General features: G+C 45.5%; 1 pseudogene; it reads right to left on the bottom strand.

Moving 5' to 3' along the window:
- Positions 1–706: 706 nt before the first annotated feature.
- LOC144752408 (isocitrate dehydrogenase [NADP], mitochondrial pseudogene) lies at positions 707–32387 on the bottom strand (annotated as a pseudogene).
- Positions 32388–60948: the final 28561 nt, after the last annotated feature.

Raw genomic sequence — 60948 nt, 5'->3', positions numbered from 1 at the left:
TCAGGGAAAGTTCTCGTTTTCGGTTCTGTTATTTGTGGCTCGGGTATCAGGATGGGCGGGGTGGAGCGGAGGACGTGTAGTGAGTTACACTGCACATGTGCTATCCTTTTTTGTATCATGTGATGCTTGTTTGCATGTTATTTTCAGGACATGAAAACGTTGGCTCTTGTGCAAGAAACAACCTGACACTGTCTGCAGATAAGAGGAATAAAATACAGATGAATAAAAAGTAGTTGTTATAACCATCTCAATGCTCAGAGTTGGTAGCTCTGCACTGCAGCTGCTGCACTAGTTCCTGGGAGCCTCGTCTGAGTGCCCAAGGACATGCCGAAAGTGCTTCTTGTTGCCCTCTGCACTGCAGGCTCACAGTGTCCTCCCGAAGTTTTGCTCGGTGATCTTTTTTTTTTTCACCGTAGTAGATTTATTTGCTACATTTGTACAATGGAAACCTGGTTGACATGACACTTACAGTAGGTGAGGTTGTTTCCTGCTAAGAGTCCTGTCTGGGAAGTTCCTACACTACGTCCAATGGAATAGAGGCACGTTCCAGCTCCACCAGACAAGTCTAAAAACAAAATCTCATCAGGTTAAAAAAAAAAGTAGTTTCTTTTCAATCAGAACCACGTACGCCACACCAAAATTGGATTTTCTACCCTGTTTTTATGTTAAAATATTCTCTGCTGCTTCCCCACAAAGGGCTCCTCTTCTACTTCCCCAGTGCCTTGTCAATGTTGATCTTGATGGCATGCAAGAAGTCTGTGATATTCACATAATGCTCGTTTAACCGCACATTGCTGAAACCTCCACGAATGCAGCCAGCAAGATACGTGGTTATGGCACCACTTTCCACGGTCTCCACAAAACCTTCTCCAGTGTTGAGGCAAACATGATGAGGTCCTGGTTGCCATCCAACTTGCTTCTGTGCTCCAATCCACGAGTCCAAGCAAATATACTTGCAATAGGATTGGTGCTTGTGGGACTCCACTTTTGGTGTTCATGGAAATGGTGGGTGACTGTGCCATGAGCTGCTTCTGCTTCAATAGTCTTTCCCTCTGGGCAAACCAAGACAGAAGTCATCAATGCCCGGGAACTAATCCTTGAGCCAGGATTTCGGACTGCACGTCCCCATCATAGCTCTTGCCGGCCCACACAAAGCCGCCAGAGGATTTAAGTACCTGAGCAACCCTGTCATCTATCAGGCAGTGCTCGTACCAAATCTTTAGCTTTTCAAATTGTGGCTGGTAGTTCTTCTCATTCTCTCTCTCTCTCTCTCTCTCTCTCTCTCTCTCTCTCTTTCTCTCTCTCTCAGTCTGGCTTCCGAGCCAACCACAGCACCGAGACCGCCCTCATCGCTGCCACCGACGACATCCGAGCCCTGCTGGACAACGGAGAAACAGCGGCCCTCATCCTCCTAGACCTCTCCGCAGCATTCGACACTGCCTGTCACCGCACCCTAGTGCAGCGCCTCAGCAACGTCGGAATCCAGGAGAAGGCACTGGAATGGATCATCTCCTTCCTCGACGGAAGGACACAGAGAGTCCGCCTACCACCGTACAAGTCAGAGGCCACCAAAGTCATCTGCGGCGTCCCCCAAGGGTCCTCGCTCAGCCCCACCCTCTTCAACGTCTACATGAGCCCCCTGGCGGCCATCGCACGCCAACACAACCTCAACATCATCTCCTACGCCGACGACACCCAGCTGATCCTCTCCCTGACCAACGACCCCGACGCCACCAGAACCAACCTACACGAAGGGATGAAAGACGTAGCCGAGTGGATGACGACCAGCCGCCTGAAACTGAACTCAGACAAGACGGAAGTCCTCATCCTGGGCTCCTCGCCCTCCGCCTGGGACGACTCCTGGTGGCCCCCCGCCTTGGGCACCGCACCCAAACCTACAGACCACGCACGCAACCTGGGCTTCATCCTGGACTCCTCCCTCTCCATGACCAGACAAGTCAACGCCGTCTCCTCGTCGTGCTTCAACATCCTACGCATGCTACGGAAGATCTTCCGGTGGATCCCCATCGAGACCAGGAAGACGGTCACCCAGGCCCTCGTCACCAGCCGACTGGACTACGGCAACGCCCTCTACGCCGGAACCACCGCCAAGCTCCAGAAGAGACTCCAGCGGATCCAGAACGCCTCAGCCAGACTCGTCCTCGATATCCCCCGACGCAGCCACATCTCCGGACACCTGAGAGACCTTCACTGGCTCCCCGTCAACAAGAGAATCACCTTCCGTCTCCTCACCCACGCGCACAAAGCCCTACACGACCAAGGCCCGAGTTACCTCAACAACCGCCTCAACTTCTACGCTCCCAAACGCCATCTCCGATCTACCAGTCACGCCCTCGCCGCCGTCCCCCGCATCCAAAGAGCGACAACAGGAGGAAGGTCCTTCTCCTACCTGGCCGCCAAGACCTGGAACTCCCTCCCGACCGTCCTGCGCCTGACCCAAGACCACCTCTCCTTCAGGAAGAAGCTCAAGACCTGGCTGTTCGAGCAGTAGCGGACCCCCCCTCCCCAAGCGCCTTGAGACCCTCCGGGTGAGTAGTGCGCTCTATAAATGCCTTTGATTGATTGATTGATCTCATACATTTCTTGGAAGATGGCCTTAAAACGTTACTGCCGGGTGTTATGGAGGAACATCCGATAACATTAGCAGATGTGGCGAGTATGATATGGAATTTACAGAAAGAAACCCAAGCTCTGTCTCATAGAGTTGATTCCCTAAAGCAAGCCTCTCGGACACTTCATCCTCCTGATGTGCCTTCAGGCTCCTATACTACCTTGTTTAGGTCTCCTCCTTCCTCGTTTAGCACCGCTCCTCTTCTATACCTTTAGCACCCCCAGAAAGATTCATGGGTGACCCAGCTAAGTTCGCAACATTTATTAATCAGTGCCAATTGCACTTTATGTGCAAAGCTTCCTGCTTTCCCACTGAGCATTCCAAGGTGGCGTTCGTCTTATTGTATTTAGGTGGTGCAGCCGCCACATGGTCCCTCCCCTTAGTGGATAGAAATGATCCTATGTTATATGATTATAGAGCCTTTAAAGCGGAGCTAAGGCGTTTATTCAACAGGCATTCATTCATGCAGTCTGTGGATACTGAGTTATTTAACCTTAAAAAAGGATCTAAGGATCTTAGGACTTATATCTCCAGCTTACTAAAAGATATGTTAGCACAAGTGGTCGGCCCTCCAGAAACCTGTGATGCATTAATTGATCTAGTAGTGAAAATGGATCACCGTTTGCATGAGGGAAAAAGGGAGAAAGGACGTATTGAAACCAAGTACCCTACTGTTAGAGAAAGGAAACTAGAGACAGACAAACCATTTGAGGAGCCAGAAACCATGCAACTAGGCAGCAAGGGCCCCTGAGCCAGGAAAAAAAGGCAGAGACGACGGGCTAATAATCTGTCGCCAATCAGGTCACTTTCTGAGGGAATGCCGTGTTATACCTAAACGATGCACGGAGTCAGGAAACTAACTCGCCTGAGCATGGTGGAGACAAATCACTCAGGTGAAATAGGCTAATTGTCTCCCACTTGGTAGGGTTAAATTCCACTTCCTATCCTCTAAAACATTTTTTTTTTACCTCAGCCCAGCTTAGTTGTGGTGATCAAAGCATGGACATACGAATCATGCTTGACTCAGGTGCCACTGGGAATTTTATTGATTCAGCCTGGGTAAGGAACATGGATATTCCTATGGAACCAAAAAGTACTGTGTACATAGTTAGGACCATTGACGGAAGTCGTATGAAGTCTGGGCCTGTTCCTCATACCACTACACAGTTAGACGTGCTCATTCTGGATAAACACCATGAAACTATTCATTTTAATGCTATCTCCTGGCTGCAGTTCCAAGCCATCATTGGTCTACCTTGGTTGATGAAACACAACCCTGACATTACTTGGGAAGACCATACCATAGCTTTCACTTCTGAGTCTTGCAAGAACCACTGTCTGGATCTTCTACAACACTGCAACATGTGGCTGGTAGTACTGATTGTAAATTACCCGTATTACCTGACTCTTATGAAGAGTTCAGAGAGGTGTTTGATGAGGAGAAAGTCTCTGCCTTACCACCCCATCGGCCCTATGACTGTCGTTTAGACATGGTACCCCGGGCCAAAATACAGCGTAGTCGCATATATGCATTGACTGAAAAAGAAAACATGTATTTGAGGGAGTACTTATATGACATGTTGTATAAGGATTCAATCGCCCATCCAGATCTGCAGCGTCCTCCCCTCTTTTACTTATACTAAAGCGGGAAGGGGTCTTAGGTGCGGCATAGACTACAGAGCCCTCAATTGTGTGACATTTAAGAATCAATACACGTTGCCCCTGATAAAAACTTTGCTAGATCAAGTAAAATAAGCCTCTAAGTTGAATTTAAGGGGTGCATATTACCTGGTCCGATTAAGGGTAGGGGATGAGTGGAAGACCACCTTCTGAACACAGTTTGGGTTGTATGAGAACTTAGTGAAGCCCTTTGGGCTATGTAATACCCCACGGCTTTCCAATTTTTTTATTGATGACGTTCTAAGAGAGACCCTGGATATAAACACCATTGCTTATATCGATGATATCCTGATTTACTCTCCATCTGTAGAAGAACATCTCCGTTCTAACAGAGATAACCACCTTTATGTGAAATTAGACAAATGTGAATTTCATGTTCCTGAAGTCACTTTCTTAGGTTGTGTATTGTCAGCCAAAGGGGTGACTATGGATCCCCAAAAGGTTGCTGCCATCACTAAGTGGCCCTCTCACCATTCAGTAAAGAAAGTGCAGAGCTTTCTGGGCTTCGCCAATTTTTATATGCGATTCATACAAGGATTTGCATCTCTTACAACTCCCATCACCAAACTCCTGAAAAAGGGGATGTCATTCAAATGGACACCAGAAACTGAAAGAGCTTTTTTCCTGTTTAAAAGAGGCTTTTGCCACAGCTCCTGTTTTGATACATCCTGACACTTACCAGCCATTCCTGTTGGAGAAGGATGCATCCCAAGATTCTATTGGAGGAGTGTTGTCTCAGAGAGATAGACAGACAGGACATCTACGTCCTGTAGCTCACTATTCTCATAAGCTAACACCTGCTGAAGTGAATTACTCTGTAGGGGATAGGGAGTTATTGGCAATAAAAAGGGCCATCGAAGAATGGTGTCAGTACCTGCTTGGAGCTTTGCACACTGTTACCGTTATCACCGATCACAGAAATCTGTAGTTCTTGAAGGCAGCTAGGGCCTTGTCCATGAGACAGCTGAGATGTTGTTTTAGTGATTTCGACCACGTCATTCAGTTTCAGTCTGGCACTAAACATAGCAAGGCTGATGCCCTATCTCGCTTTGGCTATTAGTTTCCTGACGACAGAGCACACAAGACCCACCTTACATTCTAAGTCCTGATCGTGTTTTAGGAGGTTCTTTCTCAGAAGAATCATTTCTGAATGAAGTGGCTCATGCACATGAATCAGATGAACTCAAGAACTTAGAAACCAAACTCAATGGGGTCAGATTAAAAGGTGGCTTAGTTCTCCCTACACAAACCCTTCAGTTACAAGCACATGCCTGGTGCCATACACACGCTTTTGCGGGCCATCCTGGATACAAGAAAACCCTTGCCTTGCTTAAAAGGTATTTTTGGTGGCCATCCATGAATTAAGATGCCCGGTTGTATGTAGAAAATTGTTATGTCTGCGCACAAAGCAAAAGTACCCACCAAGTACCAGCTACTCCTCTGCCTATACCTCCTACACTATGACATTCCATTTCTATGGACTTTATTGTAGAACTGCCACCTACTAAGCAAGGGAAAACTGTCATAGTTGTAGTTGTTGACATGCTATCCAAAATGTCCCATTTTATACCCTGAAGAATTTGCCTACTTCTAACGAACTAGCTTGTGTGTTTCTCCAACAGGTAGTGCGCCTTCATGGACTACCCTCCGTCATTGTATCAGACAGTGGCCTTCAATCTGTGTCCCGTTTCTGGAAAGGTTTGAACAACTTGTTGGAGATAGATATACGGCTCTCCACTGTTCATCACCCTCAAACAGACGGTCAGACAGAGAGGGTCAACCAGTGTATCGACCAATACCTACGGTATCACCTCTTACAGGGAGATAAGGATTGGAACTCAGTTCTATATACTGCCGAGTTTGCATATAACAACAGTGAACATTTATCTATTGGGGTATCGCCTTTTTTCTGTAACCATGGGTTTTACCCTCGCTGTGGTTTGGTATCGCTATTAGTTCCTACTGACTCTCTGGCTGCTCTGGATTTGGTGTCCCGTCTCCAGAACATTCATGTTTCCGCCAAGAAACCTTTGGACGAGGCCAAGAGCAGGTATATGGAAGGAGCTGATCGTCATCGTCGACCACCACCTGATTATGCTATAGGAGACAAGGTATGGTTACCCACTCAGAACATCCAGATAAAGGGTACAAACAAATGTAAGCCCTGCTTTATTGGTCCTTTGTGTTTTCCAAAGTGATGAATCATGTTGCTCTGAAGCTCGACTTGCCTGACTCATTGCATATCCATTCTGTCTTGTCTGGTACTGTTGTTCCTTCACAACTTCACCCTATTTTGGTGGATGATACTCCTGAATATGAGGTGGCGTATATTGTGGACTCCCGCAGGGTGCATCGTCAGTTGCAGTACCTGAACCACTGGAAGGGTTATGGACCTCATGAAAGGACATGGGAACCAGCCTCTTATGTGCATGCTCCCCGTTTGGTTAGCTTATTCCATCAATGCTGTCCGATTAAAAACCCTTGGGGGGGTGTACTGTCGGGCTTCTCAGGGAGTGCTTTTTGCAGCTGCGCCTGTTCCCGCATTCGAGGGCCGAGAAGCGAGCCCCGCCTGCTGTTCTCTGTCAGCGGGCGAGGACGGTGCTTGATTATTATTTATAGGAGGTGTCCGCGCTGGTAATGCACTTCGTGTTCCAGCACGGTTCTTGCTAGGCCTCCCACCATTTTCCCTGACTTACCTGAATCCTGTTGACCGCAGTTTTCTCTGTAGTCTCTCACTCGTGTTGCTGGGCTTCTCATGTGTCTTTCTTCTTCCTGGTTCATCTGGTGTTCTTCCAGGGCTTGTCGACACGCTGCTCCTTCCCGGCCGGTAACATTGTATTCAGGGAACTTCTGTACCTTAACCCTTCGCTTCCTGGTAACTTGTCTCTGAAAGACAAGAAATAAGGCAAGGTCTATATAAAATCGCATTGCATTCGTTTTTTGTATTTAGAGCTGCTTTTTTAATGGAGAGAAAACACTTATCTGATGGTTATGTGCTCTTGACGGGTGATTCCCGAGGTCTTCTTTATTTTTGGTAAAACTCCTTTTAGCTGCAAAGGAGAAAGCAAAACAAACTCTATTACAAAAATCAGAAACCCCACTTGTGTGTTTTTGCTTAATGTGACCCCTGCTCTTTTTGCCCTTTTTTCTCTGCTCCCTTCTGACTAGGGAAAATCGTTTTTTGTTTTTTCCCTAATTGTAGGAGTAACAGATACATTATTATTTTTGAATAAGAGGCCTGTATACTCTTATGGTGTTTATAACCTATGTTTGTATATTATTGTTCATCCATTGTTTAAATATCAAACTTCCGCAATCTTTCTACATATTGAACATTAACCTTCCTTTTAGACATTGGTCTAAAAGGAAGGATAGGAAGGATAGTGTTCTATCGCCCATGGGAATCGTTTCCTCATATGTACTTGGCATTTTATTTTAAGGTATCTCCTTAGACATGGGGGGTAACATACAGCCAGCTCTTTTTACCCATGATTAGTACTTACCTGGTGCTTTCTCCTTCAGAGGTCTAGAAGACCACTGCCACAGAAGATCCAGTGGATGTGTACCCCTTCTTCCTTCCCTTGTTTTGTTTCCCTCCTTCCCCACCTTCCCTCTTTTGCTTTGACTAAGTTGGGTGAAGGAGGTAGTTGAGGGAAGTTGGGATCCAGCATCACTTCCATCCATTTTGTCCCTGCAGGAAATCCAGGTGAGCCTTTACAGGTATGGAAACCATTTCAAAATGGCCACCCACTGGTACAGTCATAAACGGATAGCACCTGGAACGAGGTGGTGGAGAGGCAATCGGATTCTTAGGGGTGAATGTAACTTTATAATTCAATAAAGCTGGGGGAGAGTGGGTCATAAGGGGGAGAACTGAGACAGCAGAGCGTGGCGGAGACTAAATTGGTGCATGCCATCCAATCAGTATCATCTGTGAGATCGCTGGGTGGGACAAATGCAAGAATACGGAGGTAACCGATTGACTAAGGACCTGGGAAGCAATATAGGCAGGAAAATAATACAAGCTCGAGTCAGGAAGAGACTCAATGCCCTCTCTACCCACTGTATTTTTCACAACAATATACACGAGAACTAGAAAATGAGGGGCCATGAACTGCGAAAGTGAATTTTCATTGCCTTGTGATTCATGTTAGTATTGTAATAGAGAACGTAATACTCATAAACATTCTCTCACACCCACAGTTAACCATTCCTAACCTTAAATCACTTATACCAGTTAAGAGGCTGACATGCCTTCGCCAGAACAGTATGCCTCTTTTTAGTGTCCCACTTATAACTGCTGTTCACTTCCTTTATTTGCTTTATTTGATTCCCTAACTTTTCTTATGTGAATATTATGTAAAACTCGAATATGTTATAAATGGCATTTGTTCCCCTTTGATCCGTAACATTATATTATGCCTGCTCACTCTCATACACTTACAAAGGCAATTAAAGATTGCCAGTAGGTAGGTATAGTTAGAACCTAGTTTCCATAGGAAAAGCATTTTTTGATTCGCTAATAACTTTGGCGTCGTTTGATGAATCTCTGCGAAATTCTTCCAAAATAAAGTCTAACCAGGTGAGCTCCTATTCTGAAAGTTGGGGGGTGATTTGTCAAGCGGGGGCTGAGAAAAAAGAGGGTCCCAAAACACGTTTTCCTCATGTTATATTCCATGGGAAATTTTGAGACAGGCTACAGCCCGAACTGCTGAATGGAATTACCCCAAATTTGGCAAAAAGGTAGTGCTTGATTAAGAAAGCGACCTTTTTTTTTAAATGGTGTAAATCCGTTCAGTAGTTGCTGAGAAATTTAAAAAATAAGAGTAAAAAAATCAATTTCCCAAAGGAAACTTTAGGCAAGGCTACAGCCCCAACTGCTGAACAGAATTACCCCAAATTTGTTGAAAAGGTAGTGATTGGTTCAGAAAGCGACCTTTTTTTTAAATGGTGTAAATCCATTCAGTAGTTGCTGAGAAAATCAAAAAATAAATGTTTCGATATCAAGGGCAGCGGTGGGTTCGCAAACCCTCCGGAGCACGAGCTTCACTGTGATTGGCTGCCAACACTCCAAATCAGGAAGTGTTGGCAGCCATCTTGTGACTCGGTAGAACCGAGTCACAAGAAAACAGAAAAACAAAGGTGAAAAAAAAGAAAAGGGGGCAGGTAAGAAACACCCTGACCCACTAGGCCTGCTCAGGGCCAAAAAAAGCACATATTTGTTTTACATTTCAGCGAAATTAATTGAGGCCCCCGGGTTGGCCAGGTCCCGGGGACATTTCCAACAAATATATGCGGAGGCCCGCCCGGGCCCCGGCAGCCCTGGGGACCACCACCCCCAGGGCTTGCTTAAAATTATGCATTCGGCCCTCCCCTAACCCCAGGGACTGCCCCCCCAGGGCTGCTTTCTTAATGCCCAAGCCCCAGGAGCTGCAACCCCACCAGGGCTTTTATGAATTATTTGCGGGGCACATGGCCCCCACTGCCCTGGGGACCGCCACCACAGGGGCTTTTAATTTTTTTTTAAATAAACCTGTGTGGGGGGTTCGAGCCCCCCTACATGCCCAGGGGACAGCCACCTCCCTGGGGCACTAAAATCCAAATGCGGGGAGCTGCATGTCAGCAACTCCCCATGTGGAACAGCAATGCTGGTTCTGGCAGGAGGCGGGGAGCAGGTGGGACCATGGGGGCATTGGGACTCCCCCAACAGTCCCCAACAGAAAGGGCCGGCCCCGGGGGATGGGGTCCCGGGGCCAGAAGTGGCCCGGGAGGGGGGCCACGCGGCCCCCTCAGCAAATAAAATAAATAAAGGACGCCCCGGGGGATGGGGTCCCTGGGGCCAATAGAGGCCTCAGGAGGGAGGTCATGCAGCCCCCTCCTTTAACTCCTTCGAGTCTCATGACAAGCTCAGCTCGTCATGAGCCACGGTGCTCGTGTGCTTATGATGAGCTGAGCTCGCCATGACCGTTAGAACGCTCGCACGCTGGGCTAATTCCCCTGCTGTGCGAGCGTTCTAAAGGAACAGGTGTGGTCATGACGACTGAGCTCGTAATGAGCACGGGGGCCCTGTGCGTGCCCCCCTCCCTAGCACAGCGGGGGAATGTGCCCCGCAGGGAAGGGGTAAAAAAAAATATATATATATGTGGCAATGCCCCGGGAATGGGGTCCCCGAGGCTGGAATTAGCCATGGGAGGGGGACTCACGTGGCCCCCTCCCTGAATAAAAAAAATAAAAGAGGCACTGTCCCCGGGGATGGGGTCCCCGGGGCCAATAGAGGCCTCTGTAGGGGGGCCAAGCAGCCCCCCTCCTTAAAACATATATTAAAAAATATATATATATGTGGCCATGCCCCGGGGCAGAAATTGGCCTCGGGAGGGGGACTGCATGATCCCTTTCCCGTTTTTTTTTATATAAAAAAAGAGAAGGCCCTTGGGGAAGGGGTCCTCAGGGCCCCAATTAATGTAAAAGAAGGGGGGCCACACAGCCCCCGTGTAAAAAAAAAGAAAATTACAGCATTGCAGCTAGGCCCCGCCCCCTCCTTGCAGCACTCAGTAAATGTGCCCCCTGGCGCGTTGTAAGTTGGGGAATTAATTCCCCTTGAATACTGAGGGTCCCTGGTGGTCTACTAGCCCACCAGGTACCTCCAGTATGCGCCAGGGAGCTGCGTTGCAGAGAGGTGTTCAGAGGCCACGCCCCTTTTTACACCTCTCCGCAATGCAGCTCTGTGGTGCTTACTGGAGGTACCTGGTGGGCTAGTTGGCCCCCAAGGACCCTCAGGACTCAAGGGAAATTAATCCTCCAATTTACAACGCGCCAGGGGGTGAGTTTGGATAGTGGTGCAGGGAGGGAGCGGGGCCTGACATAGCAAGTGTGCAAATGCACCCCCTGGCACATTGTAAATTTGGGGATTATGTCCCCTTCAATCCTGAGGGTCCCTGGAGGCGAACTAGCCCACCAGGAACCTCCAGTATGTGCCAGGGCGCTGCGTTGCAGAGAGGTGTTGAGAGGCAATGCCCCTTTTTACACCTCTCTGCAACGCAGCTCTGTGGTGCTTACTGGAGGTAGCTGGTGGGGTAGTTGGCCCCCGGGACCCTCAGGACTCAAGGGGATTTAATCCCCCAATTTATAACGCTCCAGGGGGCGCGGTTGCACAGTGGTGCAGGAAGGGGGCGACGCCTGATGTGACAAGTGTACAAACGCATTCTGAGGTGTGTTTTAAGTTGGGGGATTAAGTCCCCTTGAATTCTGAGGGTCCCTAGGGGCCAATTAGCCAACCAGGTATCTCCAGTAAGCACCAGGGAGTTGCGTTGCAGAGAGGTGGTCCAAGGCCACGCCCCCTTTTTACACCACCCTACAACACAGCTCTGTGGCGCTTACTGGAGTTAGCTGATGGGCTAGTTGGCCCCCAGGTACCCTCAGGACTCAAAGGGACTTAATCCCCCAATTTACAACGCACCAGGGGATGGTGCGGGGCGTGGCCTGATATGACAAGTGTATATATATATATACACACACACATATCCATTAAAAAACGGGTCCTGCACTCAAATCTCCGTCATAATACATTTATTTTGCGGACAGCTTTCACAAACTTATTTTGCTGTCTGCAGAATAAATGGATTATGACGGAGATTTGATTCGAGGACCCGTTTTTTAATAGATGAATGGGATAGTGTTGGAACTGGCCCTTCTTGCAGGGTCATCCTCAAACTTTTTGCTTCTTTCTCCCTTATTTTTCCTGACCCGAGGCTGTTGGCAATAGGACTCTGCGCACTTTACCACTGCTGATCAGTGCTAAAGTGCATATGCTCTCTATGTAAATTGTTATTCTGATTGGATATACATGTTTGGCATATTTGTATCACCATGAAGTCCCTAGTAAAGTGCACTGGGTGTGCCAGGGCTGGTGATGACAAATGCTACTAGTGGGCCTGCAGCACTGATTGTGCCACCCACATGAGTAGCCCTAAAATGGTGTCCCAGGCCTGCCAATGCAGTGCCTGCGTGCAGTTTAGAACTGCCATGTCCTCCTGGTCAGTGTCCCCACTGACGAGGCCTAACCCTTCCCTTTTCGTGCACATCAGTCACCCCTATGGAAGGCCCAAGGTACCCCCCTGGGCAGGGTGCAGTGTATGTAAAAGGTAGAGCATGTACTAGTGCAGGTAACATGTTCTGGTAGTGAATTACAGCCATTTTCGTTTTTCACTACTGTAAGGCTATCTTGCTCCATAGGTTAACATGGGGGATGCTGGCTACAGTGGTTAACAGCATTTCTTCCCATAGGAACAAGATAGGACATAAGTATCTAGTATCCCTGAACTCAGAATTTAATAACACATCTTTTAGGAAAGGTTGTTTTTAAATCCTGTGTTTGAGAACAGCACTTTTAGAAAGTTGCTGTTCTCTTGTCTGATCCTTCTGTGTGCCTGGGCCTGTTTGTGTATTGACTGTCTGGTTTGAGAGTGACAGGGGCTGGGGAATTCCCCAGGAGGCTGGCTGAGTCAGCCCTAGGCTGAATGACTGCATTTGCAACTTGAGTGGTGGGAGGAGTTAGCACCTGGGCCTGAATAGGACTGTGCCCGCCCCCCACAGTGCTGGCTCCACCCCCTGTGGTGCGTCTGATGTCTCTGCCCTGCACTGTGAAAGGAGAGAAGGAATCATGTCAACAAAGTGCTCCAGGGCTGGGTGGCTAACGACCCTGCCCCTCACTCTGAAAGGAAAGAAGCAGCCAGCAAAACAAAGTACTCAGGAAACACCCAGAACTGGTTCAGACCGGGCTCAGGGCCCACATGCACAGAGAGAACAAAGACTTTAGGGGTATAAGTACAGGACCCCTGACAACAGAAAATTAGATCATCCTGGAAATCAAGAAGGAACCTCTGCCAAGGAGAAAGCTGAAACCGAAGAAGGAAGATTGTCCTGCTGTTGCTCTGCTGGACTGACCTGTTGCTTTGCTGCCAAGGAGAGGGGAAGGACTTTGCTGCTGAGCTGTGTCCCCTGTCTTGAAGGAATCTCCAAGGGCCTGAGAAGAGCTGGCTCCCTGTTTTGAAGTCCCAAGAACACAAGGACTTCACCCCCAGCTTCCCTGAACTCTGCTGAGAGAGTTCTGTCCTTCCTAGAGTGCTTGATCCAGTTGTGGGGCCTCTGGAAGTTGTACCTGAGCTGGGAAGCTTGAAACTAAGCTTGAGTGACTTTTGAAACTGAAAAGTGTTGCATCGCTCGCGGAGCGCATCCCCGACAGTGCGAGAAGTTTCCAGCCGCTACGGAGGTCGAGCTCATCGCAGCGCCTGACGCCGCTGCCAGAGACGTCGCATCCTTCGTTTGCGGGACGCACCAGACCGGTGCGGGAGAATCGAACATCGCTGCGAGTATCGTCGCAGAGCCTGTCGTCGCTGGGTGAGATCGCTGCACCGCTTGCTTGCGGACCGCATCACGTCGCTGCGAACATCGTCGCAGAATCAACGCATCGAGGAGCTGTGAGAGAGAGGATCCCCGCTGGACCGCGCATCGTCGCCCCGGAGATCGTCGCAGCCCCTACGAGATCGTCGCATCGTGCCTTTGCAAGAACAGACTTCCTACGGAACCTACGCATCGGAATCCATACAAGTGGCCTTCCTCCCCATACAGACCGGATTCGTCGCAACACGCCCGCTGCTGCAGCGGGGCTGTCGCATCGCCTCCCCAGGGTCTCAGGAGCAACGCATCGCTTGTTTTCCACCGCACCAGCTTCTGCTTTTGGAACTTTGTTGCAACTAAAAGGTACTGTGAGTAAACGTGACGCAACTGTGAACTTTTCAGTAGAGAATTCTATCGCAACGTAGAGAATTCTAACGCAACATTAAGAACTCTTTTTGAAACCATATTCTTGAACTGTGTATGTTGGATTTTTGTCGTTTTAGTCTTGTGTAGTTTAGATTAAAAATACCTTTATTTTTCTAAACTGTTGTGGAGTCAGTTTGTGGTGTTTTCACTGTGTTACTGTGAGTGTTGATACAAATACTTTACGCATTGCCTCTGGTTAGCCTAGACTGCTCGTGCCAAGCTACCTAGAGGGTGAGCAGGGGTTATCTCAGAGGGTTATCTCCTTGCCCTGACTAGAAGCAAGGGTCCCTATTTGGACAGTGGTACCTACCTCTGCCAACTAGAGACCCCCAGATCTAACAGATAGTCTATGTATATCCAACATAAACAGGAACCCCTTTGAATTGAAGCCTCCCAGGAGATAATTTTGCTCACGAATCTTTATTAAACACCATGCCAGCAGGTACCTTCTCGCAGAGAACAGCCTTCATGAAATCATTTCGCCAGACGCATTTCAGGATTAAAGATCCTTTCTTCAGTGGCGCAGGTAAGAGACTTCAAACAGCGCTGTTCGTTGCACAAATATCAATTTCAAACACCTGCCCCAGTGGGTGGGGCCAACAGATGGCCTTCTGGGAGTTGAAGTGCGCTCACGGTATTCCCCTCATGGGTGCGCTAAAAAAACAGTTTCACAATAAAGTCCCAATAATTGATGCATATTCTTGATGGGGACCTGCCCCGCTTTGTGGGTGCAAATTGGAGCAAATGTCATCTGACACCACCCTGCTGTGGCGCCAGGTTGCGTCCGGTCTGCTTGCTGCAGCACTACCTTGGTGCCGTCGCGGACCCGCCAAGATGCGGTGAGCTTCGTTTCACGACCGAGTTAGATCCATCTTAAATCCAACATAAACAGGAACCCCTTCGAATTGAAGCCACCCAGGAGACCATTTTGCTCACAAATCTTTATTAAACACCATGCCAGCAGGTACCTTCTCGTAGAGAACAGCCTTCATAAAATCATTTCGCCAGACGCGTTTCAGGATTAAAGATCCTTTCTTCAGTGGCGCAGGTAAGAGACTTCAAACAGCGCTGTTCGTTGCACACATATCAATTTTAAACACCTGTCCCAGTGGGCGGGCATACTCTTGATGGGGACCTGCCCCACTTTGTGGGTGCAAATAGATAATAATGTGAGCAAAGTTATCTCCTGGGTGGCTTCAATTCGAAGGGGTTCCAGTTTATGTTGGATTTAAGACGGCCCTAACCTGGTCGTGAAACGAAGCTCACCGCATCTTGGCAGGTCCACGACGGCACCACGGTGGTGCTGTAGCAAGCGGACCAGGGGCAACCTGGTGCCACAGCAGGGTGGTGTCAGATGACATTTGCTCCTATTTGCACCCACAAAGCGGGGCAGGTCCCCATCAAGAGTATGCATCATATATTGGGACTTTATTGTGAGACTTTTTTTTAGCGCACCCACGAGGGGAATACCGTGAGCGCACTTCAACTCCCAGAAGGCCATCTGTTGGCCCCGCCCACTGGGGCAGGTGTTTGAAATTGATATGTGTGCAACGAACAGCGCTGTTTGAAGTCTCTTACCTGCGCCACTGAAGAAAGGATCTTTAATCCTGAAACGCGTCTGGCGAAATGATTTTATGAAGGCTGTTCTCTACGAGAAGGTTCCTGCTGGCATGGTGTTGATTTGTGAGCAAAATTATCTCCTGGGTGGCTTCAATTCGAAGGGGTTCCTGTTTATGTTGGATATATATGTATATATATATATATATATATATATATATATATATTCCAAAGAGTTTGCCTGTGTATGAAGGATGCCACCCAAGACAAATCAATACTGCCACATTTTTTGAAAGGGACACACATCAGTATTGATTCGTCTTGGGTGACATCCTTCATACACAGGCAAACTCTTTGGAATATATATATATATATATATATATATATATATATATATATATATATATATATATATATATATATATATATATATATATATATATATATATATATATATATATATGTATATATATATATATATATATATTCTTTTTTTTTACAAAAGCATTGACATATTTAACTTCAGGAATTAATAATATAAGTTGCTTTGTTAATAATGGGGCATGCTATTCACCCTCTTTATTTAGATCAATAATACTGAGTTTAAATCAGTGTGATACTTTGCAGCAGATTGTTTTTGCATCCAGCACGAGGGCAGCCTTTGATTTTCCGTCTCCGTTTCACACAGGCCCTCAGACAGCAGGACCTGCGAGAGGTGCTCAGCCTGGATGCGCAGAGCAGAGGATTGAGGCTGGAAGCCCAGGCAACTGAAGGGATTATTGCCAAGGAGAACTGTAACGAGGCAGCTGGACTGGGAGCGCCCCCCGCTCCACATCCGCAGATGGAGGGGCTGCTTTTCATTCAGCGCTTGCCTCTCTCCTAACGTTTATTATGTGATGTTCATTTGGAAGCAGAGAGTCAACTCTCTCCTACTGATAATTTTCAATGGCTTATTAGCAACTCACGTGGGAGAGAAGCCAATCAAATGAGCTGACCCCAGTACATTCTGCAGGAAGACCTGCTCCTGTAATGCAAATGATGAACCAGGCCCCTCACTGTAGTAAACAGTTCTGCATTCTGACCCCTATCCAATGGCAAGCCCGGGCAGGTGTGCATGGCCTCACTATGCAAAGAGAGGTAGGTATACTATTGGTGGTAACTCATGCAATGACCCAAGCACTGCTGATCTTAAATTTAGTACAACCCATGCCCCGTATTTCAGCACCTGGTGCCCAAATACTGAGATGTTAGGCCCCTGAAACCTAAATAGATTTTTTTGATTGCTGGTATTTATACTGCCTGTTTGTAAATGTTACCCTGGGTGGAATTTAATCAGCTTCTGAGTGCAGGAGAACAAATATTGGAGACATTTTGGATAAACCCCAAGAAGACTTATTATGGCTTCTACAGAACAACCCACATTAATGTACAAAGTCCTGATTGTATCTTAGGAAAGATAATATTGGGAGAAGAAGCCGCTTAATATATTTCATGTAAAATTTGCAGAAAAACAGGAAGTGCTGGGTTGATTGACCACTCACCCGGTCACATGGGCAGGGTAGTGAATCAAGTTTCGGATAGTAACCCAAGGGGAAACACAATGCAAATGTAACTGTCCCAGCCCTCAGGCGGAATAAGAGGCTCCTTTACCAACGACTCATGGGTAGGGTGAGATAATTCCTTAGGGGATAGCGATGCCGTTCATAGGCCATATAACTGAAAACAGAGGATTTCTTTGATTCCAACACAGTTCTTACAGTGCTATATGACGAATAAAGCGAGCTTCTAAGTTATTTTTTATTTACATTTTCGGCATCACTAGGGTTTAAGAAAATGGATCCCTTATTAATGCTGCATAAGTTCTGGTACAGTCCAGATAGCCAGGGAATTGCCATCCCCTTCTCACACTTCAAACAGTCTGTTATAATACTTTGTGTTAAGGTAGCTGCATGGTTCTTCCAAACTGATAGCCAAAAAAGGGCTGGGCGAGCACATATTAAGTCAGATATGTAATTTAAATTCAGTTCCTTGTGGCAAATGTATTGTGGGGTTGCGATTGGGATACTCAACAGCTTTCTGTAGAACCGATTTTCTTTCTGCTTAATACAGGAGCTATCTGCGGTGCCCCAAATCACAGCTCCGTACGTGGCCCCAGGGACACACTGTAGTTTAAAAAATGTTAAGATTGCTAAAATGGCACCTGTGTTCTTTGGGCGGGGGAAGCTAAAAACAGAGAGAGTGAGATGCTCAGTCCAGGAGCCGTTTGCAGCAAAGACAACTCCTAAATAAGGGAATTTACAGGTACTTGTCAATTTTTGATTGCCGGCAACAATAGAACTAAGCTGGCACTTCCTAGGGCCGCAGGACATTAAAAAAGATTTTTTTAATTTACGCACAAATCCAAACTGTCCCTATATTTGACAAAGGACTGCACTAGAATACGCAGAGAATTAGGAGTGCGGCCTATAAGGACCACATCATCTGCGTAGAGTAGTACGGGAAGGGGTTTCCCATGAATCATGGGAACATCTTTGGTCATGGGTACCAGTGGCTTGTTTAGACCATTAATATAAATGATAAAAAGAAGGGGGGCCATGACACATCCCTGCCTGACCCCCCTTCCAACCTTAATGGCTCCTGATACCTCTCCACCACTACCTAGCCTCACCTGTGCCTGGAGGTCTTTATGGAGGTGTGCCAGAAAATGAACCAATGGCTCATCCAGCCCGTAAGCTAATAGGATAGCCCACAGCCTTGACCTATTTAGAAGTTCAAATACTGATGACAAATCCATAAAGGCCAAGTAGACAGGGGAATTCCGAGCGATAGTGTACTTCCCAATTACAAGGTTTAGGTTGTGGCATTGTTCGTTAGTACCAACCTTGCTATGGAATCCTAGCTGGCAGGGCTCTAGAATACTGCATTCCTCTGACCATTCCAGGATCTTATTATATAAGACTCTGCCCAAAGTTTTAAGGGTATTATCAATCAGTGAGATCGGCCTATAGTTACAGGGCTGTGACCGATCCCCCTTTTTGAATATTGGGAAGATGATACTCCTAGCCCAGTTACTAGGTAGCGGGGCATACTTTAGGTTGTTAAAAACATTCAAAAGGAGCGGGGCCCAGAAGTCCGGGTTCCATTTGATCAAATCTATTGGTAGCCCATTTGGGCCCGGGGCCTTGTTCCCAATATTCTGATGAATGGCTTCTTCTACTTCGAGGAGTGTTATCTGGATACCAGTGAATGGGCCAAATTCCTGCTGGTCCGTCACCATTGAAGGGGTGGCGTAAATATTGGAAAAATGATTTTCCCAGGATTCACTGGATATAGTGCAGCTAATGGGGGTTAGAAGCTGTTCTGTAGATCGGAAGTCCCTTACAGCAGAACAAAACATGTTGCCCTTTTTAATGGCAGCTGCCTGGGATAGTGTTTCCCAATAATCATTTAGAAGAACTCCCTTCCTGTTGTCAACCACTACATTATAATTCTTCCTTGCCAATTTCACATCTGAAGTGCACCTAAGTGTGGCTGAAAGGGCCTAACGTAGATTCCTATTCGCCAGTGAACATTTATCATCGAACCATATAGGGCCCTGCTTCTTCAAAGAAGCGGGCTTCGACAGTAAGGTTTTGATGACCATGCAAAGTGTAGAGAAATCATTAACTATCTCTAGGTGCAGGGTTTTAAATGACAGACATGATTTAATGAGGGGTAGATTGTCCTTCACTGGTAAGTTAAACAATTCATCGCTGTCGACGCCCCTCCATATTAATCTTAAATTGTCAGTGGATGGCGTTAAATCTTTAGACCCACATTCAACAGTCAAGGTGCCAATTTCAGTACTAATTTAATGGGGTTACGATCCCCATGGATCGTGGTGATAACCTCTGCAGCTGTAAAGTGGTCCATAAGTGCAGAAGAGATAAAAACAAAATCTAGTGTAGAGGAATAACCCCTACCTCTAAATGTAAGAAGTTGATAGTGGCGTGTGTTGGACCCATCCGGCCCATCACATTATCCAAATCTTGTGAGCTTAGGAACACAGCCAACTCAGCTTCCCTACGAGAGGAGGAACCTAGGTTAAATGTCTCTACAACATGATGTGTGTAATTAAGCTTTGCGTTAAAATCTCCCCCTAAAATGATCCCGGTAGTGTCGCCCGAGTGTTGCTGACCATCTAAATTAGAAATAAAATCAAAAAGCGCAATAAAATTCCTATTAGGAATAGACTGGAAATCATTATTATAAAAGTTTACCAAATAAAAAGAAACTCTTCTTTTGTAAACTACTACTTGATAATGAGAACTATTGGTTGGGATGACCTTAAAGCTCCCTCTGGCTGCTACGTTAAGCCCAATGAAGATTCCCCCCCCGATGGACGGCCCGGTTTATGATGGGAGGCCGCTACACTAATGCAATGAAACCCCTCAATGTGCAAATCATTGGTGGTCCAAGTCTCCTGGAACATAACTACATCCTGTTCCTTGACTAGGCGCAGCCAATCCTGGTCCCCAAGCTTAGACTGCAGCCCTGCTACATTCCAACTTAGGATATTCAAGTCTGCTCTAGTACTGCTTTTGATTGGGGGTAGCTAATCATTAGCATTGTAAGGTAATACCATAGTAGCAGGGGGGGCCATTATAGTTCAGGGTGGCTTATCGTTAACATTATGAATTGATGCTGTGGTAGCGGGAGGGTCCACCAGGTGGGGCTGATCATGCTGCTGATCTGCCATTAGTGGTTATTGTCAGTCCTGTGCGTCTAGGCTGGAAAGTGCGTTAAACCTGTTGGTCGACAAAGGCAGGATGTGAGTGTCCCTAATAGGTTTGAATGGTGGCTTATAAAAATATCTCAAGGGGAGCACGCTAATGCAGGTATTTTGTGTGGAGTGATGCTCAAAAATATTCAGTAAGCGGTGAACCATGTGAGGTCTGCGAAAATTCAATACAATGCAGTCACCATTTATATGCTTGGCAGAATGGCCAACCCACGCTACTCTTTTGGCCATAAGAATGTCATTCATATTGGAAGGGTGAAAACCCTTATATTTACACAGCTAGTTTATGGACTTATTGCGCAGGTCTACACAAGACTCCCTTTGATCCTCCACTAAGTTAGGGACCCCAGCCAACACCAGCACATAGGGACAGGAGGCGGGAGGTAAATTTAGTACATCAGTATGTGGCCTCGTGTGAGCCTTCCTAAGGCTACTAGCAGTATCCTTCCTAACTCTCAGATCACTGGTCCATGACTGAATAGAATTACTGCTACCTAGGGCAGAATTTAGGTTAACTACATTGGGTTGAGGGGTAACCTGTCTTACCCCCTGCTCGCTAATAAATTGTGGTACTTGGAGTACGTTTGAATTACTACAATTTGTAATGTCTTTGTTCCGAACGGAACCAGATTGGAGCTCGTACCCATGTGTGCTGCCCGGGATAGTTGAAGAAAGCACCCCCCACCATCATTGTAAACAAATTCCACCTCTCCCACCCTCAGGTTTACCAATTCAAAGTCCAAATGTTCCAGTTTCCCCCAAAGTGCATAAAAGTTCGATTTAATTCGATCCTTAAGGTTTACCAATACATTTCCAATGGATTCCACTGCAGAGTTGGCGTCAACAGCGGCTCCCATGGTACATACATTAGGATCGTTGCAGGCAGGGTTTGGGAAAGCATCAGTCTGTGTACCCACTGAGTCAGTAGAAATGGCCGCCTGGTCTGATACATTATTAACAGGTTGGCACCTTTTAATATGTTTGGTCTTAATCTTAGTCGCCCCAATGTTTCTCTTTCTTGTTACAGTTTTGGCAGTTTGTGATTTCACTTTAGAATTCCTTTGTGGACATGCCACCCGAGCTCTGGTGTTAAGACTAAGGGTGGGCGTAGTTCGCGAAGTAGCGCTACGCGAAGCTACGCGAAGTGCACTTCGCACTACGCGAACTTCACGTAGCACTACGCGAGCTGCGTAGTAGCATGTTCGCACTGTGCAAGATGCATTTTCAATGATTGCACAGTGCGAACAAGCATCCGGCAATGTGCAATCATTGAAAACGGCATCTTGCACAGTGCGAGCTGTAGTTTTCTGCCGCTCGAGTAGATTTTTACTCGAGCGGCAGCTTTCTCAACGCGAACTGGTAGTTTCTCATTGCAAGCGGTCGCGAGCATGCATGACCACTCGCAATGAGAAACCTGACCTACCCGTGTTGAGAGTCTTGCCGGGATGTCTTTTTGCTTGCTCGCGGTCGCGAACATGATATTGAGGACCGCGTACAAGCAAAAAATGACCGCTGCACTACGCTACGCTGCGCTACGCATGTCCGCACTGTGCTACGTGCAGCTCGCGTAGTACGAAGTTGCGCAAACTTCGCAAACTACGCGAGCGTAGCGTAGTGCTTCGCCCAGGGTTAGTTAAGACTAGGCGAGTCCAGGGAAGCCTTACTAGAGGCTCCCAGGTTTGGCGAAGATAGACTTGTGGAAGCGGAGCATACTTCCGTTGGCGGCACGTTTTTTGGAATTGCGCAAGTTACGCTATCTGTGACCAAACCGCCTAGTGATAGGCGGGATTGTAAGAATACACGGTCGAGGGACAGACGACGCTCTGTGAGTTCGATTTCATGGGTTAACAGTGACTTAGCCCTCACAAGGAATGTGTCCAGTGTCCCAGCTGCATCCCTGCATTTGCTTATTTTCTAACAAACCCAAACAGTCCGATTTTAGGGCCACGGGGTAACACACTCCCTGATTAGATGGACAACTATATTGCTGTGCTTAGGATGTACTGCATAGATGCTTCTCTCAATAGCAGATGTAGGAGGGGTGGCCCAGCCCAGCCCCTCTCGGCCCCTGATGGGCACAGACGTGCCCACCCTTGGTACGGGCTAGGTCCGGGCTGCGTCCCGCTTGCGTCCTGTGTCGCAGTGGGAGAGGCTGCGCTATGAGCGTATTGGCCCCGCCTCCCCCTCACTCGCAGCACCTGGGGGGAACGACAGGAACAGCGGTGCACTCTGGGGGGTTGCAGTTCCCAGAGTGTGACTGCCAGCGTGCGTGGTGTGGCGGCAGTGGTAACGTTGCCCCTGGGACCCTTGTCCCACCAGGGGTTGTTAGCAGGATGGAGATGTGGCGGTCAGCAGAGGGACAAAACACCAGCAGCAGGCAAAGGAACTCCCTTACAGTTACAATAATTTGTGTACTAAGTAGTTTGCAAAACTTAACAAAAACATCAACAGTTACAAAAATAGGAATCTAGGATGTGAAATATTTGTAATATATTCTATGTATTCATGTTTAATTCTAATTATTTTTTTTTTAATAACCAACACCAATGTATAAACATAAAATGTTTACACATCGAACTCATATTTTGCAGCTATGTCCATCCAACAGTTCAGGGGAGATGATCCAGAAGGTTACATCAAGAAAGAGTCTACAAAGCACTTTCTGCTCCTGAAACCATGCAGGAAAGGCACTTCATTAAGATGTACTGGCATAACTGTGCCACAATTCAAGCCTTAGCTCCACAATTTAGATTAGAGCTATTGCCTGTCATACAGATCCTATGAATTATTAGGATTGTGTATCTGAACAACATTTTTGTCAGAATATGGGGACTGAGTCCATACATACCGTCAGAGTATTTAGCCCGAATTCCTAGCTGGGTCACAGTGCCCCATCCAAACCCCTAACCTTACAGGGTACCGGATGGTATCTGCAACCTCAGAACATGACCACTCTAATTCCCCAAAGAAATCGTAGAAGCAAATCTACCCTTTTGTTATTACTTAGGCATGCCCATTGGGAGACACAAGAAAGATACAAAGTAGCTTTTCAAACTTTTATAGAAGCAGCTGGATTCTTGTTTTAAAAATATGAGCTGTGATTATTTGCAGGAGGAAACAAGGCATTGTTATCAGCATTACAAGAATTGTAAAAAAGATAAACAGTCCAACCAATAGAACAATATTGTGTGATTCTATAATTATATTCTAATGTATATATGAATTCTCCTACCCTAAGCCTACATACAGATTGAAAGCATAGAGAGAGTACTGCCTGTCAGGTCTCTTGGGGCAACCCAACTCCCCATACCTGTGTCTGATGTATCAGGAAGCCAGTCTGGTGTAGAACAGGCCTCCGTCCTTTGCAGGATAGAGATTGGAATCAGCAGGGCTGCATCTCAGTCACAGCATCCAGGATAATCTATAGAAGTGCTCCTCTGAGGAACTTAGCTCAGAGGCAGTTTATATAGTCAAAGCCTGATTCCATTCACACTTTGTCAGAGGTGCAATGCTTATTTGTTTGTTGGTCTTTCCGATTCAGTGCTGTCTACTAAGGGACAACAAAAATCAAGAGCAACATGCTCAGTGTTCCTTAGACTTGCACATAGAGTACAACGGTCATGATAAAATGCTTACGAAGAAATCTGCTGCAAAGAGGACTTTCTAAGTATGTTATAATGTAAGCGCAAAGCGTGTAAAAAGTTAGTCTAAAAATATGTCAAGTTTAAATGTGTATTACAAAATGGAGGCTTTTGTTCATGGGCCCTATTGAACTCCACAAAACCCACTCCTTGGCCGGAGGGAGACTATTACTTCAAACCTAATATAAAGGCATATTCTAAAATTAAACTTGTAATATATATGTATGTAAGCCTAAAATTATAAAATGAATACAATAATGCACTTTAATAATAAAAGCGAATTGTTATGTGGCCCTTAGGGTCATTCTCCATATTGCTAAGTTAGCATGAGCTCTGCTGCCATGATACTGCTTTTGCGCAAGTTACTACATGCCTTTATTTTGCAAGACTCTTTGTCTTTCACATGAGAATGTTCTGCTTTCTGCGTTCTCTGCTGTTACTGGAGTTTCGTCTGAACACGCTGTGCAAAACATGGCCCTTGTTATTCTGTTCTGGTCAGTTCCTATTATCTAGAAAAAACATGCTACACACAACTGCACTGCTAGAGAGCTCGTGCTTTGATATTACGCAATTGCTTGTTGTTCACACACACTTGGAGGGAAACCTTTCCTTGGAGAAGAGCTATGCTGTTCCTATGATGTAAAGCTACCATCTAGGCTCTAAGGTATGGCACCTGCTGACAAAGCACAGAGATCTTGCTTTATATAATAAACTTTAACTTACCAAGGGGAGGGTGGTTAGGCCTTATAGTCCATTTTCCACTGTCTATATATAATGACTTCCCCCTTTATATTCTATGGTATCGTAACAATGCTAACTATGCTAGGTTTAAGCATTTTCCTGCTGGTAGTGTCTCGTATACTGCATTATAGAGCATGATATTAAAATATTTTTTTTTAACTAAACAATGACTCTAACTATCCTTATTGTGCACAAGTATGAGTGAGTGAGCGAAAGGGTATGTCTTGCTATCGCGATTCCTGGGAGAGTCGGGAGTGTTGTGTTCTGGTTGTCTAATTATTTGTATCTTCATGATTTTGTCGGAGAATGAATGAGACACTATAGCTAGTCGTTTCTGGGATTTTGGGCACTAAGGTGGTAGAAAGGTACAACCCCTATACACGATGTCCTGTTTTCCTGAGCATAGTTCTGTGTATGTGCAGAATCCCCAAAAATGGGGCCGCCAACGTTTGGTCTGGTTCTTATCTGCGAGACTCCTGAGTAGTGCTTGTCCACAATCCCGTCACTTCTGTTTCCGGAGACAGCTGTGACGGTGTAACCTCCTATATTGTGATTTTTTATATAGTTTTTTCGAGCTTGAATTTTAAAAGGTCTTTCTCTTTCTTTTAACCCTTGTTGCGCTGCCATGCATTGGTTGTTATTCTCTGTTCTTCGTTATGACGGTTGCTATTGCGCCTCCTAATCGCCCACCATCAGGGCTTATTTACAACAATACGGGGTACCTGATGCAGGGGTTGCGCTTATCTTTGTTGTGGAGGCTGATCCTGCCTTTAGTTTTAAGGTATTTTATTCTTGGGTCACCTTTCCGACAGTCAATGGAACAGACAATTTGTTTCAGGAGTATACTGCCACTGCGCCTCCATGGGAATATAGACCGTATAGTACTCTTGAGGTTCCTCTCAGAGTTTGGCAACACCATATATGGTTTGATGGTGCCCTCCCACACCCAATAACTTTGTTCCGTTTAGGCCCTTTATCGACAGAAGGGGCCACATGGCCCGTCTTGGCTGGATATACCCCACACCCACGCTATCCAACAACTACTAGGATTGCTGAACGCCGTATAATACATACTTCCTTAATACGTACGCATAGGGCAGTTATTCAGTTTATGTCCGGCAACTTCTAGGTGGGACCACCTGGGGCTGCTGTGTAACTACCCCTACAATTGAACAAATGAAAATTGCGTAACTGTTCCTGGAATCAGATAGAGGCGCATGCACAGTAGTTCCTTTGCCTATCTATGACCCTCCCTGTGGAAATCTCTTCCCATTTCTTTACGTAAAGTAACAATTTATGGTAATTTTTGTAAATGCCTGAAAACTTGGTTGTTCTATTTGTAGGTCCTTTTCTTCTCCTCTCAGACAGGTGCCAGGAACCCCCTTGGGGTAGCTGTGCGCCTTATAAACTCAAATAACATAACATAATATAACACCTGCACCTGGTGGTGTCACCGTCAGTCCTTTGCTGGTTAATTCTGTGCCAAGCAAGCATCCCCAGAATAAGGATGAGCTTCCTTATTGGCTTGCTGAAAAATTTGGTCAACTCAAAGCTGTGTTTCCAAATACCACACCTGTGGAAAAACACAGGATTTTGACAATAATGCTACCAAAAATTCTGGTTCCCTTGGGGTAAAGTGTTTTCAGCGGTATATTCGATGTGTTTCGGCACAGCCTCAATGGCCGTTCTCCCATCTGTAATCATGCTTGTTCAAGAAGAACATGGGGTCGAGGCGGCCCTGGAGTTGGGAATGAGATTGGTGGGGGGTGTTCGACATCGTTTGCGATATGATCCTTGCTAATGTTAAGGGTGATGCTGTATGCTTACAAGTGACGCAGCGCTTGGAGGCTGTTGCAGATGCAGACAAGCCACGCGAATTGCCAAAGATTATTGCAAAAGCTTATAAATCCATAGGGCGCAATAGTCTTGAAATCAAGCCTTTTACTCAACCACAGAATAAAACTCAAAGTCAAAATCAACAAAGGCCCAGACTGATAAAGATGGGTGCCGGTTCTTTCCTAAAAAGAACTGGAGGAATAAAAAACAGGAACAGCAACAACAGAAGCAGGGTTTGCGTGCTGGTTCACTGACACCCAAGTCTTCTGAGCGTACTTATGACTTGCTCGACCATGCAAAAAATACGACTCCTGATAGATTTCAAGTCTCTGATCAGCACTCTCCTCGTTCTTTACAGGACACATCGGGCTCTCAAGTCAATGGTGGAGAACGCCAGGATCGTGGCAAAGGGCAGCCCACACTACAAGGACGAGATCTACCTCGACAGTTTGACATTAAAGCCAAACAAGAGGATCTGCCGCATTTTAGACCACCCTATCAGAAGAAGAAAGTTGCAGATTTAACAGCAAAATATGCCTCAGAAGGTGAGAACACGTCTTCTAGACTGGACTTTAGCAGTTACCATGGTGTGGGAGGCACTACGTCCCTGTCTGGAGGCGAGGGCAACTGACACGTTCATTACAGTAGAGACAGCAGATACACAAGTTGCCACCCCCGGATAGACTCTATGAAATAGTCTTCGAAATTGAAGGTGATATACAGCGTATAATAACAGCGGTTTTCTGGGAAAATCAAACCTCTTCATATGACATTTTGTTAGCAGAGGCAGATTGGCCACCACCATTTGTGCTAGCCGCTCCAAGAGGGGAAGACGTGATACTTCCTAGTTTTTCATGTTATGTCCCTGATGAACATACAAAGGCTATTGCAGCTGAGTGGGCTTTGACCCTTGCCCCGGCGCTGTACCGTAATCAGGTGGGCTGGGATAGAGATTCACTAGCACATGAGATCTCGTTATGGTCTATGCCACAGCTGCAATATCCAATCAAACGAGAAGCTAAGGGTCCTGTTTGTGATATTCTGACTCGGAGTATCGGGGTGTGATTGAATCCTGCGTGTCACCGATGAAAAATCCTTTTTTTCCTGTATCAAAACCTGACGGATTGTATGGCATTGTCTTAGACTATTGAAATTTGAATAGTCATCGTTGTACATTTGCGGTACAAAACATACACAGCTCTGCGTTATTGAACACACTACTCCGTAAAAAATATAAAACTACAATGGATATAGCCAATGGTTTCAATAGTCACAACTTGGCGCCTGAGAGCAGTGACTGGACATCCTTCACCGCCGTTGAATATCAGAAAAAATGTACACGTTTGCCTGTGGGGTCTAAGAATAGCCCTGGGGGTTTTGCTGCATGTGTTGTGTAGACCCTGATGCGTTCTCGTACGTTGATGACATTTATTTGATGGACGATGAACTGATGCCACATCTAGTCCGAGTCAACCGCATTATTTTGTCGTTTGCCGACTATGGATACAAATATAATTTCGCGAAGTCACACATAACACATTTTCCAGTGCTCTTTTTGGGCTACGAGCTCAACAATGAGGGTAGGGGGTTAGCCCCCCACTTTCTGAAGAAATGTGTACAATTGCGACCTCCTTCTACACTGAAATAGCTTCAGTCTCTCCTGGGATTTTTGAATTTCGGGAGGACATACATTCCTGATTATGCCCAGCGTATCATACCGCTATTTGCGTTGATACAACATAAATTTTCTTCGGCCAGCTGGCTTCCAGGACATACCTCAATTCTGCAGTCTTTGCAAACAGGCTTGCATGCTACTAACTACTTGATGACGCATGATAATGCCACGAACCTGGTGATACTTATAATACCTGGGACAGTGGGTTTCACTTACTTGACATTCAATGAGGCAGACACAGTACCTATTGCTTACAAATCACATTTATACACATTGGGTGAAATGCGTTTTTCTAATACTGAAAAGGTTTGGACAGCGGTACAGACGGCGATTCTGAAAGAACGCTGTCTGGTGCGGGGCAAATGTATTCTGATGCTCCGTTAGATTCAATGGGCTGCATCTTTTACATCGGCTGATGTCACGTTTAATTTGGATACTTCTCTTCATGCTCAGGATTTCTTACAGTATGAACATGTTCATCATCCTCCTCTGTCCCTGCTACCTTTGGATGAATACAAATGTATCATCTACACCGATGGATCGGCCATCGGTTCTAAACATGCTTGTTCAGTGGCTGGTACGATTGCCAATGGAGAATTAAAGTCTTCCATAGTGAATACCCAGGCACTTGGGAACTGTACAGCACAATTGGCAGGGCTGCGTGCTCTTGTTCTTGCTCTTGAGTTTGCTGAATACTCTTATTGTATGCGATTCTTACTACTACTGTGTCCAGTCTTTTAATCACAAAATTACTATAGAGACTCTAAAGGCAGAGCAATAAATCAAAAAATTCTTTGGGTTCAAGTGGCGAAACTTAATAAACGTCTCTCACTCACACAGGTTATCCATACTCTTGGCCACCAGCATGTGGGAGCACATGCTGTTGGTAATTTTTTGGCTGATGAAGCGACCAAGTCTGCAGTAGCCACATGTACCATTGCAGCAGTTACAAGGTCCATGACTAAGATTGATAAAGACATTTTGCCAGCTATTGCTGCTACGAAGGATGGAACTGCTCCCCTTCAAAGTATTCTTATCACTTATCTTCCGAACAAGTTCCTTATGCTACAATTCTGAATATTGGGGATCGGCTCATTCCAAACATGGACCGCAGACCTGCTTTGATCGTTGCCGCAGATGTACGACGTTACAACGCGTACTTTTACAACACCTGCCGTTACTACGCAACTTTTACAACGCAAGTCGTTACGACGACTTGCATTGGGGGCGCTGGATAGTAAATTTTTTTATTTACTATTCCAACTCCAGTCCCCGTGGATAGTAGGGAAGGAGTTGGATAGTAAATTAAACTATTTACTATCCTGGAGCGCCCCCCAGCGCAAGTCGTCGTAACGACTTGCGTTGTAAAAGTTGCGTGGTAACAGTACCGCGTTGTGAAACCTTTGTTGTAAAGGTTGTTCCCCCGTTGCCGCACACGAAGGCATGGCTTATGCACATGCCGGAGTGTCTGCGACAGTTTCTATTTTACAGCAACGTTACTGGTGGCGTGGTTTAGATAAACAGACCCATAATTATGTACTTTCGTGTAACATTTGTCAACAAATTAAGCCTTCTACGGTCTCACGTCCATCACAAACACAGCTGTGATTATCCAATCAGCCGTTCGGCTGTGTGTATCTTGATCACTGCGGTCCGTTCTTCTCTGATACTGCATATTAATATATTTTAGTTGCAGTTGATTGGTGCACTAGGTTCCTTTGGGTTTGGCCACAACGCAGTGCTGATGTTCGAAATGTCACTGGAGATTTGCGTGTCTTTGTCAGGATGTTTGCCTGTGGCACCTTCCACTCTGACCAAGGTCTGGCGTTCGCCTCTAAGGCATACAGGGACTCAATGATATTGATGGGGGTGCAGGTACAGTTTTCGTCTCCATATAGGCCTGAGGCCAATTCCATAGTGGTGCGAATGAACCATGACTTAAAGCAATCTTTGACAGTCTTAGGTAGGGGTAGGAACTGGCTGGCCCACTTGTATGGGGTTCAACGTGCACTTAATAATCTCCCTAGAAGTTCTCTGGGCGGGTGGACCCCATACAAAATGCTCTTTGGCATTGTTATGTTATGTTATTGGCTTTTGTAACGCGCACAGCTACTTAAGAGTGTCCCAGAGTGGCATCCAACAAGCAACATACAACTGAGCGAAGCGCAGCTTAATTAAACAGCAGAGTCTTTAAATGCTTCTTTAACAGCCTGAGGTCTTGAGTGTAACGAAGTTCGAAAGAAAGAGCATTCCAGGCTACAGTGGTCTTAAAAGAAAGAGAGCTGCCCCCCGTGTGAGAGAGATGAAAGTGGGGAACCGCAAGTAAAAGTTATGCTGCAGAGCGCAGTTGTCTCTTAGGCTTGTAAAAGCAAAAACGCCTTCTAAGATATGGTGGCCCCGTTCCATGCCGCACTCCATGCGTGAGAGTGAGGGCTTTAAACAGGACACGACTGGCCACAGGAAGCCAGTGAAGATCCCTCAGATGTTTCTTCATTCTAGATCTTCCAGAAATGCCAAGCAAAACTCTTGCAGCCGCATTTTGTATTGTTTGCATTTTTTTAAGTTGGTAGCCCGGTAAGCCAATGTAAAGTGCATTGGCATAATCGATACGTGATAGGATAAGGGCTCATGTCACCATCTCCATTGCAGATCTAGGCAGCAGAGGGAACAACTTTCGGAGAGATTTCAGTATGCCGAAGCACATACCAGCTAGTCTCTTTATCTGAGGGGAGAACCAAAGGTCCTCCCTGAACACCTCCCCCAGATTCTTCACCGGATTGCCAATAGATTTTGGCATGGGGTACTCTGTAAGCCACATCGACTCTCTAAAATGTGGGGTCAGAAGCCATACCGTAGTATCTCCGACTTGTCCTTGTTGAACTTAAGCTGTGAAAGTGCAAGCCATTTGAAAACGGCGGAGAGGCAGTTCTTAGCTTGATCTGGAGACAAGTTGTTTTTCTTCCAAGTGAGAAGAAGCTGAGTATCATCAGCATAGGCTATGACCTTCATTCCCAGTTCCTCTGCTAAGTAAATCAGAGGTGTAACGTAAAGGTTAAAAAGGAGAGAACATAAAGTAGAGCCCTGTGGCACGCCAGTAGTCACCCTTCTGGTGATTGAGGAGAACGGCGGTATTTATACCTGCTGAGTTCTATCCTCAAGAAATGATTTAATCCACCCCCAAGCTAGAGCATTAAAATGTTTGTGCCAGACCTTGATGGTCTACACGTTGTGGCGGCTGCCGCAACCTTTGACATAGATAATCATTCTACTATGTTACAGGACCTACAAAAGACCCATGATAACTACTCAACTGAACATTTGCCCTCTCCTACTGATGCAGCACTGCTGATTCTGGTAGCCGGCTGGCTCCCAAAGATTGGTGATCTGGTATGAGAAAAGCTGGAGAACAAAAAAGAATTACGTCCCCCTTATCGTGCACCGGTTCCAGTACTTGGATTGAAGGGTACTCGTACAGTCATTTTACCACCTTTACCTGGTTGCAAAGACAACAGATACATCTCAGAGGACAATTTCAAGTTACACCGTCTGGCTGATTCTGAATAGTGTCACGCCTGTTGTTTCGTGCAACAAAATTTCATTGAATCCGCTGACTTCATCCTCTTCCACTAATAACCATGTGGGCGAAATGGACACTGCTATTGACCTTTCACCTGTCCTGCCTCCATCTTCCAATGCACACATCAAGTATACTTACCCTACAGATGAGTCAAGTAGGGAGGTGCCGATCAGTCCTCGACAATATCACGCTGGCCCAGCACTGCCACCTCTAATTAACAGAACTGCAAGCGGTTACTTTGGCGATCATGCCAGCTTTTCTTCTGACTCATCCTCTTCATCTTCCAATTTGACACTTGCACTAAAAGATTATGTATTTTTATCTCATGGTTCAAGAAGACTTACCTGGCCCCACCCTGGACCTACATATCGTTGGTGCTTATCTTGATTTTTCTCTTCATGTCCATTGGATTTGTGACAGTTTTTTTCTGACTGATCAATGGCCATTATTTGCCAGAACGCTCTGCTGTGAACTTAGTCGTTGTAGTTCTGGCACCTCATACATCGTCCCATATTATGAAACATGATCAAGCTCTTGTTAAAATGTTGGCTTTCCCATTTGCAGATGGCATCGTGTGGGATAAAGTAGATTTTGAAGTCCACGGTCCGATATACATTCTGATTATTGGGATGTGCAAGCTGTACATTCATTGTTTTCTGATTTGAAATATTATGCTGCTTTTGATGCTGAAGATTTGTTTTTGAGTTCTGCCAATTATGTTGATTTATTCTGTTATCAACATTATGGGCATCTTTACTTACATAAAACAAGCACATTACAACCTGTTTTTAATTACACTCAATGGGAACATTGTCCGACTCCCGTCCAGGGGAGTTCTAAAACACTTCGGGATAAATCTGCTTATTTTTCCGATTACAACAGGTCTAATCTAGAGTCATATTTTTTTTAATTGCATTCAACATCGCAGCCTAAATTTATTCTTACCTATACTAAATTAGTCTATTCCACTTCCTTTAGAACTGAATTGGCAAAACAAGGTTATGATCACTGGCAATATACCATTGATTTAAAATCAATTTGGGGTAATAACGCTTGGCAGGTTCAGGGCACTTAAGCTCTGCATCGTGCCTGCCTGATTCCGATTCAAATTTTATTTTTAATTGACACAGTACACCAGGCCACTTGTTTTGGCTTGCCGACTGCTAAAAATGTGAACATTCCATTAGTCCCCTCCTTAGCGGAATTTGATGATTGGAGCACACAGACTAATTATGCCATTGATGTATTTCAAGCTTTATTTCACAATGACACTTTTAATATTTCTGAAATTGACCAATCTAGTTGGTTGGTTTGGCCAACAAATTCAAACAAATGCCAACTACGTTTTTATAATGTAACTCCTGGTTTCATGCAGACTAGACCAGATCCTCATTTTCCAAATTCAAACACAGTCACCACATACTCTGTGGGTAAATTATGCCAACAATTGTTGGAACGTTGCACTTTTTTGTCAGTAAAACAACATTTATCCCTCTTGTGGAGCGACATTAATTTGGCTGATGTTATCTTAGATCCCAGAGCCCCTAGAAACAAGAGATTTCTATATGCAGCTTATAATGAAATTTGGAAACTTTCTCAGGCAGAACCGGCTTTACGGCTGCATGAAATCGATCAGGCAAATTTAGAAAAAAGTTCTTGCTGTGGTCGACAATAGCATCAGTACACTGTCCTCACCCATTTACACCTTGGATAATATTGTGTCATCTGTTATTGATATTGTTCGGAATGATGTATCTGTGTTGTATCTTGGTCAAAATCAATTAAGATCAGTAATGCAGTTTGCATGGATGTTACAAACTTTCAAAATGGGAAAAGTCCGTTGGGATTACTTAAATGCTACTGCTTTGTTTTCACCTTTTAATTTGACTCATAAACAGCGATTTATGTCCATGAAAGATGCTACATACATGCTATTACAGATTGAACAGTTGGAGCCCTTGCCATTCTTTGTGGCGGAAACTGGCTTGGCTGTTTGGTTAATTCATAGGGTAATATCTCTCCCATTTTCTTTGTTTAGTTTAAATCATGTATGCAACATTTTCCGGTAGGGTGCTTTGAGCCCGTGGGTAGTTCGTTTCTCCATGAATTATGGTCCTTTCCTTATGTCAACGGGATGATAAGGAAGTTTTCCAAACAGGGGAGGATTGCGATTATACAGTAGGTCATTCCCTAGTTTGTAAACATGTTAAGTTGCACAGCGTTTGTATTGTATCAACGCCTACTCTTGCTTGTTTTTTTAAAGGAACTCCTGTCCCATCAATAATTCCCGCTTTTACATTGCTTACAAACGGCAGTTATCTTATTCTGAACAACCACGACTGCTGTGGTTTACGGGCAGGAATCCCATATTTAGTAACGGTTTCACAACATGTTACTTGTTGTAGCAATGTGCTGTTTCCACCCCCGCATCGGAAAGGAGATAGTTCGATTTTGTCTTCCATTCCAACTTTGAAAACAGATTTCAACAAATTGAGCATGCTAAAAGTGCTTTTGTTCCAACAGGAAGTGGCCCTCACTTCAGCTCGAGAGACCTTCGAGTTGCAGGTGGCTAGGACAGCGAGATTCAGTCACTTCTGAACACTAACCTCCCACTTCACTTCGTGGGAACTTATACACCAAATATTCAACGCGTCTAACACCAAAGGCCTTGCTCATTTTTTTAAGAATGTGGAATCTGGCCTTGTGACTTCTTTTCAGATGATATTTGGAGTATTACCAGTTTTTATTCATTCTATCTTTTCTAGAGTCTTTGGAGGGTTTCCTTTACTACTGGCGCTTGCAGGTGGAATACTGATCCTTCTGCTTCTACTACGCAATGGCTGCTCATCATGTGGTAATGCACAGACCAGGCCAATTGCAACTGTACCGTGACTGAATGCAACAACGTTTTGGATGCTTGCCATTAATGACGCTTAGCGTGAGTTATGGATTGACTTTTCGCTTTGCCTATCTCACTGGCGTGCAACCTGTGTTCTACTGTCAGCGATGACCTTCCTATTGGGCTTTGGATTTATGCTTCTCCAATACGACATGTACAGTCTTGGATATTCACCAGTTAATGGGTCCCTTGGAGTCCCATAAGCTGGCGTGTTCTGGGAATGCCAACATGGAGCGTGCTGCTGCACTTGGCATCTTGGTTGAATGGGATATCTGCACGGCTGCGCAGAACATCCTGCAACAAAGTTTCATTGAATATCACGCACGTTGTCCGGATATGCTCTTGGAAGCAACACAATATAAGGAGCATGTCTGTCCTTCGACATACTCATTTGGATGGCATCCCTTTTCTCTACTAACGATAGAGATGGCCTTTTGGAACAAATTACATTCTTAGGTTCACATACTTTTATGGATTTACCACCTCCTTCTTAATTCAGTTTTTCATGAAACGACAACTTTTCATCACCGAAATTTGTCCTTTTTTAAACAAAATCAGTTATTTTTGTAAGCAATTCTGGACTCTGCTTAACTTTGAACTCTGTTTTAGTCTTTTGTCTAGGCACTACGACCTTACCAGAAGGAGGGTGTTATGTGGCCCTTAGGGTCATTCTTGACATTGCTAAGTGAGCATGAGCTCTGCTACCATGATGCTGCTTTTGTGCACGTTACTACATGACTTTATTTTGCAAGATTCTATTTGTGTCTTTCACATAAGAATGGTCTGCTTTCTACGTTCTCTGCTGTTCCTGGAGTTTAGTCTGAACACGATGTGCAAGGTCGAAAAACATGCCCCTTGTTATTCTGTTCTGGTCAGTCCCTATTACCTAGACAAAACATGCTACACACAGCTGCACTGCTAGAGAGCTCGTGCTTTAATATTACGGAGTTGCATGTTGTTCACATACACTTGGAGGGAAACCTTTCCTTGGAGAAGAGCTATACTGTTCCTATGATGTAAAGCTACAAGCTAGGCTCTAAGGTATGGGGTCTGCTGACAAAGCCCAAAGTTCTTCCTTTATATAATAAACTCAACTTACCAAGGGGAGGGTGGTTAGGCCTTATAGTCCTTTTTCCACTGTCTACATATAATGACTTCCCTCTTTATATTCTATGGTATTGTAACATTGCTACATGTGCTAGGTTTATGCATTTTGCTGCTGGTGGTGGCTCGTATACTGCATTATAGAGCAAAATAGTTAAAATAAACATTTTGAACTAAACAGTGACTCTGACTATCCTTATTGTGGACAAGTATGAGTGAGTGAGTGAAAGGGCATGTCTTGCTACCGCGATTCCTGAGAGAATCGGAAGTGCTGTGTTCTGGGTTGTCTAATCCTTTGTAGCTTCGTGAGTTTGTCGGAGAACAAATGAGACACTATAGCTAGTCGGTTCTGGGATTTTATACACCGAGGTCCTATTTTCCTGCGCATAGTTCTGTGTATGTGCACAATTCCTACAACAGAATGAAAGCCAAACTGCATTAAAAAATGCTGATTAAATACACACAATGATTAAAATGAATAAAGAGAAATTTAAAATAAAAATACAAATGCAGAATTAGAATTCAAGAGGCTCCAGGAGTGTTTTCATGTTCAGAGAGTTGGTAAGATATAAAAAGACGCTAGTTACCAAAGACGATGTTTCCATTGTGACCCAAACTGCAAGTTCCAAAGAACAAACACGGTCATATTCAGCCCAATCAGCAGCCACTGATGGTGTGCCAGTCAGCAGTGTACTAGCAGAGGAGAAGCCAGGAGCCGGGATCCAGGATCCAGTAATCCAGGAGTCAAAGCATCACAGAAAAGCTTGTAGTACACATCTTATAGGAAATGTAGTCTTACAGGACACCACTACTAATGAATCTTCATTGGACACTCCTGCACATCCATATCCATAGAGTGAACCACTTGCATTCCAAGACACAGAACCACTACATACTCGATAGTGCACAGCAGACAGGGGAATAGAGGTTGAACACAGTGTAACCATACAGGTAGAAGGAAAAGAAATGTTGTCGTTCAGCTCCTGTAGCAAAGACACTCCAAAGTACTGTATAATTTGATCCCAACACAGCTGGACATATAGCAATTGCATCACCATTTGGCCTTGAGGTAGAACATCCAATCAGAAATAACACTAACTGTGTGCCTCCAAATACACTGGATAACAAAGACTGCATAAAGGACTGAATCACTCCAAATACAGTCTGGAACATGCTGACAAAGCAGACCTAATTGCTTTGAAAAACTGTACTACTCCCACAGTATTTGAAGCATTAAATATGCAGTGCATTAGCTCACCAAAATGTTGAGGGAGGTTTGTGCATAGTAGCGATTGTATTTCAGAGGAAGACCTTCCTACTTGGAGATCAAACATCCCTCTAGCAGATGTCAACACGATATCCTTCTGAAACAATAAAGCTTTTAGTCTGCTTAACCTATCAAAGTTCATGTTAAAATAGAACTATTGCAGGCCATACTGTAATTTCTCTGACTGTGTGTGCAGGTGGGAAAAATACATTGTTGTAGCTGGTCACGATCCTAGAAACCGCTACCAAATATTGTTCTTCCTGGTTTCATCCCACAACAACCTTGGTTGTTCAGAATCAAATAAAGGCAGCTGTACTTCTTTTCAGATAACATGTCAAATTTGCCATGGACGCATTGCATGCGGCATTAAGTGTGACCTCTTTACAGATTAATGAATGGGCAAAAGAAGTTTCACATTTGCTTCTCCTTAGACCTCAGTTTCTCCATTGTCACATCTGTAATCGAAAGGCAGGACCTATGTTTCATGTACAAATCTCTTCTCTACTGCCTCCTATCTACCCACTTGAAAATCAAGATGTAAAAAGAAATGTAGAAATTGGTAGCGTAACAAATCAGTGGATTAACCATACGGCAGATAGGGTTTCAATTACATTAAAGGGCAAGTTCTCTAAATGCTCAATACTTAGTATTGAATAAGGTGCAGCTTCTTTCACCATTATTTTTTGAGAGCGTGTTAAATTATAAGGCAAAAATAAATCAGTCATATTCAGGTATTTCCAAGGCAGGTGATTCGATTTCAGGATTTGTAACATTCAACTCAGTTGCATAATCGATATAAACTGACTTTGCCCGTGTTGTATTAGATTAATCTTCCTGCCTATATATAAACTAGCAAGTATATATTGCATAAATTTAAAGACGAGACATGGTCAGAGGACCTGATGTTTGTGACTATGGACGTGACAAGTCTATACACTTGTATTCAGAAACAGTTCGGACTACTTTCTATTGTAGCTTTCCTTCGCACCAGGGCTGCAGATCATCTTCACCATACTGAAATGTTGATTGAAATGATCAAGATCATTCTCTCTAAGAATTTGTACCTTCACAACGGCACCTGGTGCCACCAGGTACAGGGCACGGCCGTGGGTTCCAGGTTTGCTGCCTCGTAGGCCTGCCTGTTTATGGGGTGGTGGGAGCATGAGCATGCCTGGGGTCAATATGCTCTGCTGTGGACAGACGCCATTATCTTTTGGGGGAGATTCAAAGACGACATGATCATCCTTTGGAAAGGGACTTAGGACCATCTTAATGACTTTTATTCTTACCTACATGACTATCCCTGCAATGTCAGATTAGCTATGAAACATAGCAGGGACCAGATGGAATTTTTGGACCTTCTCCTCTATGTGGAGAATGACATCATGCATATTACTATGTACAGTAAACAACAGGATGTAGCAGTGCCCACCCAGTGTCTGATGTTAATAATATCCCTTTTGGCGAGATAGTGCGTATCAGAGGCAATTGTAGCTCTGAAGATACATTTGCCGATAATATTTTGAGATTGAAACAGAGATTTAGAAATAGGGATTATAACCACTGTTCCCAAGAGGTCGCACTTCACTACCCCTGAGTGCGCAGTCCCATGTGTGCAGCGCGCACAGAGGGCACATCCGCCGAGAGTATTCGCGCCGCCGCCGCTTTTAAAAGGCGCGCGGCAAGAAAAACTGGCATTTCCAGATTGCGGCAAAAGGAGTGTGTGCTTTTTCTATTGCCCTGAAGCGCATTTGTTTGCTGTAATGTTTTATTAGTAACGCGAGGCTGCGGAGGAGATTGAGTGCTTTTCTTTAAGAATCCATGTTAATTGCAGCCTCTTCACGAGCGGCGATTAACATGGATACTTAAATAAAAGCACTCAATCCCCCCGCAGCCTCGCTTTGCTGGATTTGAGTGCCCTCCTAATTAGGTGAAAGTTCCCTGTAAGGGAAGACCCCTCCCCTTTCCACCCCTTTCAGCAGACAGGAGAAAAAGGCATTTAGAGGTTGTTGTTGCTCTGTAGATTATGGTAAAGGTCAGGCACAATGGCCGGGTAAAGAAGCCAGGAAGGTTTTTTTGCAAGGACACAATCAGACCACATTCGTTTCTGAGGCAAGGGATAAGAGGTGTTGGGCTGAGGAGTGCTGTCCTGGCACTTGCTGAAGGTGAGCGAAACGTCAAAATACGGAGCTACCTTGCCACTACCCTACCTCGTTTAGGGAATACATTATATTTCTTTTCCATCGGTGTCCCTCGAATTTGCGTGTAATTATGTTCCTGTGAGTGTGCATGTTAGCTCAGGCTTCTAAACGTCCACAGGTTTGGGGCCGCCCGGTACTTAGCGGATCAATTTCAGGTTGTTGCATAAACCTGTGTGGCATGGAAGAGGTTAACTTCCCGGCTGCGAGGAGTAGATGTTTATTGTGAGCAATTGGGTTTGGCCTTTAAGGTACATCAATAAATGCAGGAAGACACATGCTACAAAGTAAACTTTGGATTTGAAAGCTGCTCGCAGCAATGTTTCACTGTTCACAAAATAAATTTGTAATTTAGGGACCGCTAGTTCCAATGCATAGCTGCCAAGGTTTCAGATTGCCATGTGTGACATTTTCATCATTTTGAGGTAATTATGAGTGACATTTCAACAAATATGGGTGGCATTTTTATACGAACAATATCAAAGAATGAAGATGAAGGAAACATTTAAATATCAGAAACTTGTTTGAGGAATGAGAAACTCTAATATCTTTAAACAGTTGTAAAGCAACAGAAATGTAAGGGCACTAATCTATTAAAAACAGTTACAGCTAATCCTCATGAAATTAATGCAGTTTTTCGAACATGCGTGGGTCATGTCAGTTGACAGATACTGTGAAAGGCTATAGTTTGTACGTTTCTCTTTGTCAAAGAAATATGTCCAGGGTGTTAGAAAACCCATGTTTTGCCCAAAATACAACGCTTTTCCAGCTCAGAGCCCTTGAATGTGGCCTGTAGACCTTTTCCCCGAGACTCCTCTCAGGCAGTGTGAAGAGAGAGAGGCCCATTGGGCAGAAGCTGGCACCCTGCCTCCTGTGTTTGTTTACAGTCCAGGCTGCCTCAAAGCTGTTGGGAGAGGCCAACAGCCTGCCCTCTAGAAACTAGGCAATGCAGGTGAATGTGTTCCAGTTGGGCTGGCCAGCTGCTGTGAGCCCCTGCTTGGTCATAACTATCATCGACAACGCCCATATTTTTTGGAGCCAGGCTGCAGATGCGGCGTGAGCTGGGCTCCGAACAAGGGCGGCACGCTTCCGGCCTACATAGTACAGTCGGCTAGCTTGCACTGCCTGCCTGTGCCTTCTCCAAAGCGTCACATTAACAAAACACACAACAGCAAAACACAAAAGTGCAAAATGGCCACAAGAATCTGCAATTTGCTGCACTCCTAATCAACTGCATTCTTGCAAACAAGCAGGTGCGTGATGTGTGCCTATATAATGGTCAGCTGTGAAACGTGGCCATAATTAAAGAGGAATGTATAACCGCACAGGCTGTGCGTGAAAGCACAACAAGTCATTAGGATATTAAAATAAAGATACCTCAGGGGCTACATTGGGCACTTCCTGTGTCGAGAGCCAGACTGGTGCTGACCGGCCTCCACAAACCAGCTCAGACTCCGCCCTCTGCAAGGCTGACGCCTGGCATGATTGAGGGTCACGGGTCCCCAAAAGAATTAGATTAGGCAGGCCTCTTGCATATGACAAGCAGGAGCTGCCTCTGAAGTGTGCTAGCATTTCTTACTGGTGCGTCTGGCCCACTGAAAATAAACCTTGGTAGTCTGAGGGAACCTTTTCACAGACATAGGGGTATCTAAAGTCCAGTCTACCTGATAGCAAGGGCTTCATTTTTTAGCCTGTTGTGGCAGCTCATATCAGGGCGTGGGTGTAGCAAGGGGCTTGTGAAAGGATTGGGAGGCAAGGGGTGGCACTTCATGCAAATTGCAAGGAATAGGACTCCAATAGGCTGCCAACCTCAATTGAATAAAACAGATCAATGCACCATGTTTACATCTGTGCACACTGCACCATGTATGCCTAAAAAGGGAAGCACTCTTTGGCAGAGCAATGATTTGTGAAGCTTCCTCTAACCTCAACCCCCTATGTCCTATTTTCTTTTATACAACCATGTGTTATCCATGTTAATTGCCGCTCGTGAAGGGGCTGCAATTAACATGGATACTTAAATAAAAGCACACAATCTCCCCCAAAGCCTTGCTTTACTACCAAAACAATACAGCAAATCTGCAAACAAGGCAGATTAATCTACAAATACACAGTGTTTTTAAACGTGCTGTATTGTTTTGTTATTAAAGCGAGGCTGCGGGGGAGATTGTGTGCTTTTATTTAAGTATTCATGTTAATTGCAGCCCCTTCACGAGCTGCGATTAACATGAATACTTAAATAAAAGTGCACAATCTCCCCCGCAGCCTCGCTTTACTAATAAAACAATACAGCAAGACCAGGGCCGGCTTTAGCGCTGATGGCTCCCAGTGCGACAATATTAGTTGGCGCCCCCCCATGACCACCTCCACCATGGATTCTCTTAGGAGCACCCTTTAACAGTGACCAAGTCCCATTAACCACTCTCTGTCAGATACATTGAATTAGTTGTATAGCGCCACTCAGTCCATTAAAGGATGTCAGAGGCACTTTGCATCACACACACATTACACATAGACAATCAAACATACGTGTGTAAATCAGCGTATAGGAAATGCTACACAAGCCAAAGGACTAAAAGTGTAGGAGTCACATATGTCATCCATACTGGTAGGCCGTATAGTTTAGGAGTGCTTGGTGTGGAGAAGCACAAACTCCGAGTCGATACAAAAAGAACCAGCATAGTTGGGAGTTTTGTTTAATAATAGTCAGCACCTGGTGCGATCGCACTGCCCTAGAGCCACCTTGCTCAAGGGTCCTGTGACCTCAGTGACTGTCGCGCTAGGGTATGCTGCTTCATAGGCCTGCCTGCAAGACTGAAGGTGAACTTCAGTATGGGTTATGGTTGATAGGCCTTTACAGTTAACCCAAAGTTGCCACTGTTAGGGAACGCATGATGGTGCAAAGACACCAGGGCGTCTAAAGTATAGCAAGGGAATGTCCTCCCTCAGGAGAGTGGTCTGGTGCACTGGTCATGAAGGCTGAACCTGGTTCCCCAGTTCCAAACTCGGCAGCTCTGACCATAGTGCCACATCCTCTCCTCCACTGAACACCATACTGCCCCATTGATAGAAACTTGCACTGCCTTCAGCTACAACCCAATTGTGGCCCGCTATAAACTCCTGGATGCGACACAATTCAAATTACACATAGACGAGAGTAATATGCTGCCTAAAAAAAAGTTACAAAATCATGGAGAAAGCAAACACTCATAGGGAATGCAAGTTTAAGTAAAGCATGTGAAACGTAAGCAGGAACAACATGGTTACCTTCTCGCTTTTACATTAATTATTTAGAGATCAATGAGTGCTTTTGCCAGCGGCAAAGCAGAAGTGGACACTGTCCTTGTCTTCTCTGGGCAAGAAGGAAGAGACAGAGTCCTTTTCCTTCTCTACCCGCCTTGCCCCGAACTGCCACGAACGCCGAGCCTTATCTGTGGGCCGTGGCTATTTCTGCCATCCTGGGACACATGTTTAAAATAAAAAAGCAGGGGAATGGAAGCTATCAAATTAAAGAAGTAGACTCAAAGGAAGGCTGGTTGGGGCACGGCTAATTGATGTGTTAAATTCTGGCCTGCCTGCTCAGCGCTGTTCATGAATATTATATCTCTGACGCATAGCATTTTAAATTTGAAGTCACAGTTGCATGCTCTCATATGTTAGACAATTTTAGCATGCTGGTGCTGCCTCATTGGCAGTGTGCCTCAATTGCGGTATTGTTAGAGGGGCGCTAGAATACGTGACTAATGCATTTTAAGGCAGTGATGCGGACACCAGCATTAAAATGTTAGTCAAAAGCCTGATGCGGCCCTACAGTAACCCAGCCCTGAATCTGCGAAAAGTACAATTATAATAACGTTATTATAATTTTATTTTTCCTGCTCAAAGAGAGCATTTGTTAAAGTTTTCATGTTAATCGCAGCGCCCACCATGAGCTGAAATCAACATGAAAACTTGAACAAATGCACACAATCACCCCGCAGCCCAGCTCTATTAAGAAAAGAAATGCAGCAACATAGCTGCTAAGGTTTCAAATTGCTATGTGGGACGGTTTCAAACCTGCCTTAACACCGTTCACGTGGATCTGTATGTGAGGAAATGCACCGTCTTTTCACTTTTTTAAGCAAAAGTTTGGAGTGATATTTAGCGCTGCACCCACATGCGCACCTGGTTACTGGTGCACACAGCCTTAGAAGCAGCGCACATAGGCATAGATTCATCAACTGAAATTGCGATCGCAATAGCTACGAAACAGCAATTGCGATCGCAATTTCAGCTACCGCAATTCATGAAGCAAAAACCCACCAATTTGCGAATTTGCAAACATAAATTCGCAGAATCAATGTGGACCCCCTCAGTGAATCTGTAATAGCGATTTTCCACTAATTCTGCAAATTAATTTGCGAATTTGCGAATTTGCGAATTTGCAAATACAATTCATCAAACATCGCAAATTGCGAAAAACAAACAAATCGCGAGTCGCAATTTAAGGAGAAGTCAAACCAGGTGGTAACCATGAAGTGCAATTGAAAAAAAAAAAAAGAGAAATTCAAACAGGAACAATGGGCGGAGCAAAACAAACACACTTAAGGAGACACAGTAGTAGCATGAGTACATTCACAATGCCAGGTCTATACATCGTGGCAAGGCGGCTGAGGCTCCAGCGCACAGCCCGGAACCAACTCAGGATTCAGGAGTGCATCTTCCGGCTGCGGATAACATTCCTTGGCCAGACGGAAGAGGAGATATACTCCAAATACAGGCTAAATGGGGCAATGATTCACAAGCTCATCAGAGACCTTGACCCCCTGATGCAGCACCCAACAAGGAGGACCAATGCCGTGCCCTCCCATGTCCAGGTCCTGTGCTGCCTGCACCTCCTGGCCTCCGGAAGCTTCCAGGGGATAGTTGCATATGCAGGGGGGATCTCCCAGAGCACACTGTCATGCTGCCTACGGTGTTTCCTGGACGACATGCTGACCCGGATACACCACTACATAACCTTCCCAACCACACAACAGGACTTAAATCAAACAAAGCTTGCCTTCTACAACATTGCGCAATTTCCCCATGTAATTGGATGCATTGACTGTACCCACATCCACATATGCCCACCCGCTGAGACAGAGTACATGTACCGGAACCGCAAGTCCGACCACTCATTGAACATTCAGATGGTCTGCAATGCAAAGACAATCATCACTGACATAGAGGCCCAATACCCGGGGAGCACGCATGATTCCTTCATCTTCCGGCACAGTGGCATACACACACGCTTGTCCAGGGGTGACCATGGCGAAGGACACCTCCTAGGTAAGTACACATGCCCATATACAGTACGTCGAGACCATGTAGCTGCGCATAACAGGCACTGACCTTCTGCTCCTTTCATTCAGGTGACAGCGCCTATGGCCTCCGTGAGTACCTCCTCTCCCCATACCTCAAACCTGCCACACCACAGGAACGGCATTAGAATGCTGCACACATTCGCACTACAAATTGCATTGAATGGACATTTGGGCTGTTAAAGAGCCGATTCCGCATCCTACATAAGACTGGTGGGGCCCTCAAATACCAGCCTGAGGTATGCTGCCGCATCGTGGCCGTGTGTGCCATACTCCACAATATTGCTACCAAGCGGAGGATACCTTTGGAGATCTCTGGCAGTGAGTCGGAAGGGGACAACCGCCCACCTGCACATGTGCATCATGCACGCGGGGAGAATACTGCAGAAGGACACAGGCGCGGCAACAACATCACAATGAACTATTTCTAGTGCACCCATACCTCTCACACAACACTGCACTCATGCATGCCAAATGAAATAATGACATGAGTCGGATTTACGTTGCAAATAAATTCTTATTGTTTTTTGCACAAAAATATTTCTTAAGTTTTTTTTTCACAATACATGAAAACTATATTTCCTCATACAGCCCCATGATAGCGAAGCAGGCGTGCTTGTCATATCAGCATGGCACTGCTGCTAGAGTACATGCAATCACTGGCACCTCCGGCCGGACGCACCCAGTCGCCTCTCCACATCCTCCTCGTCATTATTGGCCCGTGATGCTGCACTGGGCCTGGTGCTGTGGCGGCGTTCGGTTACCACCGGCACGGACAGGCTGCTGAGACTTGATGTGCCCTCACTGGCATCATCCCCCCCCGCATGGCCATGGCCACACGCCTGCTGATTCTGGACAGCAGTTGTGACCTGTTCCAACGCCCTAGCAACGTCCTGGCAGAATTGCACCATCTGAATTTGCATCGCCAGGGACCGGCGTGAAAGTTGGGAGGTCGCATTACCAATCAGGTGATTTGATCTGGTATATGCTGACAGCCGGCTCAGCAGCTGGTGGTGGCGGCGGCGGGTGGTGTCCTGCTGTGACACCATGATTTGGCTGTTCTCCCTGACTGCAGCCGTCAGCACCTGCACGCTTTCCGTGAGCTGGCTCACGTTGCGCGCTGTCTTATAAAGCTGCAGCTGCATGGCTGCCATGTGCCATGCCTGCTTTGGTGGACAGCTAGCATCCAGGGTTCTATACCCAGCCCTGGATCTTGGACATGTTCCCCCCTGCCAGCGCGTGTTGCCAAGTTGCGCTGCTGCCTCATCACTCCGCTGGACTATGAACGCACAGTGGCTGTGCGCCGTGTCTGCCTCCTGGGTGGTGGTGTGGCCCGTACCACTGCCATGGGTGTCACATGGGGTGGTTGCTGTCCTCCTGTGGCTTCAGGGGTGGCCCTGTCCGCATGGGGAGGTGGTGGTACTGGTGCTGGTGCTGGTGGTTGTGATGGTCCAGGTCGTGGGGCAGGATGGCCCTCTCCCTCGGTGTCCTCAGGGTTCTCCTCAATTTGGAGTGCCTCGCTGTCTGTGCTGGGTTGTTCTGCAGCACCTGTGATGTAAATGGGTGCATGATTAATGATATGTATCTTGCACATGGGATGTTGCAACATGCATGCAGGCTTGCATTCCCTGACTGGCTTTAGGGATATGTTTCACTTGGCAGGTCTGGCTGTGTGTGGCTATCAGGGAACTATTGTCACACTACAGGTCCCACAAAGCAATATGGCATTTCAGATGTGCATGGCCTGCATTACTGGGGTTATCAAATGGCTAGCTCTGGAGGCATGGGCATTGTTAGGGGATGTTGTATAGCTCCTATATATCCTTATATCGTGTTAAGTTAGCATAGGTACATTTGAGATTTAAACGCCATTTTTCCTTTCTTGCAACTTCTGCACACGACCCTTAATTGTTGACTTAGCTTTCAACCTAGTGGTTTGCCGTGGTGTATGTGAGAATAATATGTTATTGCTCTGATATCAGTCTTGTTTAATAAAACATGTCTGCACGGAGAGTGCTGAAGTTTCAGGAGCAACACGATATGGAATTGTTATGAGGTCTGATCTCCACGCCTTCATAGTCATAACACAAGTGCAGCCTTTGCCAACTTGGGCTTGAGGCGGGATTGATATTGCTTTGCACGAGAATTGTTAACACACTTGATGCGGTGCACATGCAGAGAGAGCTGGTGTATGCTGATGTGATTCCTTCATGCTAGGACACTAAGGTATGGGCCCGCCCTAAAACAACCCAAAGAGACCTTCTTAGATAATAATATAATATATGTGTTAGGGAGGGTGAGATATAAGTGTTGTTAACTCTTATTCATTACAGCATGTTAACATGCTGTCACCATTCGCTTTTTATGTCTTAGTAACTATGCTGATAATTTTGCTACTGATAATAAGTATACTTGTATTATCAAAGATACTGCGCCTGAGAAGACGGCATTAGTAAATAAACATTTCAAATGCACATGTGTCTTCTTTACTCCATGTTCTGGTTTGTAATGATAATATAACGAAAGAGTGTTCATGAGTCCCACGTACCCTGAGGTACTGTAAGTTCATGTTCTGGTTTGTCTAAACATTGGGTGTTTGATATGTCCAATGAGACACTGTAGCTAGCTCGGTAAGGGGTGAGTTGGTTGCTAAGGTAAGTTTTAGGACACCCTAATTTGCCGAGGTTCCACTCCTCTGTGCACAGTTCTGTGTGAGTACAGAAACCCTGCAACATGGCGCCCAACGGTTTCGGTGGTCTTATATCATGACACTCGAGTAGTTTATCGTTCATGCCTTAACCCCTTCACGTCCGTTTCCGGAAAACGGGGTGTCGGTGAAACCTACCTATTTTTTGAAGTAGGTCTTTATTCAAGCTTGATTCTTTCTTAAACGGTTTCTTTGAATTACTACCCAGTTGTGCTACAAAGTGTTCTTTGTGTTTTCTTATTTCCAATACTGTAATGGCGGCAGCGGTGGCTATTGCGCAGCATAGTCGCGTAGCGGTACGCAACCATCTTCAGACGTACCAAGTCCCAGTAGATGGGATGGCTGTGATTTTCGTGGTATGTGCAGATCCGGCGTTTCCTTACGAGTTGTTTTACTCTTGGGTTACGTTTCCGGCTGTGGACGCTAATTCTGGTTTGTTCCACTCCTACACCGCCTCGGATGTCCCGGCTGAATATACGCCGTACAGGGCATTGGATATACCTATTGATCATTGGCAGCATCGAGTTTGGTTTGATGGCGCCCTCCCCCACTCTATGTCCCCTGCGAGGTTAGGTCCACTCTCAATTCCAGGTACTAATTGGCCTGCGTTGGGTGGCTTTACCCCGCACCCGAATCACGGGGCTTGCACCCTGGCTGAAATTCGCAGGCTGCATGTAGTTTCCATTTCCGTGATTCGTGCTTTAGTGCAATACATCGGTCGACATCTTCCTGGTGGTCCCCAGGGGGGTGCGGCCGCTCCCATGGAACGAGGCGGTATGCGTCTCAATCCAGTGATGGTAAATTCGGTTTTTGGTGCGCGTCCTGTTGACAACGATGACTTCCCATTCTGGCTAGCAGAGAAGTTTGATCAACTGGAGGCGGTTTTTCCGAATTCTACTCCTGCTGATAAACATAGAATGTTAACGATTACTCTACCGAAGGATATTACTCCTGAACTTGCTGACTGTGACAGCTGGGGAAAAACTTTTGCGGCAGTTTATACAAGGTGTTTCGGCACCCCGTCTATGACTGCCCTGCCTGAAATCGTTAGACGTGTTCAGAATGATCACGGTCCAGAGGCAGCGGTTGAATTGGGTATGCGCCTGTGTGGTTCTTTTGAGATTGTAAGTGATCTCATTCTCTCCAATGTTAAAGGAGATGCAGTTAACTTTCAGGTGTCGAATGCTTTGGCTGCTCTGCCCGATGCCGACAAACCCCGCCAGTTAGCAAAGATTGTGGTGGCCGCTTATAAAACAATTGGCCGCACAAGTAGAGGTCTAAAATATTTTCCAGTAAAGGAGAAAAAACAACCACAGGGACAATCTGCAGTGACAGATGCCCAGCCCAAGTCCAAGAAACAAAATTGGCCTAAAAAACAGACACAGGGGAAGCAGACAACGCAGACTCAGGGTAATTTTCCTGCAATACAAGCTCCTGCGCCACCCGAAAAAGTTTATGATTTGCGCGACCGCGCGATGATTAAATCGCCTGATCGTTTTCAGGGTTCTGATCAACGCTCTCCTCGTTCCTTTCAGGACACATCGGCTCCCAAGACCGGTGGAGGAGGAGGGGGTGGACGTGGACGTGGTGGCCAACAAGGACGTGGTCAGTCCCGCCAGACGGACGGCGCAGTGAAGCAGGAGGATTCTACGCCTAGGCGTCCGCAGTTTGCGAAAAAGAAAGTCGCAGCCTTAACAGCGCATCGATATGCCACAGATAGTGAGAACGCGGCTTCGGAATCTGACGTGGGCTCTGACCTTGCTGGACAGCGCGGCGGAGATAACCATAGTCAGAGAGGCGCTGCGTCCACTACTGAGGGTGACAGCGACTGATGTCTACGTTGTGATAGAAACAGCGGATACTAGACTCGCTCCCCCTGAAAGACTATATGAAATTGTCCTGTTAATTGAAGGTGACATTCAGCGTACCGTTAAAGGTGTATTTTGGGAGAATCTGTCTTCTACATATGATATTTTACTTTCGGAGGCTGACTGGCCCCCACCTTTTGTGCTCGCGGCGCCGCGAGGGGAGGAGGTAATCCTACCCAGTTTCGCGAACACTGTCTCGAATGGGCATGCGCAGCATTTTGCAGAAGAGTGGGCTCGGGCTCTCGCGCCGGCTCTGTACCGTAACCAATGTGGTTGGGATAAATTGTCGCCTTGCCACGAAGTTCCGTTGCGGTCTCAGCCGCAGCCTCAACCTCAATATCCCATTCGGCGTGAAGCAAAATCTTCCGTCGCGGAAATCCTTGAACAATTGGAATATCAGGGAGTTATTGAAACGTGTGTGTCACCGATGAATAATCCCCTTTTTACTGTGAATAAACCTGACGGATCATATCGTTTGGTTTTGGATTACCGGCATTTAAACTCGCATTGCCGTAACTGTGCGGTACAGAATACCCACGGCTCTGCCCTAGTGGATAGTCTCGTGCGTAAGCGTTTCAAGACAACGCTTGACATATCCAATGGTTTTTGTGCCCACAGTTATTATCAAAATAATGTATAAGCCTAACCTTACAAACAAATTGTGTACAAAAGATATACCATCGCACAAATAAGAGATCCTGGTGTATTTACCGCTCGAATTGTCTCTATTCTTGAGGCACTCGACCCTGATGCTTTTTCGTATGTGGATGACATATATCTCACAGACGACGATATTTGGGAGCATCTGTGTCGTGTAAATTCTCTTGTTTGCAACTTCGCAGACATGGGTTACAAATTCAACTTTGCAAAATCGCACATTGCTGAACACACAGTGTTGTTTTTGGGCTATGAGCTCAACAATGAAGGTAGAGGTTTGGCTCCTCACTTCTTGGAGAAGTGCGCACAATTGCGCGCACCAACAACTCTGAAAAAATTACAATCCTTACTGGGCTTTTTGAATTTCGGCAGAACTTACATTCCGGAATATGCCCAGCGTATCAAGCCTTTGTATGCTTTGATACAACCAACTTTCTCAAAATCATGCTGGCTGCCTGAGCATTCAGCCATTTTGCAATCCTTGCAGGCTGATCTGCTCGCTTCTAAATATTTACTGACTCGTGATAACCACACCAGCCTGGTCATAAGAATAATTCCTGGGACGGTGGGTTTCACTTACCTCACTTTTAATGAAGGTGACACAGTACCTATTGCTTACAAGTCACACTTGTACACCTCGGCTGAGATGCGGTTTCCCACCATAGAAAAGGTTTTAACTGCTGTACAGATGGCTATTCTAAAGGAACGAGCTCTGTCACAGGGGAAACGCATGCTAGTGGTAACACCCTGTCCTCATTTGGAGGCAGTCACGAAAGCGAGTGTACCAAATTCAAAAGCTTTGCACCCTCGGTGGATTCAGTGGGCTGCGTCATTGTCATCCTCGGATGTCATGTTTATTTTTGACGCTTCCTTACGGTCGCAGGAGTACTTGCAGTATGAATTCGTTCATCCTGCTCCTCTGGCGATGCGACCTTTGGAGGACTTCCATTGCATCATTTACACTGATGGGTCGGCGCAGGTTGCGCATGGCTCTAAACATGCCTACGTTTCCGCATGCGCCATTGTGGTCGGTGCTATGTTGAATGATGAGTTCATTTCCAGGGAGGTACACACGTTGCCCCTGGGCGATTGCACCGCACAATTGGCAGAGCTTCGTGCTCTCTTACTAGCTTTGGAGTACGCAGATCCAAGTGTTACTACTCTAATTGTAAGTGATTCTTACTACTGTGTCCAGTCTTACAATGAAAACTTGTTCTTTTGGATTCAAAATGATTTTCATGATTCCAAGGGTAGCACAATAAAACATAAAATGATCTGGGTTCGAGTGGCAGAGCTTAAGGCTATGTTGCCACTCGTTTATGTGATTCATACTCTCGGTCATCAGCGCGTGGGAGTTCACGCTGTTGGCAACTCGCTTGCTGATGAAGCAGCGAAATCAGCAGTATCTACATACTTAGTTGCAGCAGTTACTAGGTCGAAAACCAAGATTGATAGCGACATCTTGGCAGCGATTGCTGCCTCTGAGAAGGGAAGTAAACATCCTTCGGGATTCCCTTCGAAGTATAATTACCACTTAAGTCCCGAAAAGGTTCCTTTTGTGACAATTCCCGATGTTGGGGAACGGCTGATTCCCAACTCGGATCGCAGAACAGACTTGATTACAGCGGCTCATGAAGGTGTGGCGTCTGCGCATGCGGGCGTCTCAGCCACTGTAACGCAACTACAACAACGTTTCTGGTGGCGGGGACTGTACAAACAGACGCGTGATTATGTCCTTCTTTGTGACATATGCCAGCAGATTAAACCTTCAACTGCTACGCGTCCGCCTCAGACTCAGTTGTACATTTCTAATAAACCACTAGGCTGTGTTTATTTAGATCACTGCGGTCCATTTTCATCTGATACTGCGTATAGGTACATCTTAGTAGCAGTTGACTCATGCACACGCTTTGTGTGGTTATGGCCACATCGCAGCGCTGATTCCCGGACTGTCATCAGAGATTTGCGTATCTTTATAGGGATTTTTGCCTGTGGTGCCTTCCATTCGGATCAGGGTCCGGCTTTCGCCTCTAAGGCGTATAAGGATGCCATGACTTCGATGGGGGTCCAAGTCAAGTTTTCGTCACCCTACAGACCCGAGGGTAATAGTGTAGTTGAACGAATGAACCGTGATTTAAAGCAATCTTTGACAGCCCGAGTTATAGGCACTGGCAGAAATTGGCTGGCTCACCTCTATGGCGTGCAGCGTGCTCTTAATAATCTCCCTAGAAGGTCTCTGGGTGGGCGGACCCCATACGAAATGCTCTTTGGCATCAAGATGTTCGTCCCTGACCTTGACGGTCTAGACTCGGTGGTTCGCGCCACTTCATTTGACGCAGATGAACATTGCAATGTTTTACAGAATCTACAAAAGACGAGAGACACTCTTGCAAAGGAACATTTGCCCTCCACGTCGGATGATGCGTTGCAGATCCCGGTAGTTGGCTGGCTACCCCAAGTTGGAGAACTGGTTCGAGAGAAGATCGACAACAAGAAAGAGTTTGGTCCCTCCTATCGAGCTCCGGTCCCAGTGCTTGGAGTGAAGGGCACAAGAACAGTCATTTTACCACCACTTCCAGGTCGTAAGGAAAACAGGTTTATTTCTATTGACAATGTCAAGATACACAGAGTGGCCGATTCTTCTTAGCATGACACCGGCTGTTTCCTGTCCTTCCATTGTGAGAAATTCAATTATGCCCACTGCTTATAATAATGAACCTGAGGTGGCCATCGAATTACCTGCTGTTTCCACTCCATTATTGAATAATTTACCAGGAACTAACCTTGATGAGACAGACTATACATACCCCACTGATTTGTCCATGCCTGACCTGCAAGCTCGTTTAGCCACGGAATCCAGATTTTCATTTGACTCTGCTTCCCTTGCCTCGAAAAAACCCTCTAAAATTGCATTATATGCTAGCCTGTTTAAAAAACATTTTTTGATACCTCCTTGGATATACATTTGGCTGGTCCTTTTTTCAGTTTACCTTTTTATGTCAATTGGTTTTGTGTTTTATTTTTTTCGGATTATGAATGGACACTATGTCGGGGAGAGAACTTGCATTACTCATTTGAATGGAACTTTGGCCCCACTTTCCTCTTCACATTCTACACACAGATTAAAAAGAGACTTGACTTTGGTTAACATCACAGCGTGGCCTGTTCTGGATGGAATCGCGTGGGATGCAGTTCGTTTTCAGATTCATGGTCCAACGGAAGTCGTTAATGTCCCTAATGTACTAAGAGTTAATATGGGGGATGTGGTGAAACAAAACATTCGTTCTGATGATTGGGATGTTAATGCTGTGGAAAGTTTGTTTTCAGATTTGAAATATTATGCTGCTTTTGATGCTGAGGATTTATATTTAGAATCTGCTAATTATGGTGAATTGTTCTGTTACCAACATTATGGCAATCACTTCTTACACAAGACATCTTCCCGAAGGGATGCGGTTAATTTTACTCAGTGGGAACATTGCCCAGCACCAACACAAGGGAGTTCAGAAACGTTTCTTAAAAAGTATACTTATTTCACTGACTTTAATCAGTCCAATCCCGAGTCCTTTTATTTTAAATTTCACAAACAGCCACTGTCCAAGGTTCGACTTACAAATACAAAATTGTTATATTCAAAGGCCTTCCTGGATCAATTAGTTACTGGAGGGTATGAGTTATGGAAGGATACCATAGACCTTAAATCAGTTTGGGGCTCAAGGGCCTGGCAGGTACAAGGCACTGAGGCTTTGCACCGTGCATGTCTCATCCCAAATCATATGTGGTTTTTAAATGACACCATTTCCCAGACCACGTGCTTTGGATTGGCTACATCTAAAAGGTTAAACACCCCGTCTTTCCCGGAGTTGGAGGAATATGAGAATTGGAGTAATTTTACTAAATTGTCCATTAGAGATATACAGGCTCTGCTTCTGAATTCCTCCTTTAACATTTCCAGTATGACTCCCAAGGGTTGGCTGCTTTGGCACCGTAGTGCTGATTCTTGCCAAAAAAGATTTTTAAATATAACTGACGGGTTTAAGACTGTTAGATCTGATCCCCGTTTTGATTTGAGTCATACTGTCACCTCTTACTCTGTTGGCAAGTTGTGTCAAGCTTGGCTGAAACATTCAACTTTACCTGCGGTTAAGTATCACCTTTCCAAACTGAATGCAGACGTGGATTTGAATGATTTCATTAAAGGCCCAGCTAGTGGCAGGTCGAAAAGGTGGTTATATGGGGTTTACAATGAAATTTGGAAACTCTCACAGATTGAGGCTGCTTCACGCCTTAGGGCTATTGATCAGGCGAATCTTGAGAAAGTGCTTGCAGTTGTTGACAATAGCATTAACGTGCTTTCCTCTAGAATTTACACATTAGATAATATTGTGTCGTCTGTTGTTGATATTGTGCATGATGAAGTGTCAGTATTATACCATGGTCAAAATCAATTACGTTCAATCATGCAGTTTGCATGGACACTTCAGACTCTGAAAATGGGTAAAGTTCCCTGGGGATACATGAACGTTTCCTCTTTATTTTCACCGTTTAATTTGACAGACAAACAACGCTTGCTTTCAATGCGTGATGCTTCCTTTTCTATGCTCCATATTGAAAGATTGGAATCTTTACCTTTTTCTGTGGCAGAGACCACTGCTGCTACGTGGCTTATCCACGGTTTAATAACGCTGCCTTTTGCTTTATATAAGTTTTCAAATTGTATGAAATATGTGCCAATAGGTCGTTTTGAACCCTTAGGTAGCGGTTTTCTTCATGAGGTCTGGTCACTGCCATACACATACAGATGTTTCAAGGATGAACAAGAGGTTTATCTAACAGGGGATGAGTGTACTGAGACGCCAGATCATTCTTTAATGTGCAGACACATACAGTTACACGGTTCATGTAACAAGGACCGACCGAATATGGCTTGCGTTTTACAGGGCACGCCAGTTCCTGCTATCATCCCCACGTTTAAATTGTTAGAGAATGGTAGTTATTTAATGCTCAATAATGAAAACTGCTGTGGTTTAATTAAAGGTATAGCTTTCATAGTAACGGTTAGTGAGCGAGTTATTTGCTGCAGAAATGTTCTTTATCCTCCCACACGTGAACATAGGGAGTCTTCCATTTGGCCACAGATACCGACCTTGGGAGCAGAATTCAGCGGCATGGCTAGAATAAGAGCTCTATTGTCCCAGAAAGAGGTGGCCTTGAGCTCGGCCCGTGAAACTTTCGTGCTTCACATTGCTAACACCCGCACGGAGGTTCAGGCTCTTTTAAACACTGATTTGCCCTTGCATTTCGGAGCCATGGTCCGTTCTATCTTTAACGCATCCTCCACAACGGGCCTAGCACATTTTTTTAAAGTTGTTAGCGGTGGTCTCGTGACTTCCTTTGAGAAGATTTTTGGAGTCATCCCTGCTTTCTTCCATTCTATTTTTTCATCCTTGTTTGGAGGGTTCCCGTTTTTGCTTGCATTAGCGGCTGGCGCATTGGTGGTTTTCTGCCTTTTTAAATATGGATGCCCTTCCTGTGCAAGACCACGCACGGCTACTACTGACGCGGTTTCGCAACCGCATGCTTGATTACTATGGCACACTGCCGTTAGCGACTCTAAGCACGGCGTTTGGATTATCTTTTCGGTTCTCCTATTTCACCTGTGTCCAGCCTGTATTTCGCTGTCTGACCTGTGATTTCCTTTGGGCCATTGATTTGTGTCTCTGCGGACCAGCATCTTCTGACGTCGATTTTGATCAACTGATGAGTCCTATCATTGCTCACGAGTTGGTTTGTTCTGACGAAAGGGTTATGGCCTTGGCGGTGGCACATGGACTAATGGGTCCCTGGGATGTGTTGTCGGCAGCGCAAAATTTCTTGGAACTAAGTTTTCTTGAGAACCCACCGAGCTGTCCTCTGATGGTTATAGAGGATCCGGTGCTGGAAGATCACGTATGTTCCTTTCATCTTTTAAATTGGATGGCTGAACTGTTTTCTGATGAGGACAGTGACTTCCTCCTGGAGGCTGTTGCAGCTTACTTTTCATATACGGTCTTATCTTAGACACTGCCTCAAATTGACATGCTGATTGATAGCATTTCCTTGACTTTATTGACTTTTGGTCAAGACATTTTATTTTTCCTTGCCTATTGGCTTGAGCCACATTATATTTGTGGGCTATTTTTTTAGCATTAATTTTTATAATTGAATCTTTATTCATGCTCGTTTATAAATGGATTCTGCTCTCATGTGATGGCACTTCTGTTACCTTATTTAGTCCGTTCTCGGATCATGGGGGGGTGTTGTATAGCTCCTATATATCCTTATATCGTGTTAAGTTAGCATAGGTACATTTGAGATTTAAACGCCATTTTTCCTTTCTTGCAACTTCTGCACACGACCCTTAATTGTTGACTTAGCTTTCAACCTAGTGGTTTGCCGTGGTGTATGTGAGAATAATATGTTATTGCTCTGATATCAGTCTTGTTTAATAAAACATGTCTGCACGGAGAGTGCTGAAGTTTCAGGAGCAACACGATATGGAATTGTTATGAGGTCTGATCTCCACGCCTTCATAGTCATAACACAAGTGCAGCCTTTGCCAACTTGGGCTTGAGGCGGGATTGATATTGCTTTGCACGAGAATTGTTAACACACTTGATGCGGTGCACATGCAGAGAGAGCTGGTGTATGCTGATGTGATTCCTTCATGCTAGGACACTAAGGTATGGGCCCGCCCTAAAACAACCCAAAGAGACCTTCTTAGATAATAATATAATATATGTGTTAGGGAGGGTGAGATATAAGTGTTGTTAACTCTTATTCATTACAGCATGTTAACATGCTGTCACCATTCGCTTTTTATGTCTTAGTAACTATGCTGATAATTTTGCTACTGATAATAAGTATACTTGTATTATCAAAGATACTGCGCCTGAGAAGACGGCATTAGTAAATAAACATTTCAAATGCACATGTGTCTTCTTTACTCCATGTTCTGGTTTGTAATGATAATATAACGAAAGAGTGTTCATGAGTCCCACGTACCCTGAGGTACTGTAAGTTCATGTTCTGGTTTGTCTAAACATTGGGTGTTTGATATGTCCAATGAGACACTGTAGCTAGCTCGGTAAGGGGTGAGTTGGTTGCTAAGGTAAGTTTTAGGACACCCTAATTTGCCGAGGTTCCACTCCTCTGTGCACAGTTCTGTGTGAGTACAGAAACCCTGCAACAGGGACGGGGTTGCAGTTGCATGGCACTTACCTTGGGATTGTTGGGTGGGTCGGGAGGTGTCCTGCCGGGTGACCCCCACGCAGGCTGCAGGGTAGATTGTGTCCTCCACCAGGTCTTCAAGTGGAGTTTTGGGCGCAACTGTGGGGTCTCCTCCTCCCGTGGCATGTTGCTCCCCCAGTCTCTCTGCAATGCGCTCTTTGGCACGACCTCTGAGGTCGTACCACCTCTTCTTCAGCTCATCAATGGAGCGCTGGGTCACTCCAACAGAGTTCACCTTGGACCGGATGCGCTGCCAAATGCGTCTCTTGTCTGCTTCAGGCACCTTCCGGGATTCCTTGCCAAACAGCCTGTCATGGTCCTTGCTTACACCCTTGATGAGGAACTCCAACTTCTGCTCAGAAAATTTGATTTTGCGTTTTCTGCCAGGTGCACTGCTTCCTGCTGCTTCCTGGGACATTCTGGTTTAGTGAGTGTGTCCTGTTGTGGTGCTGCAGGGTGTGTCTGGTGGAGCTCTGTGCTGAGCTTCTTCCACTCTCAGGCTCTGTGTTCAGAATGAGTGAGGGAACTGCCTACTTCCTGGTTGTGATGTCATCATTGTGCTCGAAATGCGCCTTCCGTTTTTGCGATCGTGCAATTAGCGAGATTGCAATTTGCGATGTCGGTAATTGTGAAATCGCAATTTCAACATGGGAAACAGGCGATTCTGCGAATTTTGTACGATTTAGTGAAAATCGCAATCGGCAATTGTGGCTGACTGCGATTCGCTTTTTTTAATCGCTTTTCTTGATGCATCCCATTCTGCGAATTCTAAATTGCGATTCGTTATTTTTCGCAATTTAGAATTCGCAGAATCTGGGCTTGATGCATCTGGGGGATAGACCTTACACTGCCGCACACAGAGGAAAAAAATTAGAGGGAACATTGATTATGACGAGGGCATTTTGATCAAAAGCAGAGAATAGGTTGGGTGGCTAGACAAGAGACACTCACCAAGAGACCTGGTGGGAAAAAGGACACTTCCTTTCCTTTGACACCCAGTTTACTACATGTGGTGACAAAACATTTAGAATTCTAAGGAGACACTGAGGCTTCCTGACAGAGGTTCTGGGACTGAAAGAACACAAAACTAAAACACCTAAGATTACCTACAGGAGAGGTAATACCATACGTAGTTGGGTCTGCCTCATCTACGTTACAGCCACCAAAAAGAGGACATGATTATCCTCTACAGTACAGGGGTTTTACACTTGTAATGAGTGTAACACTTGCCAGTTTGGCAAAAACAAAACCAAAAGTTTAGTTACAACAAGAAGCAGGAATACGACATCAGACACCATATTAACTGTAAGACGAAGGTTGTTGTCTACATCATTGATTGTGATTGCAACAAAATCTATGTAGGGAGTACAGTTAGACCCCTTAAGTTGCGAATACAGTAACACAAACATGCTATAAGAAAAAATGCCATGAGGTACCCAATCACTTACCACATGGGAGAAGCATATTGGGATGACAGCCAAATATGATTCCTTGGCATTGATCGTTTTGTCTGACTCCAGAGGGGGGAGTAGGGAGCTGACTCTGAAATGCAAGGAGGGTGCATGGATAAGCAGCATAGAAAGAGGACACAATACAGATGATGAGCTACATTATTTTTTATGAATATCTATTATTTCACTGAGGGTGCCCCCCTCGTACTGGGACTACGTCTATGATTAGTCATAGTACTTTGGCACGCAAAATTGTTAGGAATAATTGCCATACCATGTGTAACACTTCAGCACTCAAAATCATTAGGAATAATTATAATATCATTGAAGTTAGCCCATCTGTACTAGGCCAACACTGTTTATACTTAATAATCAACTGGTAGGGAGGAGGGATTACTGTCCATTCAGTTCCCCGTTTCAATATTCCAATAATCAATATAGTTGAATGGACACTTGTAACTGCATAACCATTGGTTAAAGTGGAACACCCTCATAAACGCTATGTTTTACGACTGCGGTGTATATCTATTTTCCGCCCCACATTGGCGTTATTGGCATAATCATTGGGTGTCCATTTGTGCTATATGCCAGCCTCATCCAGAGGCGACCTCTGGTTTGGTAGCAGTGTCCAGAGAATGAGGGGCACCCCCAGAAAATGAGGTGGAAAAAAGGTGAAAATTGAAAAACTTAAAAAACAGAGTCTATCCAGGTTCCACTTTAATATAAAAAGGTAAGGCTCTGTTGTTAAAAATAGTGGTGGGTATAGTATATGGATCAAGTTACTGGGTCCAGTTATACCACTTAACTTCTGTCAACATGTTTCTGCTCCTTAACGCCCAGCCGGGTCTCTGGATCATTCGTCAGGACAAGCAAACATAGAATCACTTACACAACTTGTGCAGTATTCATAAGTGTATTTTCTCTAAAACACTTAGGGGCTCATTAGGATGGCGGACGGAAGAGCCACCGCGGCCCTGGAGTAGGCGGAAAAACCCTTTTCCGTGTCCGCCTGCCGCGGATACTCCGTCCGCCATATCAGGATAGGAAAACGTGTCAAATTTCCGTCCGCGACGGAAAAGCACGCACCGCCGCCGAACTACACACGACCACGCGGCGGACGGAACACATCCGGAGGCCCCGCTGTACGTACTGACGTCTAAGACCGTCCCCCAAATCAAGATGGCGGAAAATACACATAAAACCGCAGCGGAAAAACAACCTTTCTGAACACGGCGGAATCCCCACAGCGAACATAGGTGACATAGCAGAGATACCAACCGCAAGCTGACCACCACCATGGACCCAGCGCTACACGCTTTCCCGATGCTCTTCGCGATCCACCACGTCCTAGTCATGGCCCACTATCGACGACAACGCAGGTAAGGCACAAACCATTGGCTGTCTGGAGGGGAATACCAGCAAGGGTCGTGACGTAGGGAGGGGGAGTGTCATGTTACCGAAACCACTGATGAGAAGCAAATACGAATACACATTTGTAGTACGCAAGCAGGAATGACAACGACAGACCATGAGACTTGATAGACTACCTTTATTGTACATTATAGGGGTATAATGACAGTGTATGCGTGAGCATGGGCAAAGTGGGCACCAGAGCAGCTACATCATTGGCAGTAAACGAGAGGGCAGAATGCAGTATCAGAGCATCAACAGGGCATTGTGCAGTACAGAGCAGGTACATCATAGGCAGTAAACGAGAGGGCAGAATGCAGTATCAGAGCATCAACAGGGCATTGTGCAGTACAGAGCAGGTACATCATAGGCAGTAAACGAGAGGGCAGAATGCAGTATCAGAGCATCAACAGGGCATTGTGCAGTACAGAGCAGGTACATCATAGGCAGTAAACGAGAGGGCAGAATGCAGTATCAGAGCATCAACAGGGCATTGTGCAGTACAGAGCAGGTACATCATAGGCAGTAAACGAGAGGGCAGAATGCAGTATCAGAGCATCAACAGGGCATTGTGCAGTACAGAGCAGGTACATCATAGGCAGTAAACGAGAGGGGCTAAGTGCATCAACAGTCCATTGCACTGAACAGGTCCATCAGAGGCAGCACGTGAGAGGGGCTAAGTGCATCAACAGTCCATTGCACTGAACAGGTCCATCAGAGGCAGCACGTGAGAGGGGCTAAGTGCATCAACAGTCCATTGCACTGAACAGGTCCATCAGAGGCAGCACGTGAGAGGGGCTAAGTGCATCAACAGTCCATTGCACTGAACAGGTCC

Source organism: Lissotriton helveticus, chromosome 5_1, assembly GCF_964261635.1.
Source record: "Lissotriton helveticus chromosome 5_1, aLisHel1.1, whole genome shotgun sequence".
Classification (NCBI taxonomy): Eukaryota; Metazoa; Chordata; class Amphibia; order Caudata; family Salamandridae; genus Lissotriton; species Lissotriton helveticus.
Note: the sequence above shows the minus strand (reverse complement) of the source record. Positions and strands in the feature narration are given on the sequence as shown.